Raw genomic sequence first — 64,903 nt, 5'->3', positions numbered from 1 at the left:
CAGGCTGAGGCTGCCATGGGGAAACCTGAGAGTATCCCGGCGCTTCAACAGTTCAGAGACGCTCGCTGGACTCCCCGCCGGTGCCCGGGGCTGGCCCCTGGCCAGGGCTACCATGCCAACCCTCCCCAGGGCCGGGCTCCCCTTGCCCACGCCGGCACGATTCCAGGTCACACCGGGCGTGGGTGCAGCACTGGGCTGGCTGCCGGGGGTGGATGGGTCGGACCCCCACCCCTGGCTTTCCATGTGCTCTGTGGGGTGATGCCCTGCCCAGGCACAGGTGGGCATCCACAGTTTGGGCTCAGTCCTTGCCGTCCTCAGCTCTGCACCTGGTCCCTGTGGTACCCGCCGGGTTCCTGGCAGGGGATGCTGTCGGCTCCCGCTCCTGCCCTGCAGGGATGGCAGAGGGGATGTGGTGGCTGAGAGAGTGGGGAGCTTAAGCAAGAGCCCTTGGCCAAAATTAACCAAACTGGGGGCTGCGAATCCCAGTTTCCACAGATCCTAGTGCACGAGAGGGCTGTTGGAGCTGCAGGCTGGCAGCTCAGCCAGTACTGGGGCTCCCCTTCCCCCAAAACAAGGAGCAGCAGAATGGTCCCAGGGGCATGAAGGGGGCTGGTGTCCCCCTGCCCCAGCTCCCAGCCTTGCCATTTCCAGCCACTTAAAAATTAAAGGAGCCAATATCACTGCACGGCTGGAATCGGTCACTGCCACAGAGCTTAATTGAGGTTATTTGTTGGCTCTACAAACATTTGGTCAGCTCTACTGCTGGCTGCTCGGCTGCTTCCCGCAGCCCCTGCCCCAAGGAGGGGGTCCCCCTGGGCTCTGCCAGCAGCAGATGCTCTGCTCGGGTCCGAGCATCTGAAGGATGCTGGGGACCCAGCCAGACTTCGCCTGGTGTCAGTGTGGGGACAGAGATCGTGTTGGAGCAGTTTGCAGCACCGAATCCCTTCGCAGACTGTTTTTTGGGGCAGTTGCTTTCCGGGGGCGGTGGGGGCGGAGGGGCCCCAGCGGCTCCTGCCAGCCCAGCTGCCGGCGCTCAGAGCAGCAGCTCAGCCCAGATGTTGGGCTGACGTCAGGCACGGGATCAGCTGGATTGGGAAGCGCTAACGTGGCTGCTGGCCCTAGGCATGTACCAGCCCTGGCACCTCCTGGCCACCGGGGGTGAGCAGGGTGCGGGGCATCTCCCTGGGCACCAGAAGTCACCGTGAGGCTGGGGACAAAGAAAGGGGGGCTCATCCTGCCGGCACCCAAAAGACCTTGAAGGCACGCGCTAATGGAGCCAAAACCTTGTGGTTAAAAGCCCACTGGACCCCAGCCCTTGGGGGGACATGCACAGGGCTGGCACTGCCCTGCCATCGTCAAGCATTTCGGCTACCGCCATTGTGTACTTGCAGCCCTGGGTTCTAGGGGAGAAATGCAGGTAAAACAGCCCTCCCCAGCCCCCAAACCAGCTGCTTTCTGCCCCAAACCTGCAATTCTCACACCCTGCTGCAGGCTGCCAGTGGGATCTTGACTCTTCCCACCGCTCCAGCCTTTGATGCAGGAGCACCGTGCAGGTCTCCAGCCTGCCCCAGGGACCACCGCAGGCCTCACGAACTCACCTGGCACCAGCCACCAAGCCGCAGGGTTTTGTGGTCTGCAGGGAAGCCACCAAGTTTGGCAGGTAAATATGGTCCAGCAGCGAAAACACGTTGTCCCTCTTCTTCTCTGCCCCAGGGTGTGCCGGGATCTGCCCTCAGCCCGGGCCGGGGCAGAAGGCACATCTGCGCCTCCATCCCAGGGTCCAGATTTGGGCCACCGGCGCGATTAGCCGCTAAACAGTGCCATCTCCTGGCAAAGCCACCGGCCACGCTGAGCCCTGCCACCGTGCAGGGCGGCTAGCGAAGGCGCCACATGAGGCCTTGGGCACCCCTCGAACACCTTGACCTCCCCCCCACCCCCCCAAATCCAGCACTGCCTGCTCCATCCCCTCCCCTTACCCCCTGGCAGCAGCTCTGCCTTGCTGGGCGATGCCGTCCCGAGGGATGCAGGTGCTAAACTGTCTGTCGGGATACTCACGGGAGCCAGAGCATCCTCGTGACACTGGCTTTGGGCGGCTGCAGCAGGCACAGTTGGGATGGGGCAGAGCTCAGAGATGTTCAGCTGCTGTGCTGGCGGGGTGTGCTTTAAACCAGCGCTGCAAAAGGGTCAAAACACCTCTTGGTTGCCCTGTTAGTCCCCCTGCACCGTGGGCAACTCCCATGGGAGAGGGATGACTTCTGGCAGGGGTATCAGCAAGCCTGAGATGAATGCTGGTCATATCTGGAGGGAAACTGGCAGCGCTGTAACCTCACCCTGCCAACAGGTAAACTGAGGCACAGAACAACCAGGCATGGGGAACTCAACCAGAGCCACAGAGACAAGCAGGGCAGAGCAGCCAGCTACATCCAGGACTTCTGTCCTCAAACTGTCCCCACCCCTGCGGGGTTGGGGTTAGCATTTCCCTTGTGGCCTCTGCACAGCACCTCTTTGCCCTGCTGTGCTGGTTTGGGGTGAAAATAAAAAAAGCAAGACCGCTTCCCTGCCTCCCCCAGCATTTACGCCATCTGATAAACAAAATGGAAATAAATCCTCCTGCATTTGCAGCAAATAGGTCTCCACGGGGGGTTGCTTTCAATAATTCAAATGCCGCTGCAGAGCAGAGCCCACGCCAATGGGTTTTAATAAACACAGCCGTAATGTGACATGCAATTTATTATTAAGCTTAAAACAGGAAGCAAAGAGTTTAATAAAAGCACCAGGTTCCCCGTATCAGTCATGGCAAGCGGAGGCGGGGTGCTAGCTGTAGGGGGAATCTGGCCGAGCTGGCTGCAGGGGGACACTGAGCAGGGTTTCCTTTGCCTGAGCTGGGACCGCAGGGACCCTGGTCAGGGCACGGAGATGTGAGCCAGGGCAGGGGGAAATAGGGATTATTGCATGGACAGGGGTAAGGCGTGAAATGCTGCCCGCACCCTGGGTGCTCCACCCTCTACTGCTGCCCAGCCACCTGGGGCACCTTGGCAGAGCTCTGCCCTGGCTTCACAGAATGCTTGCGAGGGCAGATTAAAGCCTTGGGTTTCGTTCCCCTCCCTCTCCCCCAGGACTTTCTCACCCACATCCCTTCCCACCTCAGCTGCACCTGGGCAGCCCTGCCCTGCTCCGCTCTCCCCGTCCCTGGGGCTGCCCTTAAAAGCAGGCAGAGAGGGCAGCTGAGCTCCTGGGGACAGCCTGGCTGCGCAAGGTGAGGTGCTGCAAGGTCTGGGGGCAGGAGCTGGCGGCTGGCACTGCAGCAAGCCTGTGTGCTGCCTGCGGGGCTGTATGGATGTGTCCCTTCAGGGCCCGGGGTGGCTCAAGGGGTGGTGACAAGCAGTGGCTGGCTCTGCGGGGAGATGGCTCAGCTGAGGGTTGGAGATGGCTGTGAGGTAGCTGGTCCAGCTACATCTGGAGGCGCTTCCGTGCAGAGACGAGGGGTGAACGAGGTGGCAGCATCCCACATTCATCACCTAGCAGGAGCCCAGCACTGCTTTCTTGCTGTCCCTGCTGTGGGCTTCCCTGGACTCTTGAATGCTGACACTTCCCCCAGGGATGTGGCTTTTTTTGCCTCCTCTCCTTTGGTCTCATACCCTGGCAGCACCCTTTCTGTTTGGGAAGGGCCCTGGCAAACCCCAGTACCTAATCCCACAGGGACCAGCACAGCAGCTGGAAGAGGTGTGAGACATGGTGCAGGGACTGCCTATGCTGGTTCCCTATGGAAATGGGGTTTGTATGACTGTCCTGCACTCTGGCTTGGGGGAATGGCCTTGAGGAGAGGCAGTTCCCTGGATGCAAGGTTTGCTCTTGTTATATTAGACAACAGAGAGTCCCGTCCTCACCAGGGCAGTGGGAGATTGGGGGGCTTTGTCCCAGTTCAGCCAAGCAACAGGCTGGGGCTGAGCCAGGCCCTCCAGGGCACCTGTACCTCCTTCCTATATATAGCTATTCCTATAGGAGCAAGCAGCCTCCTATCTCAAGGGGGGCTTTCCAGCCAGATAAAGCCACGCAGGCAGCCTCCTTCCTCCAGCTTGGCTGGAGTGCTGGCAGGGCTGTGCACGGGGCAGCTTTCGCGGGCTCTTAAGCTGGTGTTGACAGCAGAGGGTTCATGCTGGGATTGATGCTAACACCCTCTGGCTTCTGCCAGCACTGGTGCTTGGTGGAGCCTGTAAAAGGCTTTAACTTCATACTGGTTTTTTCCCAGCCGTGTTTGCTGAAAGCTCCACTACCTCTGGCTTTGAAAGCCCAAGGGCTGCTGAAGTGACTCTATGCGTGTCCACTACTGACATGCCTGTCCCCTGGAGGTGACTATCCCTGGGCAGGACCATCAGGAGTGGCAGCAGCCCAAGGAGGGGCTGGAGGACCCCCACAGCTCTCCATGTGAAAGAATGGGGGGGGTGTTTCCTTTTAACACGAGTGGTTTTTGGCCTTCACTGGTGTTAAACTGGAAGGTGGAAAGACCTGCTTTTGGTGGTATGTGGAGATGGTCCTGGTTATATCTCAGCTTGTGTGCTTGTCTGATGTCCTGGGTCTGCTCCCCATGCCCAGAACCACTCCCCTCGATCTGGGCTTTCCCCTCTGTGTGGGGCTGGAGCGTGGGACCAGGATTTGGCTCCATGGAGAGAGGGGGATGAACAGGAGTGGGGAAATAACCCATAGAATCATAGAATCATAGAATTGTTGAGGTTGGAAGGGACCTTTAAGATCATCGAGTCCAACCTTTAGCCTACCCTGACAAGAGCCACTTCTAAACCATGTCCCTCAGTGCCCCATCTACCCTTTTTTTAAACACCTCCAGGGATGGTGAATCCACCACCTCCCTGGGCAGCCTATTCCAATGTTTAATAACCCTTTCAGTGAAAAAATGTTTCCTAATATCTAATCTAAACCTCCCCTGACGTAACTTGAACCCGTTTCCCCTCGTCCTATCACTTGTCACCATGGAGAAGAGGTCAGCCCCCATCTCTCTACAACCTCCTTTCAGGTAGTTGTAGAGGGTGATAAGGTCTCCCCTCAGCCTCCTCTTCTCCAGGCTAAACTCCATGCCTGAGTACAACCTGTGGAGAGCACAGGTACCCTTCGGAGAGCGCCTGGGACGGGTTATCTCGGAAGCAAGGAGATGCTCAGCAGGGACCTGCCTTATCTGAGTGCTGGTTGCTGTCTCTCCTCGAAGCCCTTTCTGCCCTGGGGCTGCTCTCTGTCACTTCTCTGCTCCGTAACAGCCAGAGGCAGGCGGAAATGGGAGCCCCTGTGCCTGGTCCCTGCTGGAGTGCACTGTTTCGGAAGTAGGGGGGTATCTGGATTGCAATTACTGTGCCTTTGGCTTGGCAGGCCTGAAAGTGTGAGTGATGGGGTCTCTGCAGAGCAGCGCCTGAGCCCCAGTGGGTTGGGAAGTGCTCGGACCCATCACCAGCCTCCCTGGCTGTCTGGGCTGAGCCGGTTTGGGAATGCGGGAGGGGAGCATGGGGACAGCAACTTTGGGGTGAGAACCCCAAAAATTCACCTGGCTGGATACCCACATCCAAAGCACAGCCTGGGGCCTCCCCTTTAATAACGTCCCTCTCCCAGACATGGCTGGGAGGAGAGGCAGAAGCAGTGCGAGACTCACATCTCCCGTTCCCATCCACCCTTCTTGCCTTGCAGCTGCATGTTGCTGTATGCAGTGCAGGGGGTGGCTGTTCTGCATCTCTCCAGGGCATCTGCTACAGCCAGCCCTTCCCTGCCAGGGGAGCTCAGGTAGGAAGGGAAAAAAAAAAAGAAACAGGAAAAAAAAAATCCGTTATTGCTGGGGTCAGTGGGACTGAGAGGGTCTTGGGATCCCTGGCCTGGGGTGTCACACGAGTACAGCTGTAGACAGTGGATTGAAGCCCTTGTGTCTGTAGATAACAAACCATCAGCCACCGGGCTGCTGTGGTTGCAGGATGGGAGCAGTAGTTCCCTTGCCAGCATTTTGGGAGGGAGGATGCTGCCTGTTCTGCCCAAGGATGGAGGAGTCAGAAACAAGCGTTGCTGATTTCAGCCCAACAAGAATCACTTTAGACATGGAGGGAGGGCTGAAAGCACCGAGCACATTAGGATGGTGTCCTCAGCAGTGGTCCCAAACTCCAGCTCTCTCCCACCCCCGACTTGCCCTGGCCTTGGGGAAGGAAGGGTTAAGCTGAAGGTCTCAGGAAAGCAAGTGCTCTCCAAAAAGCCATTCAAGCTACCCAAATGCTGGCCTCCCCTCTGCCCCCACCCTTATCCATCTCTCTTATCTGCCCTGGGCAAGAGCAGGGCATTTCCCCTCCTATGGCTGACAAGGACCAGAGCTGGCGACAGGCGGAAGCCTGTGCTGACTGCACACAGGGCTCGGGGAGGCCATGGCCATGGCGTCCCGGCTGCCGGGTGGCCTGTGTAGCTGCAGGTCACAGATGTGGAGGGACGACATGGTCCACCATGGGGCTGGACCCACCGAGGGTGTCCCCTGTCCTTGGCTGTCCTTTACAGGCTGTTTCATACTCCAGAGAAATCTCATTTCTGCATTCTGTGTGTAATGAGTTGCTGGCTCTCAGCTCCTCTCTGGAGAGCAGGGCTCATATCACAGGGGATGGCAGCTCTGCGAGGTCTAAGTACCCTCTGGGCACTGATATCTGGCAGCCTGGTTTGGGGTGGCATCATGCAACCCAGGCAAGCTGGTGCTCAGCTCTGCCTGTGCCAGGGGTGCAGGTAAGTGGGGGGTCCAAAGAGGTAGGGTTGTTTCACCTGGCGAGGGCTGTAGTGTGAGCGAGGTGCCAGGGCACGTCCAGCAGCACGGCGAGCTCTGCCGACATGAGGCAGGCTTGGATGGGCTGTTTAATTAAATGTGAAGGGCTCTCGCACTTCACAAGCTGCAGCCCTCGCCGCAGCCTGAGCGACTTCGGGAAAGAGGCCTTTTATTAAAAGAGAGAGAGTCTCCGGCTCTGCCAGGCAGCCATCAAATGGCACATTTAATTGTCTCGGCTTGTTTAGCTGTCGCACAGGGAGGGACACGCTCTGAGCTCTTCAGCCTTCCCTATACGTCGTGCCCGGCAGGCACACGTGCTGCCTGCATCCCGAGTGCTCCCGCTGCCCTCCAGGAGGGCTGGTGAGGAGGAGGTGGGAGATGAGCCTCCATCCAAGGACGGCACTGGGGGCTTCCCTGGGACTGGGCTGAGCCCTGGTTTGCTCAGTGCACTGATGGCCCAGCCTTCCTGGGGATGAGCACCGGGGTTCGAAAGGGCTTGGGAAAGCAGCTGGGAAGATGGGAGCCTCCTGGGGTCATGGCAGCTGACTGGAAGGCAGAGGGTAACTAAGTGGCAGCTTAAAAGTATCTTCGCATTTATTCCCATGGTATAAATGAGGCAGCACACTTCTGGCTCCAAAGGTTGCAGTGTGGCAACCATAGTGTATGAGCCATGGGGCAGGCTGGCAGCGGGCCAGGATGTTTGCGCTGCTCCTCTCCTCTAGGAATTTAAGTCCTTGGAAATATCTTCTGGGCTCTGCACCCTCCCAGCAGCAGGGAGCTGGCCTGTTCAGGGTGCACGTGGAGGGAGAAAGGACCCCTGGGTGGCTTTGCTTTAAATCTGCTGTCTTGCCACTGGGTGATATGGAGGGATTGAACTTGGGTTCTGCTGCTGGTACTGAGCCCGTATGTAGTCCTGTGGGAGAGGCTGTTTGGTGGAGTGAGGGGAGATGCCCCTGGGGGGAGTCACAGCCTTTCCCTTGGCCGTGCAGGAGCAGCCATGCCAAAGCTCCCCATTTGGAGAGGGGAAAGAAAAAAAGATCAAGAGGGGGAGGAAATACAGGCTTTTATCAAAACCTCCTACTTCAAAGTTGTCCAGCTGAAGTGCTCCCCTTTGGTTTAATTTGAAGTGATGTTTCCTTCAGCAACTGCAGCTAAATGGCATCAAACGAGGCTGAAACAGCCGGAAAGCCTGGAAAGGAAAGGCACCGTTTGGGAACGGCTCGAGGCAGACCTTCTCTTTGGGGTCATTTGTGAAAGCTTTTCCACGGGTATGAAAACTGCCAGTGCTGGCATTTCTCATCCCTCAGCTCATGGCATGGGGTGAAATCCAAACCCTTTTGGGAAGAGGGAACACGGGTCATTTCCCATCCTGGGTGCTTGGGGGTGGCTCTGCCCCTCTGAACCAGCTGCAGTGTCTGTGCTCATGAGCAAGGGGAAGGCAGGAGATGGAGACCTGGGTGCTGCTCTGCCCCGAGGAGCCGGCGCATCTCCTAGGCTTGCAGTTCCCAGCCTGCAGCCTCCCTGAATCCAGATGCCAGGCGCTGCTTTGGCAGCCCTTCCGCACAGGGGAGAGCTAAACCAGACTGCGGTGAGTGCCAGGGGAAGGGGCTCAAATCCATCTTCCTGATGACCCCCTCCAAACCCTCCTGGAGCGGAAAAGGCCAGCCCCTGCTCCTGCTCCCGGGGAATTCCTGTGCGGGGGCAGCGGGGGAAAAGCAGCACGTGCTCCCCTGTCACAGAAGCCCTTAGCTACTAAAAAACTGCCTGGGAGGCAAAGCAGCTGGCTTTTCCTGGGAGATCTCAATGTGCTCCTGTCTGCTGCAGAGGAACTGATTTTCCCCATCTGGCTGGAAAATGGAGAGAAGGTACTTTGAAGGCAGCTGTGTCCTGTCCCTGCTGGGGATAGCGGGGCCGGGTGCCTCCTGGGCAGTGGGTCTGGTCACTGGGAGGACAAAGGTGGTCAAAACAGGCCAGCAAATCTGAAAGCTTCTCTGGAGAGAAGGACATGCCCTGGGAAACAGAGAGAAGGTCATGGTCATCTCTTCCACCTCCAGTGATCAAAGAAGTGTCTTAATGGCAGTAATTATGCTAGCACTAAAGCCACTGGCCAGGGAGGAAAGAGAATGACAAGTCATCTGGCACTGCAGAGAGAGGAGGGATGCTCAGAGCTGTCTGTCTGCTGGGGACTGCTCCTAACAGCGCATCCAAACTTTCTCCCACCCAAAAGACTTGAGTGTTGTGATGGTGGCAGAGCTGGGACACTAATCCCAGATTTTCTTACATTAAATCCCAAGGGGGAGGTGCTCAAATAACGTGTTTGTGCTTGCAATGATGGGAACTCCATGGAGCTGAAAGCATCTGAGCATTTGCTCTTTCTCATGCTCACTCTGAATCCTTGATGTTTGGGGAAAGGTCTCTGCCAGTATTACATGAAGTCCTGAGGCTGCATGAAGAGGCAAGGAGGAAAAAAAATCCCTCTCCCATAAGAGTGGGGTGAAAGGAGCTGTAATTTCTCTTCTCCCAGTCCAGCAACCCCACATCCTCCGCGGCAGATCCGTTCCAGCGCTGGTACGGTTGCTGCTTTCTCAACTCTCCCCCCTCCTCGCCCCCTCCTCTGCCTCCCCCCGGCTCTGCTCCACATGCTCCCAGCTGCTCTAGGATGATACAGGCGGGCGCAGAGTTCATGGGAGCCGTACCTGTGCTTTGTCTTCATCTGTCACCCCTCCTGACAGTCAGATCCATCTTAAACTGGGAGCGAGAGGGGAAGAGAGGGAAGCAATAATTAACCTCTGCGCAGGCCGCTCCCGAAATGCTGCAGTCTGGTGATGCACGAGGAGACGTCCCTGACACTTTTATTGCTACTCCAGCGCCGTGCTGCATCTGTAGGAGGTGATTTGGCCGGGCTGGGATACCTGAGACTTTCATTACGGTTGAAGAGCTGCTGGCACCCGCAGCCCTTCCCTGCTGGGTGCATTAGTGAGGGCTCTTCACCACCCTCGCTCGCAGAGCTGGGGGGCAAAGCTCATTTGGGGTGTTTGCAGGCAGGCTGGGTCACGGTTTTCATGGTACAGTTCTTTTGGGGGGGCGGAGAGGGCGTGTGTTTAGATTTAGGGGTTGGAGTTGTCTCTGGTGTGGGTGGAATACAGGTGTGCAGGAGCAGAGCTGGTGGAGTGGTCTGGGATGGGTAGTTCCAGCCCCAGGGTGGGCTGCTGGGATGTGCCTGAGGTCTAGTGCAGGAGTGTGGGTGTTACGGAGCCTGAGCTCTCATTACCTGTGACAGATCCTGGGTGGCAACCTTGTGCTGGACTGGAAAGTTTCCTTGATGGGGACATGAAGTGGGGAGGGGGGCTGGGGGCTTTTGGGCTCACAGCTTTCAGGCTGTGCTGGACCGTAATGCCACCTTGGCAAGGGACAGTGCTGAACATCCCCCTGGGTCCCTACAGCTCCCTGCCCTGGGTGCCTGTGGGTCCCTGTGCTGGTGCCCTTGGGGTGTGGTGGCCCCACAGCCACCTCCCAGAAAGGCTGGGACAGCAGTGATGCCGTACAGCTGACAAAGTCATCTGCACACCTGCCTGTGCGGGACCTGGTAGCAAAGGAGCCCTGCAATCAAAGCAGCTTTAGTGGCCAAGCTCCACGACATGCAAAGACAACAGTTGTTCTTCTGAACGCAGTGGAGCTCAGGGACAAACACTGCCTGACCCTGCATGGAAACCGGGAAAAGCCATTCAGGGGTTGGTGTCTGGCTAGGTTGTCTGCTCCTTACTTCTGCAGGGTTGCTGGGCCATGAGTCAGAGCAGCGACTGTGCTTCGTTACATGCCGATGCCCGTTCAGCAGATGTTGCAGCCTCGTCTTGTACGAGCATGAGAGAAAATCAATGCCAAAAGCGCTTGGCAGCCAGACCCTGAGTTGTGCTGATCCAAAGTGGCTCATGGTCAGGCTGGTGATGTATCAAACTCCTGGACCTCCGTGCGGGTGTGTGGAGGCTGGGGAAGGATGGGGCAGCACTGGTCAGAGCTGGGGACCAGGTGCAGAGCCACATCCTGCTATGGGATGTGCTGTTGTGCAGTGTCTTACAGTGCCCTGGACATGGAAAGTCCTTTGTTGGGGGAGGAGAGCAGAAAGGGGTCCTTGGGATATATCTCTGGGATAGCACCAGCATGTTGTGGGTTGCAACCAGCACGTTGCACATGAGATGGGTTACAGCAACTGTTCCTCCCCAGAAATGGTCCCAAGTAATCAGGACTGTGAGTAGGCAGGAGCCTGGCATCAGGTCCCACTGCTGTCCTCAGGGTCTGCAGCAAGGGGAGGCCATCCAAGGGCTGTGACCTTCCCGGGATGGAGGGTCGGTGGGTCAGTACCATCTCCTGGGTGGGAGGATGGATGTGCCACTGGAGCTGGCACAGGGAAGAGCCATGGTGGGATTTCAGGCCCAGAGAAAATGCCTTGTAGGGTCCAGTGGACTGAGCTTATCAAAATGAGCATGAGGGTCCCTGGTCCATTTGTGAGGAGGACTCACCAAGTGCTGAAGGATTGGCTTATGAAACTAAGAAAGCGGAAACATGAATCTGGACCTGAGTTCAAACAAAGGAAAAAACACTTAAAAATAGGATACATTTTGTTTTCCAGTTGTTTAATAATGTTGAAATAAGCCCATCCACCAAAACCAGAGGTGGCTTAGCCTGCTCTTCTTGTCTGCAGGGCAAACTGGGATCCTTTTCCATGCATTTTTGTCACAGAGATGCTTGAAGCAAACCCGAGTTACGGCTGTCAGTGTCTGGAGGCAGGCTGATATAACCTGGCCTGGGCAGTTCAGAGTCACCTGCAGAGGATCCTGGCACCTCTCCTAGCCTTGAATTCTCTAGTTACAGCCTCAGTCCTGGCAGGTTTCTTACTCCGTGTCCTGGCACCCATGTCTTGTGAACTGTCAGCCTCATCGGTGTCCCCAGGCTGTTTCGGAGGGGTCTAGGTAAAGCCACCAAGAAAACCTGAAGTGGCTTCTGCACAGGCCAGGATTTGGGCAAATCCCTAGTGGGAGACAGTCTCTGTTTTAAAGAAAACAGAGACTCTGCATGTAAGAATCTCATATCAGTCGGAGATGGAGAAACTGAGGCATGGAGGGTGAGACTGATTTTTCCCAGCTGAGGCAGGGACCTGATAGCAAGCCCAGAGATGACTTGAAGTCTCGTACAGCTTCCTGCTTCTAGCTGAAAAAGCATCCACTGAGAACAGGTCAGCAGACTGAGGAAAACCATCTCAAAACTTCCCCGTTCAGCCTTCAAGGGGTAGCTTGCCAGGGGTAGAGGGGGGAAAACATCTCCCGAACACCTGAAATGCCCAAACAGGCTGCAGATGAGGCCATGCACAAGTGCTGCCAGCTCCCTGGCTTTTGAACGGTGGGGAGACTCGGCCTTTCCCTGCACAGATGGGGTTTTAATCAGGCGCAGTTTAAGCACATGGGTGTTCAGTGCTAATCCAATTTCCCTCCATTCATTAGGGTGGTTATTCATCACTCGGGAATGATGAAAGGCTGCGAGTCCACGTGGATGCTGGAGAGCGGCGGTCCTGCTCCATGCCGACGTGCGGCCGTGAGCCCTTCCCTCGCCAGTGGGGATGGCAAGTGAGCTGCTGGATGATCCCTACCCCTTCGCAATACCAAATTGCAAGCTAGTCTTGCTCTGCCGAGCTCTGGAGACCAAGTCATCTTAGGCTTGTCCAGCAATTGGATGGAAAACTGGCTGAACAGCCAGGTAACTCACACAGATGGTCAGCTGCTGGGTTGGGAGAGGACCTGAAAGAATGGGAATCCATAGCCCTGCTCTTCTCCATTGGATCCCTGTGTCACTCCTGAGGGTTAATTGTAGGATGAAGGTTGCAGGGCAAAGCCATCCTCCCACTGCTTGTGAGACCACAAACCACCATGTTCAACAAGCTGGAGCCAACCCTGTGGAGAAAGGCCGCGGTCCATGAGAGCAGAGCTATGGGGAGTGGGCGAATGGATGGCAGATGCCCTGGGCTGGGGCAGAGCTCGGGTATAGCATCAACTGGAACAGCCATGGGTGAGGCTGCACAGGGAAGGCAGCTGCTTTTTGTCCTTGTTTGCTTCTTCCAAGGGTTTGGCAGATGCACTCCCACCTCTGCCACCCAGTTCCTGGGCAGATGGGTCAGGAGGCTGCCAGAGCAGGTCCTGGCTCCTCCCTGGGACCCTGCCTTCCAAAGAAATCAAAAAGGCAAGAGATGTGTCTCCCTCTGTTCCTTTCACCCATACGTGGAGATCAACAGACCTTAGCTTTCCAGAAACAGCAAAATTTGCCCATATGTTTAAGATGCTCCCTCCTGTCTCCAATGCAAATATTCTGGCCATTAAGGGCAAAAGAAGTAAATTACCTCCATGGTTGGTATAAATTTTGGTGTGAGGTGAAAGAAAGGGCCTGCAAACACAGTACAGGAGGAATCAAAGGCTGTTGAGCAGATGCAAGTGTGAGCATTTCCCTGCTGCATTTATTCCCCCAGCCTTAGTAAATGGCAGTCGGTAGCATGGCTCCCGGGGATGAGAATTACTGCCCTGCCCCAGGGAGCTAAAGGGTAACTACCAATTAGCGGCTGGAGAGTTATTGGATAATTCAGATTATCATGAGGTGTCTGGGGACCTCTGGGTCATGGCCATGGGGCACCTGGGCTGTGAGCAGGTATTTAACCGTGTTCTGGAGTGAACCAAAGTGATTTCCACATCCTGGCCAGGGCTGGTCCTGTGGACCCCACTTGGGGGTCCCAGCGCAGAGCCCGTGAGGGGCAGACGGTGAGAGCTGCTTACCACTCACGGAGCTGAGCTCCACAGCTCCTGCCCGGTCCGTCTGTCTGCCCTGTGCCCTCTGTGGCTGGGAGCTGGGTACTAATGCATCCTTGATGCCGTTCCTCTGGACCGGGAAGCTGAACACATCTCTGGGGCCCTGAAATCGCCTCCAAGCTGCCTGCTGGCAGGGGCTCTCCTTTGCCTCCCCACTTACCCCTTATCTTTCCTCTCCTCTGCAGGATCCCTTCTCCAAAGCACTGACACCTCGGTCCCACCACCTGAACCCCTCATTTATTCAGTCTCCAGCTCATGGCATCCTCCAAAACCCCACTGGCATCCTCGCAGCCCCCTGCTTTCCTCGAGCCCCTCTCCCCTCCCTCCCCAGCACCCCGTTTCCCCAACACTGGCCAAGCAGCGAGGCACTAATGCCGGCACCCCTCTACCTTCCGAAAGGGGCTGGTGGTTGTGTTTGACGGGAGCAATCCATCTCCATCATTGTAATGACCGTTCCCATTAATCGGCCATAAACTAATAAAGTAAGCACTTTCCCCTCCATCCCCACCACCCCCCCTCCAAACTTCATTAAGTCTTTAGTACATTAATATGTCTTACTTAGTGTCTGCTTTGGCCTCTGTTTGGGGTTGGTTTTTTTACTTTTTTTTTTTTTTTGCTGTGGGTAGCATGGATTTACCTGCTGATGTTATTCCCTGCAGCTCCGAGGAAGATTTGACAGCCCAGGTCATCCCTACAGCAGTGGAAGCATCACACGTGCTGGCGAGTTGAGAAGAAAGGGACATGGATAGGGCTGGGGGGGCGGAGGGAGGGAGGAATAAAAGATCCCGTACACCTCCAAATTAAATTTGTGATGCCTGGCATCAGATGGGCCCGCAGCCAGAGATTAATTCGACTGATCAAGTTATAAAGAGCGCTGAGGCGGGTAATCAATCTTGGAGCTGTCAGGCAAATCGGCAGCAGTATTAACCTGGCAGGACTCACACACACACACACACACGCACACAGAAGCCTTTTTAATTCTTTTCACATTGACTATTATTTCCCAGGCCTGATTATTTTGGAAGGGCTGGGGGAAGGCGGGGGACAGCGGTGCTTTGCTCCCTCCTCCTCCGTCCCCGGCAGCAATAGCGCTCATGTGCCAGACACCTCCACATGCGAAGAGGAAGCCCTTGGCCATGAAGTTGGAAGCCTTTAGGGTCAGTTTTCCAAGGGACAATACCGGATTTTCTACCTGATACTGAGAAGATTCAGGCTGGGTTTCCTCCTCTTCCCAGACCTGTCGTAGTGGCGTTGTTTCTCCCTGCTAGTCCCCAGGCTAGGACTGGCCCCAGGCTTCTGGTGCTCGGCCCAGGGCATCCCTCCTGGCAGGCACCGTCCCCATGCATCCCTGGAAGGCCGCGGAGCCACTGAGATGCTCCGTGTCAGCTGCAAAATGGAGCTTCTTGGAGCTGAGTCTGGTTGAAAGTCCTAAGAGTCCCTGATGGAGCCCACAGAGAGAAGACCCGCAGGCAAGAGCAGGGTCAAGTCCAGCTGGGGGACCCGGAACAGGCTGTTTCGGGAGGGACCTGAACCTGGGACACTTGGAAAGACACCAGAAAGAGCAGGAGTTTGGGGTGCTCAGCCAGCAGCCTGCACGGCGGTGGGTCTGGGAAACCCACACTGCTCCGTGGAATCGTTGGCTATAAATGCGCACTCAGCAGCTGGCTGTTCATAGCAAATCACCCGTAACATTAGAAGGCAGTGGGACTTCCTTATGGGAGAAATGTGGGATACCATCCCCTGCTAACACCTCTCTCATTGGGAACACCTTCTCAGTGGATGTAGTCAAGGAGCGACGTCTCCATGCAGAGGTCACTGCGAGTAGCCACCAAAAGCTGTTGTTTTTCTTTTTTGCCAGGCCAAATGCACAGTGCTCCATCTGACATCCTCCAGGAGCTGGGAGGGGACCTGGCCAGCTCGTACTGGTACCGGCATTGAACCCAAGGGCCGAGCATGGCCCAAATGCATGGGGACTAGGGACCGGCTCTGCAGGGTCCTACTGCTGGTGGCCACGCGGACCCCACCTGAATGTGAATGCTGGTTTAATGAAAAGGCTGTGGGTGCTTCACTGCCACGAGTCCTCCTTGTACCACAGCTTTTCTGGTTGTCCCAACTGGCTGAGGGGCCAGGAGCCCACGCTGAGCCCCTGGGCTCAGAGCCAGCCGTGCTGCTCCACACCCTGGGCAGACTAGACTTTTGCAGTGGCCCTTGAGTCCTTTCCAGTGACAAAGCTGCAAGCCATCAAAGTGACAGCAGCGGGACACGTGTCTTGGGCTGCTGGGAATGCTGCGGCCTTTCCAGGATGCTCAAGTGGGTTCCTTCAGGCTGGAACAAACTGCGTGGGCAGGCGAGGGATCTCTGAGCAATGTTCTGGGGTGGGAGCTGGCGTCCCTGGGAGAGGAGTTACTTTCCAAGCAAGGTCCCCCGGTCAAACATTTCAAAATCCTTTCGCTCCCACAGTTTCCCTGCCTGTCCCCTTCAGGGGCTGTCACTCAGGCTCCGATGGCTCCGCTGTGAGCCAGGGCATCCTGCACGGCTGCAGCTCGCAGACAGCTCCTGTGTCTGTGCAACCAGCACTCGCGAGCATTCAAGGGTTGTGCCAAGGGCTGGGGCAGGCACTCACCTTTGGGATGCTTGGGGAGGGTCCCCAAAGGGGGCAGAGGTTGGGGAAGGATTGCTGGATGATGTGCTCAGTGCCAGCACTTGTCCTCTGCATCCCTCCCTCTCCAAAGGGGATGTAGGGCTCCCAGGAGCCTTCTTGTGACAGCTGGTGTGTGCCCCAGGGGTGTCCCCATCCTCCCTCATGTCTCCCATAGAGATGCTGGGACTGCTCCCACCCCCGTGCAGGGCAGATGTCCTCTCCCCTCTGTTCAGAGCACGTGGCTGCCGCCATTCCCCCATCTTCTGTCCCCATGGCCCCATCCCTGCTGTCCTGCAGAGCTCTGATTGATGCCGCAGCTCCTTCCCCCGGACCCGCCGACAAACACCTGTATCCTCTGCCGGCTGCGCTGACCCCGCCAGCTCGCAGGGCTGCAGGCAAGAGGGCCGCATCCCGGTGCCAAGCCACTCCCGCTCAGCCCACACCGGTGGATTTTGGAGCCGTTTGGTGCCAAAGTCTTCTCCAATTAATCTCCCCCCTCCCTGGCTCCCTCCCCTCCTCACTGGGCCACATCTTGGGGAGGATCCATCGATCTCCAAAGTGCCCAACAGAGCATCTGGAGCTCAGACTATGCTGCATTTCCCGGCACCTTCTCCAGGTTGCTGGGTACCGGCGCGGATGCTGTCTTCATATTTGATGGGATTATTAGCATGGGGGGAGGAGGAGGGGGGAAAGAAAGCACTAATTGATCTGGTAATAAAGTTAATAGAAGCTCTTATGAGCTTGCCCATTAAGAATAATTAAGGATGGGTGAGCGAGGGGAGGAGGGTGAAGGGAAGTCTGCCGAGACTGGGGCAGGCTGGCTTGGTGAGGGTGTGCAGAAGCTCTTCCACCCCACACCCTCTGCCCTTGGCCTTCACCCCTCTTCTGTCCCAGCTCCTGAGGACCCTGGCAGGTCCAGTTTCTCCAGCTGGGACTGGGGCAGCTGGGAGCACAGGTCACCACAGGCCTGGGAGGGGTGAGGCCAGGCAAGGTTCCACTGGTCCCCAGGCAAGGCAGGGTCCCGTGGGAAGTCGGGGAGGACAGGGACCAGAGAGGATGGGGGACTTCTTCCAAAGATCTCTCAGCAAAATGTGAGCACCAATTTTTGCCGGGCTTTTCAGGGATGCCGGGGCTCTAGTTCACTGGCTGGCTTGGCAGGAGTAACATCCCTGCGCTGGGCTGCAACCGCTGTGGACCTTCCAAACTGGGAAGGGCCAGGATGCATCCCAGGCTGGAGACAGGATGGCTGAGATCTGGCATGGAGAAAAAAGCCAACCTCCAAGCACTTGGTAAACACAAACTTCTTCTTGTCAAAAGAAGAAAAGAGCAGCTCGGTGGGGTCAGGGGTTAATACGGACAGGGCTACTACTACAAACGGCAGGGAAAACAGGTGGGATTTCAGCGGCTGATAACAGGAGGCGGTGCGGACAGGTGTGTGGCAGGACTGTGAGCTGGCACAGAGGCAGCACCAGCCTGGCCGTGGGGCAGGGGGCAGCCGGGTACCTGGGGGCAATGGAGAGTAAGCCCCCCACTCCTCCCCTGCCCGCGGGACTGCAGGCAGCGTGGCACAGGCTGCCCACTGTGTGTCCTTCTCGATATCCTGGAGACACCATTCCCTGCTTTCTCCACCTCGCGGGGCTCGTTGTAGGTGTGTGCCTGGCTTGGCCGATGCTGCCAGCGACCAGCACAGAGCTGAATTCCAGGGAGCGGGGCAGCATATGCCAAATGAACAGGAATTTAGAGGAGGAGCATGATGCTGCAGCTCCATCTACAACAAACAGCAATGTCCCAGCCACCAGGGCTCTCACGAGTACCCAGGGACCCTTGGCAACGCTGGCCCTGGCTGCTGCAAGTGATCTGTCCTAAAGAGGGGTGAAGGACCCCCTGATTCCCAGCTCTTCTGCCTGCTCCTCACCGGCTCCCATCCCATCCATCTGCAACCAGCCAGGACATGCAGCCGGAGCTGGGCAGGGCGGATGCGGGGTTGCTTTGAGCAGCAGGTTGATTTTGCCACATTTTGGCACCGAAATGCAGACACCAGGCAGTGGGGCTGTACCAGCTCTGCCCCACACTGTCCCCTCATCCCAGACCCCTCCACATCCCCCTGCCCTTGGGTTTGCAGCTCAGCTCCGACCCTCTCTGCCCACCCTGTGGATGCAGTGCCATGCCCGTGGATCTCTGGGCAACCCTGCTAACTGTACCCCTGCGTGGCATGGACTTCTGCCCTGCCCGTACCACACAAAGGATGGCTTCATCGCCGTGTGAGTGGCACAGCAGCCCTGAGACCTCCTGCCATGGGGAGAGATGGAGCAGCTTCTCCCACCAGCAGGATGCAAGGAGGATCCAGTGCCTGGGCCAAGGTGGGGGATGTGGTGGATGCAGCCTGGAGCACCCAATGCAGCCTGGGGCCAATTGCGTGCAGCATCCATGGGAGGAAGAAACCTGCCCTGATGCCCCCCAGGCCAACGCAGTGGGTGACACTGTCTGTGTGTGTTCGAGAAAGGGAGTGAAACCAGATCCATCCATGCTGCTGTTTGCGGCGAGGCCCCGACCCAAACGCAGGGGACACAGTAAGCAGAGGCGGGAGGCCAGCGCTAAGCAGAGAGACCGTGTCCCTCCTGCAAGTGCCTTGGCCACAGGGAAGTGCCACTTCCCAGGGCGTTCATCACTGCCCCCCCGTAGCCCCACCTGCAGCCCTCCTGTGTCCTGTCTGCAGTAGAAAATCCCATTTGCTGGTGATTTTGTAGCATTGCTGTGTGATGTGCCAGGTACCAAACAGGCATGGCGTCCAGGCTGGTGGTGTGATCCTGGAGAGATCCCTGGATTCTCCCACCGCTTCAGCCTACGTGTCTGGCAGAGGGTCCCTGCGAGGAGGTCGGTGACATCTTAAAAGCTGCTGCAACACTAGACAGTGGTTTGGGAACACCCATATGCTTCGCTGGACCCTGGGGAAGTGCAGCCAGGGCCAGCAGGCTCCAAATATTGATCATGGCTGGGATGCTTACGGAGCATTTTCCTAGCGCCGCCGTAACGGAGAGCCATGGACAGATGTCACTGCTTTAAACACCCCGCAGGTGGAAAGAAGTGGCGCCTGCTCCTCGGAGCCCGAATAATCCCACTCACCCTGTCATCACCCATGGGTGATGGAGCCACTCGTTGCCACAGTGGACCAGGCGTGTCTTGTGTGACCATGGATCGCCTTGCACAGGGGGGACACCCTTTCTCCCCTCTGAATATGGGCTAGCTAATGGGGCTTGGGATCCTTTGTGGTAATCCTGAGCAATGATTTACATTTAATTAGCCAAATGAATATGAAAATAGACTCTGCCCAAGAGCCTACTAATAACTTTCTGTGTTAATGGCTTGGGCTAATACAACTCCTCCCCGGCAGATTGCTGCGCTGTGCAGCGAGGAGCGAGAGCCCAACCAGGCTGCGAGGGGCAGGAAACTGGAGCCCCATGTGTCACAGAGCAGGGCAGGGGGCTTTGTCACCAAAAGTGCTGTGACCACAGCCTTTTCCCTTCTTTTCAATGGGTGCTGCAGGTCTGACATGATCGAGGCTCTAAAATACATACTTACAGCCTAACCGCACGGACACAGCTCAGTGGTGGCTTTCCTGGTCCTAAATTTGGTGTTGCGTTGGTTAGCAAGGTCTAAACCTGAATAAGCAGGCGTTCTGTTATGGAGGTCAACGATACAAAAGGAAGGAATCAGGTATAACTACAGCAAGGAGGTCAAACACCAAAAAATAGTCACTATGCAGAGCCAGCCCAGGAGCTGGACTCAAACCACATCACATCGCATCTGACACCTGGGAGCTTGGGAAGGGGCTTGGCCATAAAAACCCTCAGAGCTTCCCTTCTTTGAGCTCTCTGGCAGATGCAGGAGCATTTCTGCAAGGCTGCTGGTTGTCAGAAACAAATCAGTTAGCACCCCTGGGGCACAGGAAGGATCCTGCTGCCAAAGAGCAAGCTCCTAGGCTAGCCTGGAAATGATGCATTGCAAGAGGCAGGCCTGGACTGGGTGAAAAAGGGCATTTGGAGTCAGCTGTTAGCGAGGAATTAGAATAACATTCAGTTTGTTAACTAATTAATGTTAATGAATTGTCAGTTAATTAATGTTAATCAAGCCAGGATGTAGCATTTTTTTATTTTTAAAATAGTCTCTGCACCCCAGGCTAGTCTGCTCCCAGGGCATCGGAGGGCTGGCCTGATAAACCCGCAGACTCGGGTGATGGACGTGACCTAAGAACTGGCTTTGATGGCTTTACACTAAGTCGCAAATGCACAGGGATGTCAGAGCGCACCCGATTTTCCTGTGTGTTTGGTTTCTTAACCTGTCTGAACCCCATTAAACCTGATTGAGGCTAATATGGGGTGGATCCACTCAAAATCTCTTACAGTGGACTGGGGTTTCCCCAGTCAGTCTCGTCTCTATTTGATTTCTTGCTGCCCGGGAGCCTCCCCGCATCTGTAATTGAATGTAAAGGCTTCTGTCCAGGGCAGCGGCACTGCATTAATCACTGCAACCTGGCTGAGCTGGGCCGATAGATCTTCCCAGCACGTAAAATAACTCATGTTAATCATTGCTTGTGATTTATCCTCTTCTCTGTCTCATACATGAATTATTCAGGTTGGTAGTGGGGGAAGCTGGGGCAAGACAAGCCACGAGAAAGTCCCGTGGCTGGCACCGGCAGCTCCGCTTCCCAGGATGGGAGGGCAGAGCAGGATGCAGTGGGGCTCTCCCTCCGGCTCCGGGCACATCCAGGCCAAGCAGGAGGTGCTTGGCCAGGGGTCTTCACTCTCACAGGGGCCGCTGGAAATTAATTGCATGGTCGACAGCCACGTGTTGAACTCTTCCAGCATCTCCACCTGGGCTTCTCGGGACAGGATCTCCTCCCATCTGTCTTCGCGCTGGCTGCAGGGCTGTGTCCATCATTGGCGCCGCGTTTGTTTTGCTGTGGGTATTTTTCTTTAGCCCCAATTACGCTCAGGCTTACACCAAAACAAACAAGCCCTGGGACGTGGAGGTACCTGGCTGGCTCAGACAGGCTGGTGCCGCGGCTGGCCCCGGGGCTGATAAAGGACCCACCGTGTCGCTGCGCTGGAGTCTGGGCTTGTAAAATGTCACACGGTTTCTCTTGACAATTAATCACTGGGGAGCGGGCGGCATCAATTAATGGGTAATTGGCCTCATTTTTAGGTCAGGGTTTCCGGGCTGGGCTCCTTTTGGCCCTCTCTCTGCTGCAGGGATGGGCATCCCCATTGCAGGACCTGGATGCAAAGCCCTGAAGGCGCTGGTGGGCAGAGATGTGGGTCGATCTCCCAGTGATGGCAGCTGAGGGGGTTATTTCCCTGGGAAAGTGAGGATATTAGCAGCAAACCCCGAGATAGGGAATACAGATGGGGAGACAGGGGGAGGAGATGACCAGCTCTGTGCCCACCACTGCCATCTGTGCCCCAGCCAGGCTGGCAGCAGGTGTCCAGCCCAAGCCATGGGGTGTTTTAGGGGTGGGTGCTTCCAGGGTTTCAGTTCCCTGCATGGCCCCGTGTGGGGGCAGAAGCAAGGGCTGCTGGTTTTAGATGGAGGAGTGAATTGAGATGCCTCTAATGCTGGGAAATGCAAATGTTTCTAGTCTGTGTTTGCTTTAGGAAAGCCAATAGTGAGGTGGCTGCTTGTAACACTCAGTGGGGAAACTGAGGCACCGAAACAGCTTCCCAAAGACCAAAAACCCCTTGACGAAACAGGGCTCTCCCAGCTGCACTGTGTGGCCCAAGGGGCAGCTCCTGGGGCATCCCCAGCCCTCTCCAGCGAAGCAGCTGGGTCGAAGGATGGAGATGCAGGTTTGCCTGCCATCGGTGAGGGCCCTTTCCTCCAGCCACGGACCACATCCCGCTGCCTGGCGTCTCCGGTGAGCACTGATCCAGGAGCTCCAAACCAGTTCAGTGGAGGAGTACAGGATGGGAGGGTAATTTGATGCTCTGAGTGTCCAGAAGAGATCCTGCTCGAAATACCCATCTGACACGCTGCTTGAAATAAAGCAGGGGAGGCGGCTTTTACTTTAGCTTATCATCGGACACATTTCCTCCAGAGAGATCTCCATCAGCTCGGGGAGGAAACTACTGAATTTTAGTGTTTTGGTGGCTTTTTTCCTTTTGAAATTTTTCAAGAGGAACAAAGATGGTTGGGGGGGAAAATGTTTCATTTGGCCCTTATTTTGTTGGTGAGAAAGTTCTAAATTGGAAAGCTTTTGTCGCTGTTTTCTTTTAGTACTAGAAATAGAATATTTTAATATTTTTTCCACAATTGAGATGAAGTAAAAAATACTGCCTGGAGAATGAGGTGGAAGAGAAATTTTTGAACCAGGGAACAAGTGACACACTTGGAAACCTGTATTTTTCATAATTATCCAATGGAGACAAAGCGAAGTGCAAGCACGACGTGGGAATTTCCCCCACTACTTCAAAGCTGATTTAATGAAATTCCATTTTTCAGGGAAAGCAGCAGCTCGTTGGAATGCATTTGCAGACATTCTCCATCCCTGGGACCCAACCTCATCCCCAGGAACCGACCCCCTACCTCCTGCCCGGACTCTTTGCATGTGCTGGGGAGGTGCAAAAGGACTTTGCGAAAGCCCTCACCCTGTGAAGACATGGGGGATCTTTGTTTGGCCTCAGCTGCTGCACAAACTGCTTCACTCCCTGCATCTGCTGTTACCTGGCCTTGCTTGCCATGTTCTGGGGTTTCAGTGCCCCCCAGCTCCCCCAGTTCCATCGCTGCAGGAGATGTGGCTACCAGCCTGGTCCTCTTTCCCCGGGCCACTTCCAGGCACCAGAGCTCTCAGCAGGAACCTCCCCTCCAGGGTATCTCCTCCTGGGGAGGTGGGGACCCCCATCTCACCCACCTTCCAGCACCTCTCTGACCCTCGCCAGATGTGCACGCAGTGGGGCACACGAGCGAGATGCTGCAGTGCCAGGCAGGATGGCTGCTCGCCTGGCACGAGCCCAGGGAGCTGTCGTCTCGCCACCATGGTGCTGCTAAGCATCAGGCACTCAGCATCAGTGCCCCAAAACCCACCAGAATCTTCAGGGGATCCGCCTTGCAAGCTGCAAGCATGAGCGAAGGTGTCACCGCGCAACAGTGTCTCAGAGAAACTCCTGCAAGGCTGTGAGGACATCAAGTCCCAGTTTTGGTATGGCAGCACACAGGGGACAGACTCTGGGGAGCACAGCTAGCCCTCAGGAGCTGGAAGTACCTTCATCTATTTGACCTTCCAGTTCTTTTTATCATGGTTTCTGCAAACTGTTACCACTTGCTAGCATTTTGTGAGTGCCCCTTTGCACCCTTGGTCTGGGAAATGCAGCCCTGGGATGATGTTCTCCCCACTTATGTATATCAGAACCACTCTCATTCATTTTCCTTCTGTTTTTTTGGTTTTTTTGGGTTTTTTTCTCCCCAAAATACCAGTTCTATTTCAGTGAGGAGGCACTTCTCCAGCCTCCCAGGTTTTCTGCTTTCATTTTCAGCTCCATGTTAACCTGCCGCGGCCATCACTGAACGTAAGGTTTGAGTTTGCTGGTAGTCATGGGGGGTTTCCCCATGGCCATGGCACCTGGGACTGTGATGGCCTTAGAGGCTCCCATGGGCAACAAGAAGGGAGAACGCAGGCACTGGTCAGACGCAGCTGCCTGGAGGGAAGCATGAGCAGGAGAACCAGCCCTTGCTGGCCACACTGCTGTGGCATGGGCAGAGCTGGGGATGTGCCGGACCACTAGTGAACTGAGCCCCTTGCCAGCCTGGCAACAGCATTATTTCCTTGGAAAATGAAGTTTTAGGTACCTTCAGTGCCCAGCAGTGCTGGGTGTATGGCCAGGGTGGGCAGTGCATTAGGTAACTGATTGGGGTGGTGATGGATGGGTAAGGTGTCTGGGGCTCATTAATTTCCTGGCAGGGATCAGCTTGTCACATTGTATAATATAATCAAAGTGGGAACACATCTCACTCAGGAACACAAGGAGCTCTCAACCGTGAGGGAAAGCGCTACCTTGCAACATCCTCCAGCTGATAAAAAAAAAAAAAAAAACACCACTGTTGTGAGAGTTTAATCCTGCTAAATGCTGAGCACCTGGGGCACTGATCAGCCTTGGCACAATAACCCTCAGCAGGGGCACTGCTCCTTTTTGGCTGACTTCTCCAGGCTGCCTAGGGAAATATGGCTGTGCAGGGGATGCTTGAGCTCAGCTTAGTGCTGCCTTGAAACCCCACCATCCTTAGGGGACAGGTCTTCTGGGAAGCTTCTGCCCTCAAGCATGGAAGTCTGGGTGGGCAGGACCACAGCCTTCCCTCCCCTGAGCGCGGCTACAGCCGAATTCGGGGCTTGCCTGGATCCATGGAGCAGGGGCTCGGTTTTTTGGCAGGAGGGATCTACGCAGGTCAGGTGTACACTGGGCACAGACAGGCTCCCTGGGGCACGTGTTGGGTTATAGCTGCCACCACCGCGGCCAGAGGATGCTGTGGGGCAGGGTTGCGGTGGGGCGTCAGGGTGGATGAGCTCATGCTCTCTCCCGGCCTGAAACTCCCTAAATCCCCAGCCTCCTCTCCAAGAAACTGCCTCTTCCCGTCCTCTGAAGGAATAGGAGAGCACGGCAACAAAAAGATTTAAAAAAAAAAAAAAAAAAAAAAGCCGGTGTGGTGACAAACATGAGCAGCATGGCTGTGAGCCAAGGCACCACTCGCCCACCCTGGGGACAAGCTCGGGGGGGACGCATAGCCCCTCTGGCTGGGCCTATGGAAGGGAGAGCCTGGTTTTTCCGGCTGCAGCATTGTTCTGTGGGACCTGAATAAACAGCCGGTCCAGGGCACCCAGATGAAGGGCACGTTTCCCTCCCAGAGCCTTCAATGTGTCTGCCTTTGGCTGACCCTCGGAAAGCACCTCCGCTCCTTGCAGCCAGCGGTGCCTGCAGCCGCACTGAGGGGGGGTCCCTTGCTGTTAGGAGAGGGTGGGATGAGGCTGTCCTACAGCTCCTGCACAGACATCTGTTGCATGGTCTCCTCTGAGAGAGTTGGGATCCCCCATCTGCTTCTTTAGGGCCTAAACTCTGTGCAAGCGTGGGGGTGCTTGAGAAGTACTTTAGTTTATCCTTTTTATATAAGTATTATTCATCAGTAGTGATTTTATAATTATTTAGTTATTAATACTCCTTGTTTGCTACCATTGATTGCTTTGGTTTGGTGTTACTTGCAGACAGTGAGGGGCTGAGGGCAGGCTCAGCTGCCCCACAGCAAGCTGCAGCACCCCACACGAGGGGAGAGGTGCTCTGTGGTGGCTGCCCCGAGGTGGGACAGGACTGGGGAAATGCCATTCCCCAGGCTCATGCAAGCAGACAAGTTTTGAAACCTGCTGACTTTGTGGACAGCCCTGGCTAGGGCGGCTGTGGCTGCACTTCTCTGCTTTTGGGAGACTTTCTGCCTCCAAGCCCGCCCATCAGCCACCCCAGAGGGTCCAGGGCTCGGCTGGGACCCACCGGGCTCTCCTGTCCTCCAGATGCTCTAACTGCAGAGAGGGCGCTGGGCAGGGGAGGGGGGCAGCTGCCAGTGCTGGGCACAGAGCGTGAAGCTGGCATGTTCCCCTGCTCAGCACAAGGCTCTCGCTTTGCCTGCTGAGGCTCTCGCAGGTGCAGCAGCATCCCATGGGCCCAGGACAGGCCCTGAGTCACTCTGGGAGGGCAATGGCACAAGGATGCTGCAACCTTCAAGGGCAGCAAAGGACTGCAACCAGCTCCAAAGGCACCAGCAAGCAGGAGGTGTCAGGGTTATAATTTTCCCCTATCATTCACAAGTTTTAACCTAAGCGTGTCAGTGCTCGGAGGCCTCTGCATCCCTCCTTTTGCTCCATGCTGAATCAGACTTTGCCCCCGGGTAGGAGAGAGCTGCTGCCTGCCCAGTCTGCTTTGCTGTGCTGCGCTGGTATGGCCTGGAGAATACGATGCTCTTCTCCCCAGCACAGGCTTGGGGAGCGCAGGGAGTAGGTTAGCATCCTGTCTTATGTCTGTTACCCAAAGCACTGAAAGGGCTGCAGATGAACTAAGTGAGGGACTAAGTAAATAAAGGATTGACCTTCCACCCTGGGGGCCAGAGGGCAGCTACAAACTAGTGCTAATGTGAAATAGAGAGGCAAACTTTGCAGGCTCTGGAGGAATTTGCCCTGGAAGCATCAAAGGCGGCAAAGGACTCGTGTATCACCTTGTTTGCATCAACATGGGGGTGATGGCCCTGCCACCCAGAGGAGGAAGCGGCTCTGGGAGGGACACTCTCCGTTCGAGGGCTGAAGCAGGTCTGCAGGAAAGGGCAATGGGGAAATCCCCGAGTTGGAGGCTGGGGCTGCTCACACATTTCAGCTCAGCACAAGCAAGTTGCTGTGTTTCCCACAGCTATCCTGCAAAGCCATCCTGGGGCTGTTGTGTGTGCTGCAGAGGGATGGACATGGGACCTGGTGCTTCTCTGTTAACTCTGTGGGCACTGGGAGCAGGGACTGCTGGAAAAGCCTGGGCTGTGCAGTACAGAGTTTTCAAAGGACTTTCTGAAAAGGGGCCGCATCTAAATGCCTCAGGCTGGGCAACAAACGTGCCCAGTTACTTTTGGCCATAGGCAGATGGGCACATGGTTGGGAGTCATACGATAGAGGCAGAAGACCACGAGGGATGGATGAGTCAATAGGAGGTGGCAGATGGACACTGCCACTGGACAGAAGGAAAGACAAGAGGATAAAGCTTGGGGAGCTGGAGATCAGCAGAGGAGAGCTAAGATATGATGGGAGTGTTGTGTTCTGACTGAGGGAAGTTGGACCGATGGGTGCTTTTTGTTGTTGCTTTTCTTGGTCTCATGTTAGCTAGGGAGAGAGGTGCAGCTCTGCCTGTTATTAATAGCTGGGGACACATGGACTGGCACAAGCAACTTCTGATGAGCCCACAGGGCCCCCAAACGCTGGATAATGCATGGCTGATAGCCAGGCAGTAATTCAGTCACAGGATCGTGGTAATGTGGACAAACCTCCCTAGGTCTGTTGCTTTATGAAGTGCTATGAGTGATTCACACCCCGTTAATGGCTAACTGATCTGCGTGTTACCTACAACATAACCGGACCCTCTGGGCTACTTACAGCTCCACTTGCCATTTCAGTTGATCCTTGGGATCTTCCTCCCTTACAACTGATGCTATGGTACTGCGCTTGCCTTCCCCCTGGTACAAAACAAAATCCCCAATCCCCCAAAGCACCCTGTTAAGAACTTCCACATCTCATTGAGCTGTTATTAATAGGGGGATTGTCTGGTGTCACAGCACAGGCATAAAATACATTAACATTATCACATAATCTTATTTAGCAAACACTTGTGTCGCTTCGCCCTTGGTAATTGCATTTGGGAGATGCAATATTTATGAAAGGGGAGAAGGAAATGTCTTGGCTCATCTCCTCTGAGCAGTAAAAGTCCTGGGGAAAAAAAAAAAAAAAGATGCTGGGGGGGTTATGAGAGTCTGTGAAGGGGATGTCAGAGCTGCCGCTTTGCTCGCAGTGAGTTCAGTGTTTGATAGGACTTATCTAAGCTTGAGCTTTGCCACTGAGCTGCTCCTGGAACCGAGTGAAGTCGGGGGTCTGGACCCGGGTTTTGCGAGGGCTCTTCTTCCCGCACAACACTGTGTCGGACCCCAGCGCTCCCCCGGCATCTCTCCGCACGTACCGCTGCGAGCTCCCGCGCCTTTGCTCTCGCTGCTAATTGCACCTGCAGGGCTGCGCTGGGGGCTGGGCTCCGGGGATGCTGCCCGCTACGCGCCGTGATTGATCGGGATTTCTCCTAGGACCGAAATCCACCCAGTCGGCCCCGCGTTTCTCTGTAGGACCTCACAGACCGATAGCAGGGTCTGAAGAGCAGAGTTTTATCCTGGACGCAGCATTCCCGACCCTGGAGCTCAGATCTGGGTGTACACCTTTCCCCCCACCTCCTGCCACTTACAGTTTTGGGAGCGGCTTGCAGCAGGGCATGAGCTGCTGAAGTCGTCCCTGTTTCTCAGAGCTCAGCTGCAGCAGCGATACGGAGAGAGGTGTCTTGGAAGATTATTTTAGTGCTTCGGACAGCGCTATTCGCTCGGAGCCTTCAAGTATTTGTCCCCAGAAATTAAAGTTAATTTCCCCACCCGCAAGCAACCACCCGTGTCCCTTCGTGCCCACGGTGTCCATGGGTGACTGTCACCAGCCAGCCAGGCACCGCGGGCTCTGCGGGTGTCCCGCAAGCTCCCGCTCCGGAAAGTCGTGGAGCGAGCAGTGACACGAAACAGCGACTTGACACAAAACCCCGACCCTCTGTAGTGGAACTGGCAATTCAAAGCCGCTGGTGATGCGCATGGGACTGAAAAACCGGTGTCGCCTACTCCTCTCCCCGACTTCTGTTTACACACCTTGTTTAATTTGTTTATTTTCTGTCGTGCTCTCTCCTTAAGCTGGTTTTCGGGATCCCACCTGGGCGGTTACAAATAACATCCACAAAACCTTTGGGATGGAGACGGCTGTGCCTTCACCCCGCGCTTGCTCGGGAAATCGGGAGGCTGTAGCACTGGAAAATGCAACTACTTACCGATGGAAAGTACAATTAATACAATAGTGGAAGGTTCAAATAATTAATTAATTTTACAAGTGTGGAGAATGCTATTTGCATGAACGGCCGATCGCGTTTAAACCCGGATAATCCCTTGCACTCCCCATCCCCGGGGCATCGGTCCCCCGGGCGGAGCTCGCTTGGTGTTTTACCCCGCGGGGAGCAGGAGCAGCGCGATGGGCGGGTTGTGTCACCGGGGGAGGATTAGGGATTGGAAACCTCGATGATTTTGTATTTCTAGATGTAGTTATTTATTTTATTTTGTCACGGTTAGTCCCAAACGCGGTCTGTTCCTGCGCACCCTCTGCGCTGCAAACGACGTGCAGCGAGTTTTCCAAGTGCCCTGAAAGAATTTGGGTGTATTTCTGCCGGCGAAGGAAAAGCGTCTGAACCCGCCGGAGTCCCCTAACTTCGAAGACCGAGGGAACTCCCGGGCAGGACAAGGACTCGTCCCCGCAGCCGCCCACCTGTACGGCAGCTGCCGGGGGTGGGGGGCAGCGGCCCTCCACTCCGAAGGCTAATGCGAACAGCAGCAATTTAGATTTAAGTTTACCCATTGGTTCTGCCATAAATTGTATTTGCTTTTTGCGTGCTAATTAACCTCGGGGAGGGGAAGGGGGAGTGGAAGGAGACGGGGAGGGGGGAGGAATAAATAAACGCGAGGATTTACCGAGGAGGGTTTTGAGGTTTTTATAGCTAAACTCGTAACAATGTTTGCAATAATTAAGATCATTATTATTGGCTCTTGTTCATTAGTGAAAGCTACTTTGTTAGCGGAGCCGGCGGGGCGTGCACGGGGTTCGCGAAGCTGCCTGCGCCCCTGCCCCCGAGGGCTGCTTTTAAGATGGGGGGGACAGGGAGGAGAGAGACACAAATCTGTTGTCAAAACAGGACTTTGTCTGATGGGGAAAAGGCCTGGGGCTCGGGGCGGGCAGGAGACAAAAGGAGCTGCCGCTCCCCCGGTAAGCAAACAAACAAGGCAGCTGCCGGCAGCCGGGGCCGGGGGCAGCGAGCAGCGAGCAGCCCCCATGGGCGCGGGGGAGCCGCAGGAACGGGGCGAAATCACGACTGCCACCCTCTGTGTCGCGACAGGCTTGGCTGTCGCAGGGGCCAGCGCTTCTCGGAGCGGGGGAGACCCAAGGGGAGGCGATGGAGGGACGCGGGTGTCCAGCCGCTCCCTTACCGCACGGCTGTATTAGCTGGTACGGGAGGTGTAATTAAGCCGGGAGTTAATAACGGGGCAGAGCCCCCGGTGTCCCCCGCTGCCGTCGGTGCCCTCGGGGGTGGCGGCCAGACGCCGTTCATTAGCGGGGCTGGTGCGGGGCGGGTGGCCACGGGGACGGGGCTAATGGGATTACACGCATTTCTGCACGGTGGAGAGAGGGGCTGGTGCCGCAGGACCAATAACTTATTGGCAGATGCTCCTCCGGCAACCGGCGACATTGAATATTCATGCAACGCCGCCGGGCACTTCAGCCCCCGTCGGCCACCATCCCACTCCCTCCCCTCCCGCGGGAACCCCGGCCGGGGGTCCGGGAGGGATGAGAGACCCACCGGCCTGTTGCACGGAGCCAGGCGGTCCCGAGGCAGCCAGGGAGTGGTGGGCGCAGGCGGGTGGGGGGTGCAGGCCAATCTGCCCTTGGGGGCTCCCCGGCACCCGCATTGCGTGCGCCTGTATGTGCGATGAGTTGTGACCGTTCTCTTCCCTCTCCTGAACCCATTTTCTCCAGGCAGCCAGATGCTACAAGGAGGCGAGAGGGGAGTTTGTGGACTGCTCTAAATACTTATTTTTGGGAGATAACGACTGCACCCGGAGATGTCGTTGAACAGAGCGTGGAGCCGGCCGCGCTACGCGCCCGGGTCCCGCTGCGATCCCCCGGCCCCGCCGCTCCTTCTCCGCCGCATTAACTCGTAGCCCCTCGGTCGTTTGTAACCATAAAGGGGAGAAATATTGTTGCGGGTGAAGTTCGTGCGATGCTGCGGCTCCCGCTGCGCCGGGCACTTTATACTCATTAAGTGCAGCGGCGCTAAGTCATTACTGTAATAAGGAGTTATGCTGAATACAAGGGGCCACGTTTCCAAAGCCATAAATTACAACTGTCAGTGCGTATTCGAGGGATCAACAGAGCTGGGAGTAATTATTTACAGCGTGTTTTATAGAGCAATTAAAAATTCCCCAAATGGTGTTAATTGCTTTTAATGCGCAGGACGCGCGGCCCGCCCTTCCCGCGGATGAGGAGCCGGGGAAGAGCCGCTGCCAGTGGGGTGGAGGTCTCCGGGGACCGTCCGTACGGGGGTGGGTTTCGGTGGGAATTGCGGGAAACGAGATCCCGCACTGGGAAGCCCGCACCGCCTCGGGAGTCCGGCTGATTGATGCGGGGGTCGCCCCGCTTCGCTATCGACGGCTGTCGCGACATTTGCGACGCGACTCGGTGGGAGCGGCAGCGCCGGGAGGCAGAGCCCCGACGGCAGCGTCCCCCCGCTCCCGGGGGCGACGGGGGCTGCCCGGTGGGAGTCTCCCCTGGTCCACATGGCCCCGCATGGGCACCGGCTCCTCCGCCATAATTGATTTCACAGGGGTCGGGGCGGGAGAGAAAGAGCTGCGGGAGGTGATGGATGCACGCAGGGGTGAATAATCAGCCGGGGAGCCCCCAGCCCAACGAATTAAACGAATTTCAAAGTGAGGAAGGGAAGGAGTCGGGGTGCACCCTTCCGTTGATGGGGTGCGGGTGCGTTTGTCACCATGCACCTGCCTGCAGCAGAGTCGCTCACTCTCCTTTTAGGAAAATGGGAGGATTTTACAGGTTCCAGAAGCACTGCATGAAGTGCAGGTTTTGGAGGGAGCCCGGTGCATTTTGCTGGGACCCTGCCAAGTTCCCAGACACGCCATTTTTGTCACCAGTCCCTGCAGGAGGGCTTGTATTCCGCAGCAGTGTCCCAGCCAGCAGCTGCGAGGCTGGGAGGCAGCTTGTGATGCTGAGCTCCCGGGAGCCCCAAGCTGTAGAGGAGCTCAGTGATGAAGGGGAGAAAGCCAGTAAGGCAGAAAAAAATGGGACTGGAGGGTGGAGGTCAGGCCCTGGCGGGGCTGCCCTTCTCCGCTGGCAGGAGGCAGATGCACCCGATCAATGCGAGAACCTGAGAAAGGATCCCCAGGCCTTCATGGAGAGGGAGAGGGGAGCCCTTATGCAGCACGGGAAGGGCCCTCGTCTCCATTGCTGTCTCCTTGCACAGATGTACGAAGTCCCCAACCCTCACCTGGCGCAGGATTGAACCACCGCTTTGGAAATGAGCCTGTCCCAACAGCTGCTCGGGGCGGATGAGGGGGGATGAAAGTTTCAAGGCTGGCAGGAATATGTAAGCGGCTGTGGGTGCTTGAAGGGTGTGAGATGCCGTGGAGAAGTAGAGACCAAGCGCATTGGGCTCCTCAACGCACTGATTTTGCAGCAACTTAGTGCATGTGTCAGCTCCTGCATTGGAGGCTTTTTTCCACCTCCAAAGAGGGCTGATCCAGCTTGCTGATGTTTCCTGCAGAAAAGGATTTCTCTGGCCAGAAAAGAAATGCCACTGCCCTAAATAGCTCTTTGGGCAAACATCCGAGAATGCCTGTCTTCCTGGGCTCTGCTTAGAGTATGATCTCTGAATTATTTTTTGCAGGACCTGGCATCCAGAGCCCTAGGAAAGATAGACAAATCCAGCCCTCAGCAGGTGGGAGGATGCCGGCTGGGGGTCTGCCTCCAAGCACCTGCCAGGTAGAGCTGGCTGGACTGGGGTGCCTCTGCCCCCCATCCCAGAGATCCATTTGTAGGATCATTGGATGCACCTCAAAGTGGGTGCTGACCCTGTAAACTCTCCCATCGGGATGTGAACCCGAAAGCACTAAGGCTGGCCCTGACGTGTCCTGGTGTGTGAACTTGCAGCACTGCATGTCCTGAAGGGACTAAAGTCCTCTTCAGCCCCAGAATTAGGGAGTTGGATGCAAAGGCTATAAATGAGTTGCCAGCTCACATGAGACAGGACATTTCCAGAGCCTCGTGCTCTATGGCATTGCTCAAGCCCCAGCCATGGAGAGCCCAAGGGGAAACTGAGGCCAGACGCAATTTGAGACGGAGCATTTGAACCGGGTGTTGTCCTGGGGTTTAGACGTGCAGTGCCCAAACTTCTAATGCCAGGAGCTGCCTGGCTTTCCCAAGGCTACAGGTGAAGTCTGCTGCTTGTGCAGGGATTAAATCCTGGGGCTGTGCATCATCCCAAACCCATCAATAATTCCCATTGACTTCCAGGGGTCTTGAATCCCAGACAGGACCTAGTCCTGCCTGCTCTTCTCCTTTGTTCTCACTGGGCAGAGAAAGACCTGACTTACCTTTAGTCTCTCTCTGGGCAGGTTTTAGTGCCCAAAAGCCCTTACCTTGGGCTCAGTGGCTGGGGGCTGCGACCCTCATTAGCCAGACTGGCTCACTGGTGGTGACCTTGTGATTTCTTGGGGCCATTCCCTCTGGGGCCCTTGGCATCTGCTCAGCCGGGGGGATCTCTGGTGCAGGGAAGGCCGAAGGCTTTGCCCGGTATCGACTAGGGTATTTGGGACGTGCAGCCAGCATCAGATGACTGTGTTATTTACTGGAGAGAAGGCACTTCCCGGGTCTCTGCAGCAGAGCTGGGTCCCTCTAGATGTCAGAGCTCACTGTCAGGGGACTCTGTGGCACTGTGTGGGGCTGGCATGGCATGTTCTGCTGCTTCTTTGTGGGGACAACCCGACATGCTCAGGGCTGATGAGCAAGCTCTGCCCCATGTCTCTCGTGTGGGAAGGGGCTGGAGGAGAGGCCCAGGCTGGTCCTGGAGAAGGGCAAAGGCAGCTGCAGCCCTGGGGGACAAGAAAACCCCCTGCCCGAGGGCAAGCCCCCAGCCCCAGCTGGCCCCAGCTCTCTCTCCCTCCCTCCTTCCCTCCCCTCCCAGCTCCTCCTAACCACAAGGACTTTGGTTGATGGAGCTGGCGCCAGCGAGTTCCCTGAAGAGTTCAGAAGTCAAGAACTGAGGCAGGTACGGGGAGGGGGGGAAACCCGACCCCGGCAGGCAGGCAGGGCTGGGCGGCGGAGGTTGGGGGGAGCGCGCTGTGCCCAGGGCACTGGCTGGGCATGAGGCCGAGGGGAGACCATGAGCTGCTGCTGCCCGCTGTGCCCCCGCAGCCTCCCTGGTGTGGGGCCATGGTGGTGGGTATGGTGATAGTGGCGGGTCCCCAGTGAGGGTCTTGGGGTGTCACAGCAGGGTTGTGGCTGGGGTGAGGGTGGCAGGAACCCATGCGCACTGGTGTGTCGGTGTGTCTGTGTGTCTGCATTAATGCGTGCTGTGGGAGTGAAAGTGTGTGTGAAGGCATACTGTTGTGAAGGTGTGAGCGAGAATGTGTGTGTGTGAATTTGTGTGGGTTCAGGGAGGGTTGTAAGTGTCTGGGAGAATGCGGGGGGGGGGTGAATAAGTAAAATGTAATGTAAGTGCATGTGCAAGCGGGTGTGTGGGACTGCGTGGCGGCACGGGTGCCGGTGAGCTCGTGAGGGTGTTTGTGTGTGCATCTTTGTGAGGGTGAGGCCATGGGAGTGGGGGTGTGTGTGAGGATGTGGACGGGATGATATGTATGGCGGTGGGAGAGGAGATATACCTGAGTGCATGGGCACAACTTTCTATGCCAGTGCATTTGTATTGCGTGGGGGATGTCCCAGAGTGGGCTGTCTTGCGGGACCCTCCACGGTCGGAGCTGAGGGCAGAGCTGGGCAGAACCGGCGGGCAGCAGCAGGGGGGGCAGGATCTGGCCGTACCCCTGCCTCACCAGTGGCACAGCCGGCTCCTGCCACCCCTTCCTGCGCAGAGCGGGAGCACCAACGGGCCAGGGCCAAAACAAGTTTTGCAGCAAATTACGGCAGTGGCTTTCAATTTTTAATTTTTTTTTCTTTTTTATTGTTTTTTTTTTTAACGAAAACACTCATCTCCCCGCGGGCAGGCGCGGGAGGGGGTGGTGGCGGGGCCGGCACCAGCGGATGCCCCATTCAGCCCTCATCCTGCCGCGGTGTGCGCCGCTGCCCCCGGGGGAGCAGCTGGGGCCGGCCCTCGTCCCGGGACAACGAGCCCCCCCCGCTTCTCCGGGGGAGAGGTCTGCCCCGGGTGCCCATTGCCTCCTCCCATGATATCTCCTCCACGGGCCTGGGCACCCGTGGGGGCCCTCCCGACTGCCCCCATATCCCCGTTCTGGTGCCTGGAGATGAGAGAGCCTCCTTCCTCCTCCTCCGCGGCTTTTTGAGAGGTGCTGACTTTTGAAATTGGGGACATCTCTCCAGACAAAAGGGGCACGGAGGGTCCGGGACCCCTCCAGGAGGGGTGTGCCGGCTTCAGCCCCTGCACGGGATGAGCTACGTGCCATTCCTAGGGCCTGACACACACCACCCCGCGGGGGCTGGCAGCCAGGACCCCCCTTCCCAAAAGCACACGGCCACAAACTGCGGGACAAAACGTCCCCCTCCACTGCCCGGTACCTGCCGCTGCTGAGGCACTGGCTGCCCGCGGCTCCTTTACCCACCCCGACGCCCTACGGGCAGCCAGGGCTGACTTTATAAGGCCGAGCCGGGTGGTGATTTTTTAAAAAAAAAAATATTTTTTTTTGGCGGGGGGAGGGGGGCTTGGGGGGAGCTGGGGAAGAAGAAACTCCCTTTTCTCATGTGCTCTGCTGTCATTCACTCGGCTCCTTTCAGCATCCAGCCAATGGAGAGTGAGGGCCCGGGAGCAGCAGGCCTGGGGTAGCGTGATTGATGGGCAAGCGGGGCGGCGGGGCGCTCGCACTCGCACTCCGCGTCCGCGCTACGCTCCGCGCCGCTCCGCGGGGCTCTGGGTTCCCCATCGCCGTGCCCCCCGCCCCGCCCCGGGGCACTTTCCTGTGTCTGTATGTGTGTGTGTCTTGGGTGAGTGGCTTCTGGCTTGAGGTGGTTGTGTTCTTGGTGGCGTGGGGTCTCATCGGAGTGGGACCAGTGGGCGTGGGTGTGGGGGGGTCGCGTCTCCGCTCCCGGAGACTGTTGGGTGCGGTGGGGGTGTGTGGCGCGGTTGCGCCTCGAGTGTGCAGCTCCTGTGCCTCGGCTGGTGGCACGGCTGTCGTGTCCTGGGCTGCGGGGTTGTTTTAGCTCCCGGTTTTGAGTTGCGCATGGCTCTGCGGTTGTGTCTCCGGGCTGAGCGTGTGGCTGCCGTGTCCCGGCTGTGCGTGGCTCTGCTGGCGTGTCTCGGGGTGGGCGACTGCCGTGCGATGGGACCGAGCCTGTAGCCGGCACGTCCCGGCTGTGCCCTGCTCCGTTGCGGTGTTTCGGGGCGGTGCGGGGCTGCGCTGCCCGGCCCGGGGCGGAGGTCCAGCTCCGGTGCCCCGGGGCGTTGGTTGTGCGCGGCTGCCGGGCGGCGGCATGGAGCACCTCGGGGCTCACCACCTGCACCAAGGCCAAGCCGAGCCCATCAGCTTCGGCATCGACCAGATCCTCAACACCTCGGAGCCGGGCAGTTGCATGGTCTCCCACCCGCGGCTGCAGGACTCGGCGGACTACGGGCTGGGCTGCATCGTGGGCAGCGCCTACAACACGGTCACGGGTGGCTACGGGGCGAGCGGCGGCGCGGCCGGCGCCTACACCGGCACCTCCTGCAGCATGGGCGGCCTGCCCGGCTCCTACAACGTGAACATGGCGGTGAGCATGAACGGCAACACCTTGAGCTCGGCCGGGGGGGTGATCCGCGTCCCGGCCCATCGCCCGGTGGCCGGCGGCGTGCACCAGCCCCTCTCCGCCGCCGTGCCGGCGGTGAACGGCATGAACAGTCTCACGGGGCTCACTTTCCCCTGGATGGAGAGCAACAGGCGGTACACAAAAGACAGGTTCACAGGTGAGTCGGGCCATCGGGACCCCCCTTTTCCCTCCCTGCTCCCGCCGCCCCGCTCCCTTCCCCGCCGCCCGGCCTCGGGGCGGCAGCCGATGCCCGCCGGGGAAAGCAGGATCCGGCCCCGGGTGGGAGAGAGCGGCCCGGATCGCCCTGGGAAGTCGGTCCTGGAGGAGGTCAAGAGCGAAAAGGGGTGGAAAATCGGGCGCATTCTAAATGCGTTGGGTTTGGGGGTTTTGTTTGTTTGTTTTCTTGTTTTTCTTTTTCCTTTTTTTTGTTTGTATGTGTTGTGGGGTTTTATTTGTTTTTATTTGTGGTTTTTTTTTCTGTTTTGGTTTTTTTTTTTTTTCTTTTTCCACGGGATGCGGCCCGAGAAAGGCAGGCAGGGACAAAACGGGACGGCAAACTCCGCACATCTCGGGCACAGCTCCCCACCGCCCGCCCCGACACCGGGGGAAATTTTCCTTTAAAACAGGAGGGTTATTTGGGAGGCCCGGCCCGGCGGGAAGGGAGCCCGGCGGCCCCGGCCCTCGCTCGCCCGGGAAGGCCGGCCCGTTGCCTCGTACGGCTATTTTTCCCGTGTGTACCGTAACCGGGCTGGTTTTCTCCGGCTGCGGGTTTCGGCTCAGCCTTTCCCCCGCCAAAAGGGACTTTTTGCAGCCCCGAGCCGAGCCGGGCTCGGGCTGGAGCCGCTTTGCCGACTCGCCGCCGTTTCCAGCTGGATCTGGGCTAGTCTTTCGTCGCTAACAAAGCAAAAACTCGAACAACGAAAAGAAAAAAACAAACAACAAAAGCAAGGAAATTACAACGTGGGAAAAATCAGCCCCTCGCTCCCGCAGCGTCCGCACCGGTCTCTCTTCCCGGCGGCGGGAACCGAGGCCCGATTTTTCCAAGTTTACGTTGAATTTCGACCCTATGGCGTTGGGCTCGGGCAGGGCCGCGGGCGAAGAAACGGGCCGTTCCCCTGGCAGGCACCGGCCTGATTTTCATGGAGCCCCGGCCCGGCCGAGACACGCCGCCAGTTTTCCCCAACTATTTTTTCGCGGGGGGAAATAAAAAAGAAAAAACCCAAAATAATTAAAAAAAAACCCCAACACAACAAAACAAAACCAAAACGAAATGCAACTCCCGTTTCCAGCCCGGGAAGTTATTTCCCGGGTACGAAACGCCGGGGCTGCGGACGGCGGCGGTTAGCGCCGCGCCCAAACGAAATTAAACCGAGTCCCGTTCGCACGAGGAGCGGAGCCCCGGCCCGGCGCCGGGACCGGCTACCGCTACCGGTATCCCCCCCGCCAGGCACTTCTCCGGGCAAGCGGCCGCCTTCCCCGCCGCCAAAACCGAGCGGAGCCCGGCGGGTGCCCGCAGCGCCCGGGGAAAGCGCCGGGGCCGCCGCGTTTTTGCAGCCCATGCGCGGGTGCCGGCGGGGAAGCGGCGGCTTCGCAGCGGGGGGGTCCCCAGCCCAGCGCCCCCGGGAGCCGGAGCCCCTCTGCTGATGTGTCGCTGCTTGCTTCTTTGCCTCTCATCCCCCCCTTCCTCCCGTGTCCCCCCCAGTGGCCCTCTCACCCTTCACTGTAACACGCCGTATAGGTCACCCCTACCAGAACCGCACGCCCCCCAAGAAGAAGAAGCCGCGCACCTCCTTCACCCGTCTGCAGATCTGTGAGCTGGAGAAGCGTTTCCACCGGCAGAAGTACCTGGCCTCAGCCGAACGCGCTGCCCTCGCCAAGGCCCTCAAGATGACAGATGCCCAGGTGAAGACCTGGTTCCAGAACCGGCGCACCAAGTGGAGGTGAGGGGATGGGGGGCTCGGCGGACACGGGGGGCAGGAGCTGGGGCAGCCTTGGGGGAGCAGGCCTGGCCGCCGCCAGCTCTGCCAGAGGCATAGGTAGCTGCGCATGGGGGTGCAAGCCCTGTGAGTGCACACATGGGGGTGTCACGCGTGTGTGTGTGTGTATACACATGTGTGGGAATGCATGTGTGAATGCACAGTCGTGTGTGTGTGTGCAGCGCCTGTGGATATGCATGTGTTTGTGTAGGCCGTGTGTGCACATGCCTGCGCGTGTGCGTGCATGTAGCATGCGTGAGTGTGTGCACACCTGTGGGCATGTGTGCAAGCGTGTATAGCTGCACCGTGCATGTGAACGCTTTTGTGTGAAAGCTGCGTGCCCACATGCAGCGTGTATACGTACGTTTGTGAGCATACGTGGGCGTGCGTGTGCAAACAAGGCATCTGCGTATGGATGCGTGTGCAGCGTGCGTGCGGACAGTGTGTGTTCCGTGTGTGTGTGTATGCTGTGTGAACACACTGGGTCCACGTGCGAGTAGGTGTGCACATGTGCAAGGTGGATGCACGCATGTGTGCACACACACGTGCGCGGGGGGGGTGTGCAGTGCGCTGTGCGGGGGCGACAGGCGGTGGGTGCAGTTGGTGTCACCAGGGGCTCTTTCCCTGGCAGCAGCGTGCAGGAGACCCCGGGACTGGGCCAGGGCCACGGCCCGGGCTGGATCCTGCACCTGGGGCTGACGGCATATCAGGCCCTGCATAACGCGCAAATTCTCACCCCCGCGGCGTTGAAGGCACCTCATTGCCAAAATGCTTTTGCTTCTTTTTTTCTTTTTTTCTTTTTGTTTTTTTTTGTTTGGTTGGTTTTTTTGGTTTTTTTTTGTTTGTTTTTTTGTTTGTTTGCTTGTTTGTTTTTTTCTTTTTTCTTTTTTTTCCCCTCCTGCTGGGCATGCCGGTAAAGCCAGGCAGGAGAGGAAGAGGAGACCGAGCTCGGATGCTCCTGAGTGACCCTGCTCCTCCCAGGCTGCAGCTTCCCGGGGTGTCCTGGAAGCACCCCCTGCTCTGCCCCGGGCTGGGGACAAGCACCCTGCCGGGGGGGACCTGGGGAAGGGGCAGCTCCCCTGGTAGGTCAGAGGCGGGGGGGTGTTGCTGGGTGCTGAGCACTGGGCGCTTAGGCACAGGCAGGCAATAGCTTCTTCATGGGCTTCCCTGGGGTCTCTCCAAGGCTTAAAGGGACAGTGATTGCCTGGGCACGCGGAAGTTGGATAAGAAACGGGGGACAAGGAACTTGAATCCTTCAGCAAGCCCTTTGCTAAAGACCCTGTGGAAGAGCAGCTCCCCAAGTGCCAGGAAGTCTCCAGCTGGAGTTAACTCTGATAGCCGGGAGCAGAGTCTTGGAGAAGGAACAGTCCTGCCGTGGCCTGCAAAACGGGGTCAGCTATGTCTTCTAACCTGGTTTCCTAAGGAAGTGAGGCAAATGCGGCTTGGCTGGCTCTCCATCTGTCTGTCAATACTCTGCGTCTGTTGGCTAAGTTCAGGCCCCTCTGGCAGAAGAGCAGAGGATACAAACCTATTCATATGTTTCACAAAAAATAGCTGGGTAAAGAGAAACAAAATCCTGGCTCTCCCTAAGGGAAAGGTTGCAGCCTGACCTCAGCCGTAGTATTAGACGTGGGAGAATCCCCACCAGCCTGAGCCAGAGGGACTCAGGCTTGTAAGATCTACTTGGTTGCATCTGTGCCCGTTGGGCGTTGCGGTGGAGATGCGGGTGCCCCTGGCTGATAGCACGCCCAGCTGGCTGCCCCAGCTCCCTCTGCAGCAGTGGTGGGCTGCCAACAGTGCCTGGAGAAACGGGCATTGGAAGGAGCCGATCCCAGGCACGGTGTGAGCTAGGCAGCAGGGAATATCCAAGAAGAGAGAGTTACTTTAAGCCCTTTCAGGGATTTAAGTGCTTAAATAAAGGCAATCTGGGGGGAGAGTCTGGCCTCTGCCCCTTGCCTGAGCCCCTCCTGCTGGAGTGAGGTGGCTGTGTGATCCCATCCCCAGATTTGGGCTCTTGCTTGAGACACGAGCATGGAGGTTTAGTTCCTTCCAGGCAGATTTAAACCGCAAATCCCAGCCTGACATGAATGAGCCAGCTTCTTGGACCAGGGAGATATTTGGGAGCTGGGTGCTCACAGCGACCCGTGCTCCTGACCGCCCTGGATGTGGGGCTCCCCCCCTCCTCCCGGAGCATCTCTTCATTGTGCAGGGAGTCATTAAATATTCATCGAAGCAGAGACGGAGCTGCTCCCGGGCTGCGTGGGGAGGGCTGGTGCTGCTCTGAGCCCCCTCTCCCTGGGATGTCTGATGTGAGATGTTGACACGGTGACTTAGAGCAGGGACTGAGCCCTAGGCTACCTGCTCCCGGGCAGGAGCCCTGGCTGCACACCTGGAGGCTCAGGTGGCCCGGAGGCCCATCGCCCACATCCAGCCCTCTCCCGCTTCCCCGGTGGTGGGCAGCCAGGGCCCCCTGCCCTGCGCTCCGAGATGTCACTGCGGAGCTCGGAGCTGCCACTTCCAATCCCCCCAGCCAAAGAAGATGAAACATTTCACATCCCTCCGAGTTGCTAAATTAAAAAGCTGCCATTTCCCCTGTCACTGATCCACTGAAGCTGCCGGGAGAGCATCGGCTGGGGCCGGGCGTATGAGCAAGGGAGGGGGTGCTTTGGAGATCATCCTGGGATGGCTGCTGTGAGCTGCCCCCAGGCTTTCCCAGCAGCATCGCAGAAGGTGCCAGGTGATGTTCACCACTAAAAGCAGAGGTGACCACAGGCTGCAGCCTGCAGGCTGACCCGCCATCCAAGCAAGGGGGGGGTGGATTTTCATTGTGGATTTAAGTGCGCTCAGGCCATTTCTACCTATCCCGTCCCCTCCTCCCAGACAGCCCAGAGCTGGGACCCTACCAGTGCTGGAGAGGACCCCTGCAGGCCCCCTAATCCCCCTCCTTGGCAGGATCAGCTCTGCCGGTGTCATTCCAGACAGACACATGTCCAACCTGTTCTTAAAAATGTCGTCCTCCACCCTGCCCAGACAGTTTATTCTGGGCTTTGATTCTTCTCACTGCTAAAAAAGTGTTTCTAGTGTTCAGCTGATATTTTGCTGATTTTTGTCCTGCCTGCCATGGGCATGTTGTGACCTTCATGCAGACTCTCCTCAGCTGGCCACCGCAGCCTGGCAGAGGAGGTGGCACACCTGGGTGCAGGGAAAGGGATGTCTGGGGTGACATTGCCCATCTCCCAGCCGTGTGGCACCGCCAGTCCGGGATGTCTCGCCTCGCTCCTGCCCCGTGCTCCTCGATGGGACATTGTGCACTTGGCTCTCGCTGCTGGGCACGGAGCGCATGCGCAGGGAATGGCACCTTTTGCAGCCCCACCTTGTGCCCCTTTAGGTGGTGTCCTGGCCCTGCTTGGATTTTTCCGGTGGACCGAAAAAAAGCCCAGAGCTGTGGGTTGCTCCCAGCTGTCTTTGATCAGAGGGATTTTCACTGGGGCCAGTAAGATAGACAGCCACAGCCACCGGTTTATGGGACTTCATGGCAGTTTGTGCAGGGAATGTGGGACCACGCTGTGGCTAGGCACCCTCTTTTCCTACCCCACCCAGCCCTAAGCACTCAATACAATGTTCTTCTCTCCAGAGATGCCCCTCCTTTGCTCCCCAGGCCCCCCCTAACCTCTCCCTCTCTCCCAGGAGGCAGACGGCGGAGGAGCGGGAGGCCGAGCGGCAGCAAGCGAACCGCATCCTCATGCAGCTGCAGCAGGAGGCCTTCCAAAAAACCATCAACCAGCCCATCCAAGCCGACCCCATCTGCGTTCACAACTCCTCTCTCTTCGCCCTCCAGAACCTCCAGCCTTGGTCTGATGACTCCACAAAGATCACCAGTGTCACCACCGTCGCCTCCGCTTGCGAATAAGGCTGGCACCCACCGGCGGCACGTGCACCTTCTGCTGGCGGGGCTGTCTCCGGTGGAACACGTGGCATCCCTGGTGGGACGTGTGGCATCCCTGTTTGTCCCTGGAGAAGGCTGGCACCCCGCAGTCCTCCGGCCACATGTGAATCCCACGCATCTGGCCAGGAAAACCCTCCACGAGGACCAAAAGGAAGGGAAACCACCCCAAAAACTGTCCCCGCCCGTGGGGTTGCTGGAGCAGCGGTGGTGTCTCGCCTCCCCCCAGCCCTTTTGTTCTCTTGAAAGTCTCTGGTGCTGACCATGAACTTGCTGACGTGCTGCCAGACAAAAAGCCCAGCCCTGACAGACACGGCCGCCGGCGTTTGCCCAGCCGGGGAGAGAAAACTTCCTTCAGATTCTGCTGGTGGCAGTGGAAACCCTGGGGTCACTCCTATATATCCATATATATATATATATTAAAAAAGTGTGTGTGTGTATATATATATATATATGTATAATTTGGACTGATGGCTTGAAACAAAAGGAGGAGGCTCCCTGGAAAGCACGTCTCCTCCGTGAGCCTCCTCGGGTCGCCTGCACCGGAGACGTTCGGGAACGCAACAAATGGAGGAAACAGCAGCAATTTCTGCTCGCGCCAGATGGGAACCCTTCGCATCTCACCTCGCCGTCTCTCCTCCCCTTTTTCATTAATTTTTTCTTGCAAGGGGGGAATAAGAGAAGGATCTGACAGACTCCTGAGGACGGTAAATATGATATCTCAATTGTATGAAGAGCCCAAACTGTCCCCGGCTGCCACGGACTCCGTGCCCATCAGCGTGTATTTTAATAACGAGAAGACCTCGGTGGCAGTTTGCAGGGGTAATGCAGTTTCTTTCTGTGGATTATTTCCATATCATTTGCAAAATGTTGTCCAATGTTTTATTTTACCTGTTTCCCTTTAGAAGGCAGTTCCTGATGGCAAAAAATCGATTTCACTCTCAACCCGTTTAACTTAGTTGTTTCTTTAATTGTACCGAGGGAATGAGACACAATTAAACAAAGCACTTCTTATAGCAAATGCCAGGAATATATAGATATATATATATACAGTATATATTTTTCAGTTACTTATAATCTAAAACAGCACTGCCAATTTAAGCAGCTAGTACAAGCAAGCAATCAGAAAACCTATTTTCAGTGAGATTTTTAAAGGCATTCGTTTGTTTGGTTTTTTTAAGTTATGCACTTATAAGGTGTTTTATGTGTATTCATTTTATAAAGTGCTTGTGTAATTTATGTGGAAACGAAAAAGAAAATAAAAAAGAAAAGTCTCCAGGGTACTGAATAAATCATTTAAAGCCTTGCTCTTCCCTGTCTATTAGTTCCCCGAGAGGAGACAGCGTATCACAGCTAACGCTGAAGCCTCTGCCATTTGTTTAAGATGAAAATAGAGTTAGCGTTTCCATTTGACTTTGCTCAAGTCCGCTTGGCTTTGGAAGCTCCGGAGGCAATTTGCTGTATTTTAATCCCCAATCCTGTAAATATTTTCAGGCTTCGACCCAGCAGCGCATTTGGCGCCAGCTTTAATGGAAGCCCTGTTGGGGGGGCTTGCCGGGGGTGGCAGGAATTGCGCAGGGGCTTCGCCTTAATCACACGGTGAATAATTTCTTGAATCAGCCCTTAGAGTGGGGTCTCGCCTGGGCTGGGGGGGGCTAGAGTTATTCGTGTCTGAAACTTTGTATAGAAAGCAGCATTTGGATGTGGAGAGACCTATAAGAGTGCATTTTGGAGACAGCCTTGCAGGGAATTTTTCTAGGGACACTGTTTTCCGTTCATGCTCAGCCGCGCTCAGGGACATTGTCCCCAGCTAGGCAAGCCTTTCTCGGAGGAAAATCAAAGCAGTGGGAAAACACCCATTGGCTTCCTTGGTGGAGATTCCCAGCCTTACGGCTGGGGAAGATGTGTTGGCTTCAGCCTGGCATTTCCTTCCAATCGCTGGGAATTACGCAGTAAAGGATATTGGAGGAGAGGACTGAAAAAGGCGTCCAGCCAGAAGCCGCTGGTGGGGACCCCCTGCCGTGACCCTGGGGGATGTGGGTGACAAAATAACCCCAGCCTTTGACACTCGGTGGCTGATCGTGCTCCTGGAAGCTGGGTCCTCTGGGCGCAGCATTGCTGGGAGCTTGTTAGGGGAGCATAGGAATAGCCCGCTTTATCTGAAATCTGTTACTGCAGGATCGGGCTGAAAATTTATGGTGCTGCAGGATTTTCCCCTCCTGCAGTCCACAGAGAAACATCTGCAGCGACGGAGGGATGAGAAGCCAAAAAAGGAAAAAAAACCTGACTACCACCCCCCCCCCCAAAAAAAAAAAAAAAGAAAAATCAGAGGAAAATAAGTAAATTCAGAAAGCACACATTTTTGGAGGTATGTTTAGAAGGTACCTGCAAAAAACTACTAAAATAAAACACCTTATTTTTTTTTCCCCCAAGATAAATTTCATGGAAGTCTTTTGTTGAATTCTGTTTCATAGCCCAGACAGATTTTTAGGAGCTGATTAAGCTAATTATTTAATGTATGCCTAACTTTGGCTACACAGATAACACCGGGGTTAGGGCTTACTCCTTCAGAAGGCATTGCTGTGTGCAAATCTTTAACGGTTTACAGTTTGTTGCAGTGTACGTTTTTGTTTTCAAGGTTTCTGCATAGGAAAAACCACCAACTACAAAATAATAATAAAAAAAAAAAGATGATGGAGCTCACTGTTGATATTAAAGTGTTTTCTATTTTATTATTATGACACATCAATATCGTAAAATTTAATTCCAAGACAGCCATTTTATAATATCCACATTATTCAGTTCATATTCCAAAATGTTCCCCAGCGAAGTTGAATGTATGATAATGCGCATGCGAGGGCATGTGCTTAGATACAATATTTAGCTACACCTTGTTCTCGAAACTGTTGACTTCCTCCTTTTCTTATCAATCTTTCCTGTTAAAAAAAAAGAAGACCAGAAAAGAAATCTTGATATGAATTTACTAATGTTACTATGTAACATTGGAACCAGAAAAATAGTTGTCCGGTCTTTCTTGTCCCTGGAACAATTGCTTCTGGAAGGAATTTCTCTTAAAATATTTCTCCTGGATTCATTTTAAAAATTGGTTTAGTGGCAGGAAGTGTTTTTGATATCTGCATACGTGCTTTTAGTTATTAACGTGATGATCTGTACCTAGACAATAAAAGTTGCCTGAAATATGATGGAATTAAATCAATAAGCAATGACATGAAACGACGATGACACGTAATGATATGTTTTGTAGACTGACATCACCTCAGCCATATCCCGGGGCCATCCATACCATGTTGAAGGCTAATTTAAATTTCCCGATTACACCTATTTGGGAACAGGAATAAAATTGCACTAAGACGCCTTGAAAGTCGCTCCACTCTCCCCTCTGTCTCAAAAGGTAAACAATCACAAATGTAAAATGGGAGTTAGGAAGAAATGTTTGCCTGTATCTAGGAAATACAGACCAAGGCAGAAGAAGAACTTGGGCCAGAGGGGAAAACCCGCATGGGGCATGGCAGGAGAGGATGGCCACACGTCTCTATCGCCCGCAACTCTGCCAGGGACCAAGGGCTATCCATCGTGTTGGGTTGGCTATGGACGTGATGAGCTTTTAAAGGCGAATTTTGAGGTGTGTATAGCGGGGGAAAGCACCGTCTTTGCACGAGCAAGCGGCATATTAAACATCTGTGCGGAGTTGGAAGAGACGAAGCCCAGCTGGATGGGCTGCGGTCGTCTGGGTTCGGTCCCAGCTCAGCAAACTATGTGGGCACGAGGGAGCCAGAGGTCTGGCCCCCATTTAGCCAATTAGTTAAGCACATGAGTCATCCAAATGAGGATCAGTTGGTTGGTCCCTGCGGAGGGACGGGCCTAGGGAAAGGCTGAAGGGTCTTTGTTGGAGCCTCCTGCCTCGAGCGGAGCCTGCAGTTGAGCTTTTCCCTGGGCACGGGCCAGCACGTTTGGCCCCTTGCGGTATGTGGATGCCCCGGTTTCTATGTGAGCACTTGTAAAGGCTACATGCAGCTTTTCTTCGTCTGCATCGTCCATCTACAGGGCATTTGTTGTATATGTAATGCTGTTTTTCCTGTGAGAGTCACCTGTGTGTCGCATTTGCCAGAGGAAGACCCAGGCGGGCGTACGTATCCTCTAATTCGGTTTGAATAATTGATAATAAAGAGAGGCCCCGACCCCCACGAACACCTGTATGTAGGATCTCTCTCATTACTTCACTGGGACCGTAGATTAGTATTTTTGGATCCTAATTAACCAAAACCACCTAATTAGGTGCCCTTAATCAACCGAACCACCAAAAAAAAAAAAAAGAGGTTAAAACCAGGGGTGCTGACTTGACATGGTGTTGGGGGGAGCCCAGCCCGTGGGAGATAGTCCCCTCCGTGCTGCCAAGGACAGCTTCCACACAGGTGTGGGCTAGAGGGGGTACAAAACACAAGTCAATTTACTGGCAAAACTGAAAATGGCTTTGCTGAAAACTGTTTGGGTTACAGTAAAAAGCCAGGCCTGTCTGGGGTTCTGGGACAGCTGGAACTTTTTGAATTAATCTTTTCCTTTTTTTTTTTTTTTTTTTTTTTTTTTTTTCTTCCTGCTAGAAGCAAGCCGACTGAGTGATGCTGATTTCTTTGTGCCACAGTGAGTTTTGATGGCCGCTTGTTTGAAAAATGTTTGTGAAATAAGATTTGGAAGTACGAAAATAGGGCGGGTGGAAATTTTCTAAATGAAAAGGTCTTAGTTTGTGAAGGAAAAATTAGATTTAGATTTTATTTTATTTTTAACAAATATTAAGAGAACAAGAAAAGAACACAAAGCTATAGAGTATCACAACAAGCTTCTGATGGAGTTAAATCAGATTGTCTCCACTTTTGCAGACCTTTTGTTTGGGAAGATAGCTGGGACTTTGATTTTATTTTTTTTAATTATTGTTCTTAGTATTATTTTTGCCTTTGTTACAGTAGGAAATTTCTGTTTGATGTGTCGGTGCTTGCCCAAGATTAGGAGGGAGATTCTTTGCCCTTATTCCTTTCCATTGGTTAGAAATTCCTTGTTATTTTGATAGTTTTAAATGGATTCTATAAATTTATTCAAGTCAAAACTGTATTCAAAGAGATTTTTTTTTTTCCAAAGGCACTGAAAAAAGTCTTGATTTTTTTTTCCAAGTGTGGAAATCCATTTTTGGTTTCTTTCCTTTTTTTTTTTTTTTTTTAAATTTTTTTTTTTTCAGCTACTTGTGGTAAGCCTGGGGCTGGCTCCGGCAGCTTTTAGCTGTGTAAGTCCTAATTACGCGCCACAACCTCCAGCCGAAAGGCTGAGCGCTGAAGGTGTGCGAATCCCCCGCTGCAGCGAGCTGCGAACCCCTGCCCCGCGCTTCCTCGGGGCTGCAAATTCAGTACTTACCCTCAGCTCAGCCGCCCTTTGCCTCTCCGCTGCTGGAGCGACAATAAAATGAGCAGAAATAGAGGGGGAGTCCCCGCTCTAATTCTTGAGCGGGAAGGAGCGAGGCCTGAGGAAACTCGTTTTCTTGCTGCCTGCAAAGAATGCAAACCCACTCGTCTGCGAGCTGCGGTTAACTGTCTGTCTTTCCTGGACTGCAGCCGCCTAAAAATAACAAAGCGGTGATTAAAAAATATCAATCAATATATACTTTTTTTAACTACAGTTGGGAAGCGGTACAAAGACAGGGATAGATGAAAACATGGAGAAAAGCTCCTTTTCCCAGGGTCTTTCCTGTCTCAGGAAGAGGAATTTTTTTTGGAAAGTCAACTCTGTTTAGCAATGGGTACCTGCTGTTGCTGATTCTCGGCTTTTGGGCACACGTCGGGGCTGGCCAGGCTCTTCCTTTTGGAGTTTTCATCTAGAAAGTGTTTGGTTTTCGATGCTGGTGGTCAGCGGGAGCAAGACCGAGCCCGGGCTATCAGGTATGTTGGACGTAAACATGCTGAGAGGCAGGGCTTGATCCCAAGATCTCCCCACGTAAAGTGGCAAAGGGGGGGAAAAAAGAGTTACAGGCAGGGAAGGGGCTTGCTCAGGGTCGTCGTGAGGAAGCGAGCACAAGTGCACTGAGTTGTGGCCAGGCCTCTGCACAGCTCTCCCTCTCCCCGGGTAAGAGTCTCCCCAGCTGACCTGGCTGTTTTCACAGGAGACCCCCGAGAGCCTGGGGGAGAAGAGGGGTGTCGTCCAAGGCCAGGCTGTGTTAGAAGGGGACAAACGCCGGCAGGTCCCTGGGAGCCACGATGTACCAGGAGGATTCTCTTTTGAAAGCTGCAGAAAAAAGGCACCAAGTTCCTGCAGGCCCATGCGGTGTGGGGGCAAGTGGTGCGGGGGCACCTGGGACATGGGGTCCTGGTCCAGCAGGAGCCTGGGGTGGGCAGAGGAGGGCTGTCCCCCAGCAGGGACTGTACCTGGCCCTGCCGCGGGTGGCATGTGCTGGAGGAGCTCGCAGGGTCTGGAGGTGTCACATCACGAGGCTGCTGCTGAATCGCGGGTCCTGGCTACGGCATCCCCTGGTGACGCAGGCGCGGAGCATGGTGGTAGCTGCTGGGCTGTATCCAGGGCACTGCCCTCCTTCCAGGATTAAGCTCCGGGAAGTTTTATACAATTTTACAACACTTGTGTCTCTGCCACTGCCAGGCTGTGCACTCCTGCTGTTGGAGGGACTCCTGTGACCACAGAGGGACGCGTCCTGGGCGCCCTGCCCACTGACACGGCTGTTTGCAGAGGGAAGAGAGGGATCTGCTGAGGGGGCATTCCCCACTGCCCGCCTCCGTCCTCGTGGAAACACTTGGAGAGATTTGGCTTTCACTTTGGGATGGAGTGAAAACAAATGTTGAAACCTTATCGGTTGTTATGACAGGTCTGAAACCTGCCTTGGCCGTTGTTCATACCACCGCGTCCAGAGGCAGGAGCTGGGATGCAGAGCAGAGCATGCTCTCCGGGGAGCGAGGCAAGAGAGATCTGTTGGTGGACACACAGCCGTTCCCACACAGTCTCTCTCCAGGACTGGTCCTTTGGGTATCTGGGAGTACATATACCCTCAAGCAGAGCTGTGCCACACACTTCAGGCAGAAGCAAGACTCGTAGCAGTTAGGCAAGGGAGTGCAGAGCCCATGCTGGGACCCCAGGGTGCACGTGTGTGTGTGCCAGCCCCTGGGGAAACACACCACATCCGTGGCAGAGAAAGCCCAGGGACAGGCAGAGACACACCTGTAACTCTATCCGGCGGCAAGGGTTTCCTGAGAGAGCTTGTGGCCACAGACACTGCCAAAAGAGGCAAGGAGTGAGGAATGGTGTCCTGTTGCTGAACGTCTCCTGTGTTGCCAGAGCTGGTTTCTCTCCCTTTGCTGCCGACAAGTGGAATCACATGAGGTAGGTCCTGACTCCAGCCCTGCTGCTCCCCTTCCCAGAGAAAGCCCTGACTGTGGCTGATAGCTCAGCCCAAACTGTCCCTGGTGGGATGGGGGGAGTGGAGACCCCCCATACAAGACATGGGGTGGTGGGGACTGGGTGAGTATTGCCTGGCAGTGCTACAGGTGCTGCCTTGCGTGGCTCTGACCCCATGGTCCTTCCTTCTTTCTTTGTGCGCCACCCACCATTTCAGTCTCCGAAAACTCTCTCTTATTTGCCTTTATTTGAAGGGCCTGTAGATGTTCTCTGGATGGTAGCCAGAGGACCTCAGGCCTCTCTGCAGCGGGTGGAGAGAGGGGTAGCTTGGCTGTCTATTTTCCCCCAAAGGATGGGGTCCAGGGCAAGATAAACCCTCCCGCAAGCACCTTTGGACAAATAGGGGTCAAAGCTATGGGTGTTTCCCCTCAAAATGCGTGGCACCGCGGCTTCACAGGTGAACCTGGTGCATGGTGAGCTGGCCAGAGCCCAGGACGGCGCACACTAGCTGGAGGGAAACCGTGTCCTGGTGGCCACCTCTCCAGCCAGGTGTGAGCACCCGTGGGTGAGTTAGACACGCAGGACCAGGGGGGACACCCTGCCCCTCTACTCGCCCCTGTGCTGAGGCGGGGAAGCTGCCGGCGAGCATCCCTGCCAGCCCCGTTGTCGCCCCCGCTGCCAGCCCTTTGGGGGCACCCAGGAGCAAACGGTGGGTGCCGAGCTCCATCTAGGGGCCAGACAGCGCCTGCTGCTGCCCCATCAACAGGTATCCCCCCCCCCGCCCCCAACCCCGGCATCGGCGACACGGCGGTCCTTCCCGCCCCGTCTACACGCGTGGGGATGCTCACGGGCAGCCGAGCCCCAGGCTAACCCCGGGGTGGCTCAGACTGGGCGCACTGGGGAGGCAGCTCAGGAAAAAGCGCAGCCCAGCCGCGAGCTTGGCCTTCAGGATCGGAGATAGAACCAGCACTGAGAAATGCAGGGGATGGATTCCCTTAAATTCAGTGTTCCCCACCAGCATTCAGAAGCGAGACTTCCCATGGGATGTCCCGTCTTCTGATGCTTCATGTGATGGGTAGGTCTGAAGGATGTTGGGGTGAGCTGGGCAGTGTCAGGATGGCACATGTGAATGTGTGCAGGATCACTGCTCGGGGATTGCAGCCACACCAAGGACACAAACCTGAGGCCCCGACTCCCTGAGCTCCAGCAAGGCATGGAGAAAGGGCTCTGGCTCCATCCTTCTCCTGGCCACACACCCCTACCTCCTGGCTGGCGGGGTGCAGTAAGTACTGGAGTGCAGCAGCTGGGATTTTTTTAAGCACACAGGGATGAGCTTTGGTCAAAGCAGGTGGTGGCAACAGCTCTCGGACAGCCAAGAAGCTGGTTGCATTAATCAGTTCTCCCAGGAGAGAAAAAATTGAAACCCAAGAAAAGCTTAAACAGGTAAACAAAGAAGCAATGATTTTCTCTTTGTGGCTTAGGAAGTCAATAAAGCTCAAGGAAACCACCTGTATTTTATTATGACATATTCATACATTTAATGCTATTAAAACAAGAGTCTGGGATGAGCTGCAGGAAATCAGAGCATTTAATGGTGCAGACACAAACCCTCTCTCCTCCCTTCCCAAAGGTGATTTCAACCATTTTAAGCAAATGTGTCTTTGTCTCTTAAAATAATTATGTGATTTAGAGACACTTTTCCCTGACTCACATCAAATGAGTTTAATGGGGTCTGCTCGTGCGTGTGTGTGTCTGTTTAACAAGTTACTGCTTTTTAAAGCTGCTTTTATTTGCTAGAAAAGTAATTCTCTCCGAGAAGGAATTATTCGTGTTCTACTACCACTTGGCGTTTATTCCACGGTGCATTTAGTAGTGAAATGGTGCCCAGAGGGCAGAGGCCAAAACGTGATCTAAAAGGATATGCTGAAATTTTGTTTCCTCTTAGCCTGTTTTTCCGATAAAAGCCAAACTTTTGAGTGTGCTTGTATGAGTGGGTGCATTCGGATGAGTCTGTGGGTGTGTGTATCTATCAATCAGTTTTGAAAATTTTTCTTGCCTCTGGCCCAATTTTGGCCAAATTTTGGTGATCTTAGAGCTGCTCCCTGGGCTCTCCTAAAGCCCAGGCCAAGGTCTCCCCTCCTTGCCCAAAATGTGATCTCCCCAGGGCAGAGCAGAGCTGGCAGCAGCGGGATGGGGACCTGACAGGAGGTTTCACACCTTCCACCATGTGAGTGGCAGATGCCTGGGTGGGTCCTCACAGGTGACCCTGCTGTCCTTGTCCCATGGAGACCTCTGGTCAGTGTTGGGGAGAAAAGGGCTGTTTGGGGGGCTAGGTGAGCATGCAGGGGGACAGCAGGAGCCAGGCTGCATTTCTACCCCCCTATCCATAGCTAGGCCAGCCAAGGAGTGGTTTCCCCAGGTGCGCGGGGTGATGCTGAGGCTGCTTGCTAATGTACAAAATGGGAAGAAAAGCTGGGAAGCGTCAGAAACTGCTTGAGTTTGGTAGGAAGGAGGGCAGGGGAATGCACAGCAAACCTGCTGGAGCACATCATTTCCTGCAGCGAGGGGAAAGCTGATGGATAAATCACAGGTGAGCCCTGTTTGGTACAGTCCTCAGTTGTGGGGGGGTGGCTGGGGAGGCAGAGCACTGAGCTACGGGCACATCTGCCCCAGGCCACGCTCCTCTGGGAAGCCGCTTGCTGGGTGAGCTGCTTCATTTACCCGTTGTGCTGGAGGCACCGGGAATCTCCCAAGAAACTGAGCTCCGTCACTGAAGCAACTAATTTCTTCTCACAGGTGTATTCGGCTGCTTCAGGTAAGAGTAAAATGAAGTGTCACATGCAAGTCATCAGCAGTCTGGGGACCAAGGGGGATAGTGACAGCTCAGCCACAACCAATCTGTATTTCTCGGAGAGAAAAAAGACCAGCACAGACAACAAGAGGTGCAAGAGAAAGCGTTCAGCAGCTAAAGAATCAGGCTGTTCATGGCATAAATCTAGTTAACAGGCTATAGAGATGGTCTCAGCAGGATGTCTCCAATCTCAGTCACCAAGTGGGGAAGGAGGAGGACGAGTGAGAGCATCCGCAGCGTGCGTTCACCCACGCACAGCCCTCATCAGGCCGGAGGGTGATGGACCTGAGCTGGCTCCAGCAGCAGCAAGACAAACTCCTCCATGGGATGCTGGCGCAAGGGCCACTGCCTCTGTCTGGTTCTCCACTGGCTGCAGCTGCTCATGAGACTCCTCGTGTGCCTGCAAAATGGTCCGAGGGAATGCTACCCTGGCAGGAGGATCGAGTCACTCCACCAAAGCAGGCACCCCATTACAAAGAAATGCCCAGGGCTACAATTGAGAGAGTCTGGGCTACTCAGCCATGCCAGGGCACTGGCGTTGGTTTTTCTCCTCTCCTGGGACCACACAGCTTTGAGCCTGGCATTGATGGGTCTCTCCAGGGATGGTAGTAATCCAGAAATGGAGGTAGGAATATGAAATGTTTCAGTGACTCATTTGGGTGAGAGATTAATGTGTGTTGTGATCAGAATGGAGCCGTCTAAAAATTCATATGACTTACTGGGTTTCCCAGACATGACATTTTTGCCCCTTAGTTTGTGTTTCAGACCACTCCTTTCTCCTGACTAGTAGCAAATCTCCTAGAGGGACATCTATGTTTGATTAAAGGGCCCCTGTGATGGAGAACCTGCCCTCCCATCCCAGTCCTACAAGGCTTCTCCCATGTTAAAAGTTGCAACTTTAACCCCAAATTTCTTTGTGTCAAATCCTGAACTCATTGAGCCTTTTGTGTCTCTTCAAGATTAAAGCAGCAGCTTCCAGTGGAAGTGGGTTTTGTTCCCATGTAGCTTAAATCTTTTCTGGAGGAAGAAATCAGACCAATTGTCACATCCTTTGTGTCTGCAGTAGCTGTGATTGCAAATGTCTGTGGTCTCTGCCTGACATAAAGCCACCAAGAAGGGCTATTGCTCTCTGTTGACCTTTCAACTCTACAAAATCAGAGCAATCCACTCCAGCTCCTTGTAAATGGTTTCTCCTGCTCTTGGCCTGTTGTCTAATGGGACTATGTCCTTGTCCAGTGACCTTGGGTGGTTATAAGGGAGCTGGAAGGTGTGGGTTTCCCAGGGGGAAGGAGCCTCAGCTCCTTTTGTGTTAGTCTCTTGCTGGGGTTATTCACTGACGACAGACTGAGCTGAATTCCTCCTAGAGGATCTTAAGAAAATACACCAATGCTGAAACTGGGAACAGTGCAGAGCTTTTTTGGGAACTGCCAGTGACAGCACTGTGAGTTCAGCTCTGTGGCAGTACAGTGATGGGAATGTAAGTATAATGGGCCCATCGTGTCATTTGTACTGGAATGAGGCATCCCTGACCCGTGTCTGCACAGACTGGTTGCTGTTGGAAAGTGTGTTACCAGCCTGGGTCCATCCAGTCTTTTTCCCTCCCTCATAATCCCATTCCTCGGGTGGTTGTTCACTCACCTATTTCACAATTAAAGATTAATTCCGGGCTCTGTCTCAGACTTCTCGCCAAGGGACATCCCTCCTGTCACCCGCAGTGTGAGATGCAGGGCTGAAGGACAGGCCCTTCCCGTGGAAGCACTGAGCTCTGACACTGAGTTGGGAATGATTCATTCTAATGGTTTAAGGTGGGTTCTCTGAACCTGTCAGCCTGGGCCAGCCCTGCGTGGACACAAGCACCTGAACGCCTGGAAGTATTGCAGCGAATTGGACGTGGCATGAAACCTGGCCTCTGTTTTCCACTGGAGATAGGCTTTTGGTCATTCCAGCATCCGGATCGGGAATTTGTCCTGATGCCCCACCGATGTCTGCCTGAACTAGATAAGTGGACACATGGATCTGAACCCTCTTTGCTCATCTCCTGGATGGAGGGAGGGAATGCTGTGGGATTTATGGGTGGGGACGCAACACCTGGGCTGCAGCAACCATGGGTGCGTTAAGCAACACCCCCATTTATAGCAGAAAAATGCCCTTGTCCCCACAGCTACGTGGTGGTCTGTGAGCTCTTTGTCATCCCAGGTTCCCAGGGCAATGCTGCTGCAGCTTTCCAGGAGATTGGGTGGTGAGAGGCTGGTGGTAACAGCCTAGGTTCTCCCATGCTCCGACCTGAGGGATGTCCTGGCAGGGAGGGTCTGACCCTGTCCTTGGAGTCCCAGTCTTGTCCCCTGCTCCTTCCCTGCCCTGTTGCAGCACCTCCTCTCAGCAAAACCCCAGGCAGAGGAGGCTTGGTGACATCTCTTTATTGTGCAGACAGCAGCACACGGGGATAGGGTAAATAATTTGGGAAATGACTCTGGCCATCACATCCCTGAGCAATTTGGTGGGAGAGGCTTTGAATGATCAGCCGAGCCTCACGCACGCTCCCTGCCGTTCACTTGGGCTTGAATTACCCTTTTATTTTACTTCCTCCTTGTTCTCATTGCCACACCACTCAAACTAAAATTATTCGCCTACAACCGCAAACGCGGGGATATATCACCGGGAGTGCTGTAGGGCTGTCGCCATATATAATGCTCTGAGCTCAATATTTATAGAGCTACATACGGCACAAATCATATCCAGAAAGCCCGTCGAGCTGGAGAGCTAGGTATAAACTCCAGAAATATCGCAAGCCATCGCTCACAAGAGACTGCCCGGCAGACCCGCTGGCCGTACATCACGCTGTAATGCCATCCGAGTCCGCGCTCGGTGCTGGAGTGGATCAGAGGTCACTGCCAAGCTTTTCTTCCATAAATCCTGGGCGCTGGCTCTCAGCAAGGTTAGGGGCTGGGAGAGCCCTGCTCTGAGTGCTCCTTCCTCCTGCTTGCTGCCCCCGACACCGAGCTGTCCCGGCACTGTGGGTGGGTATTTATCTTCGGGGTCTTGTCCTCCCTTCTCCCTCTCTGCTATAGGAAGCAGAGGGGGAAGGGAGGAGAGATGTGATGGATCTCACAGCTCAACTGTACAAGCCATGGGAGCTGACCGCTCATCTGAAATGTCGGTTCGCTGGCTTTGGGAGAGTCTGAGCCCCTCTTCTTCTCACCCCTCTGGGTCATGGTCTCCCTCGTCCCCCTGCCCTGTGCAGGGACGTGAATTTTCTCCCAGTGCTGCATCAAACTCCATGTCGTTAAGGGCACTCAGTAGCTTGCATGCCCACATAGCAAAGGCATGGGTATCAACCCCAAGATGGTCCAGCTCCCTCCGCCACTGCTTTCTCTCCTTCTTCTCACCTCTTTTCCTGCTTTCCAATGTTTCTCCTTGGCTTGGGTGGAGCTGATGCCTCCCTGGGAAAGGGAACAGTTCCTGACCAGGGCAGACCCTGATGCTCTCCAGGGATATTCTGTTGCATTTAAAGTCAATCCAAAGAGCAAAGCACAGGTAAGATGAGTGCTCTGCAGATGAAGACTAATCCCTCCCCAGCTCTTCCCACCCCTGGAAGCCCCCACTCTCATGTGCTGGTGGTCCAAAGCGTACTGCAGTGGATGGAGAAGATCCAGGAGATGAGCCATGATGCAACGAGCAGGTGAAGCTTCTCTGAAGCAGGGGAGCAGTGACATGGTGCGTTCTGGACAAATAAGTGCTGGGTTTTTGCCTAAGAAATCACCAGCCAGACAGTCACTTGTATTTCTAAGCTAAGTATGATGGACTTGAGCTAACCAGTCTCTGGCTCTCCCCTCTCCCCCAGCAGCGTGGCAGGCAGACTCTGACATTAAGCAAAATAAAATCCAACCCTTAGCATTAAGTAAAACTCCCAGCGTGATGGGTTTGTGGCTTGCAGCAACAACTCAGCAGGGGCGTGTTAAAGCCGGTCTCCAGCGAGTGGAAGAATGAAGCTTTGCAAAACCCTGACGAGGCAAAGCTCCTAAAATAACAATTGAATTAAACTTAATTCATTTTCACTTAATACCCTAATAGTGCCTTTAGCAAATGAGGCTATTATTATTTTGAGGAGGAAAATGGGGAGGTGCAGTCTGGATGCAACTCACATCTCCTTAGTGAAAGAAAGAAAACTTCAATGGAAATGAAAAAAGCCATGGGAAGAAATGCAGACTGTTCAGATTTTCCATTTGGAAAGAAACACCCCAAACCCAGCCAGCCTCAAGTTCTTCAAGATGTGCCCCAGACTCCAGAGTGTGCAAAACCATCTCTTTTTTGCCAGGTGCTGGGGATTTACTGGGTTTGGCCGGGGTTAGACGTGTGCTCACATCCAGCATCCATGGACGGCGGGCTGAGCACTTCCTGCCCTCCTCTTCTCCTGCACTTCTTGGGCATCTCTGAGGCATTTGAACCCCAGATTCCCACTGCTTGCCCTCCCTGCCCCGAGCCCCGTGAGTATGGTCTGAAGCTTTGTGCTCACTTTATTTTCCATGGATGACATGTCGGTGTGAGCCCTTCCCTTGGGAAAGCTGAGCTGGCCCCACCACCACCACTGGCCCTGACTCAGCAGGGCACGCAAGCACAAGCTTGGGGTGGCCCTGCACTGAGGCAGCCCTGGACGCTTATCCCTGTCTGGGACAGCCTCCGACCACATGCGTGCTTGTTAGCCGTGGCTGGGATCTTATTTCCAGCAATACCTCCTGTTTGGTTCTATTCCACCTCAAACCAGGTTCTTGAATCGACCATAATTTCCGCTTGGGGTGGGATTTGGCAAACCCCTTGCTGCCGAGATTTTCTTTCTCTGTTGGGGCTGCAGATCAGCGTGCTAGAAAGGGCATCCCACAGCGCTGCCCCTCAGACCCCCCAGCAGAGAGGTAATATCTCATGGTCCCACACTCCAGAGAGGGATGGTCGAGTGATGCAAGCAGCAAACGGAGCCAAGGAGCCATCCCAACCCTGTCCCCTAAACTTTCCTGCCCTGAGCCTCGGGCTCTGCAAAGCAGATGGAGCAAAAGCTGCTCCGAAATGGCCATGCAGGCACTGAACTACACTTCCCAGTAGGCCACAGAGCAAGGGCAGCGCTCCCCTCCTGGTTTTAAAAAGCCTCCGTTTGACTTGCTCATGCTCGATGGGGATGGGGACAGCTGGGGGATTTCAGGGTTGGAGGCAGCCGCTGCTCGTTGCTGCATAAGCAACAGCAGGCATTAGAGCAAAATTAATTTCCTCTCTTAATGCAGCTCTCCTTTGTCACTACTGGCTTTGCAGTCTTCCTCCCAGAGCTCTAGAAAATAGCCCAGACAGGCTTTGCAAGGTCGCCTCGCCCTCTGTCTTGCTCAGAGGCAGGCTCTGCTCCAGCTAATCCTCTCCTGACAGACCTTTTTGTCTCTCTTGTTCATAGAAACCTTTCTCCACCTGCCCTGGTTCAGGCAGGCAGCTTCTTAGCTTTAAGAAAGATGAGAAGAAACACACTCATTAAGACACAGCTTTTCAAAACTCTCTGCTCTTCCCATCAAATAGAATGGGTTAATCTTATGGCTGTTCTCCCAAAACCGAATGAGAAGGTCCCTGGGGCAGCAAGGACCCATCTTTTCCTATTGCAGCCCCTCTGCTGCCGACAGATGCTGCTGCTTCTCCTTCTTGCTGCCAAAGAGGGAGAAGTGATATTTAGAGCCTGGGCCTGCAGCAGGGGTGAGAGGCAGGTGAGAAATAACTTCAAGGGGACATTTTCCTGTAACCTGAAGCGTTAGCACGTACCCATCTATCTATTCCCCCGCACCTTCCTGCTGTCGGCAAGCCACATCTCTTGACCCTGATGGACTTTCATAATTATTCCAACTAAAATCCAGCTCTACTTTTGAAAGCAAGGATTAATGGGAAAACAATTAGCAGGCCTGTGGAGTACTCCATCAAAACCAGACCATCAACATTTTGGGTTTTTTTTAATTTGTTGCAGACGGAGAAGAATGTGAGACGTAGGGAGTGAACTCCACCACCTCTGGGACTGCCATGAGCCTTCTGGATTGCTGTCTAACGAATGGATTTTCTTGGGTGTTATTCCTTTGAAGGGAGATTCCTGCTTTGGATGAGAGACAAGGCTTGGAAAAAACAAATATCTAGGTAGTCATTTGCCAGAGCTTGTGGGTGGAGTCCGCACGCTGTGCACATAGGCTCCAGACATGTTCGCAGGTAGTGGAATGCCTGCCCCATTTCCTTCTCACAAAGTTTTCCAGTCCAACCCCTTTCTTTCCATCCCCTTCTCTGGAAAATCATCGTCATCCTCCCCGCTGTAAAGGGGAGCCTAGACGAGGCACCAAAACCAAAGGCTGCGACACAGCAGAATGGAGGGCAGGAGGAGCTGGGAAGCTTTCCACAGCTTTCCTTCATCACTCCTTCAACTTTCTTATCGCCAAAAATTATTGCAAAAGGGGTTTGAGGGGGAACACTTGTCACCACTCCAAACTGAGATGCTTCAGAGCCAAGTCCTGGCTGTCTTGCTCCAGAGATCAGTTACATGGAGTGGGTGGTCCTGGTGGTAGCCCCAGCTTATCCGTTAATTATTATTTCTTCTCACTTTGGGGTGATTCTGTCTGTGTCTTTATATCTGGCAGCACTAACTATCCTTTTGATTTCCCTTGAAATGTTCATGGATCAAATGGGGCAAATTCTCTGCCCCCTCGGCCACGGTTTCTGCATCCCGGGATGGGCAGGGTGCAAGAAATGAAGGCAGAAGTTGTTTTGCAACTTTGCTTATGGGTGTCACAGCTGATTGCCCCTGCAGGGCAAAGAAAGACAGAAGGAAGTGAGAGAAATTAAAGCTATTAGTATCAAACAATTAAGGGCTATGGTGGAATTAGGTGAAGAACAAATGGGACTATTTGGGAAAAGCATTAGTGGATCATAAAATGATATGATTTTAAGAAATGAGAAATAGCAGCTGATTACAGGCTGTGTGACACCGGCTTTACATTGCTACTTGTGCTGATGGGCTTGGAAGTTGCTTGGCTGCTCCAGTTTATTTCGCTGTGCTGGAAAGCACTGATGGATGAGGGGAATACAGGAGCAGCAGCCCGGGGTTTGTTTGCATCGTCATAGAATCATAGCATAATTCAAGTTGGAAGTGACCTCAGGAAGTCTCTGATCCAGCCCTCTCTCCGAACAGGGCTCACTGCTGCTAGGTCAGATTGCTCAGTTCAGTCAACCTTTGAATGTCTCCAAGGTTGGTGACCCCCAAAGTCTGATCCATGGTCCGGTATTTGACTACCTTTCATGTGGAAAGTTTATTTTCCTAACATTTAATTGGAGTTTTCCTTGGTGCAACTCGTGTCCATTGCTCCTTGTGTCCATTGCTCCTTAGCCTTTCCCTATACTCCAAGAAGTGTCTGGCTCCACCTTCTCTAACACCCCACGCAGCATCCCTGGCATGGACCAGGGTGCCTGTGCAAGAGGATGTGCAAGCACAAGACACCTGGGGGAGCTGCCAGCGTGAGCGTAAAGCGATGTAACTTGTGATCCCCCCTACACTCAAGGCTTAAATACTTCCACCAAAAAAAATGCCGCAGATCATGATATTTTCCTTCAAATGATTATTTTTCTGAAACTCCCTCACTGGAAGTAAAGTGGCTGTAGTATTATTTGCATGATTCAAAGACAGGGCCAACAGCTGGGAGTGTAACTGGTGCCCATGTAAATAAGACCAGAAAATAACGTGGGGACAGTGTGTCTGCCCATCAGCTGTATGCTCAGCACATATGTGGCTCTGCCAGCCTCGCAGCAGGGTGCAGAGGATCTCCTGACAGGTGAAGGTGTGGCGCTGACGGTTTGGTTGTCACCAAACGCTGATGGTTTGGGTGCTTTGCTGCATTTTAGAATGGGTTACAGAGAGGCGGGTTACAGGTTAGGCGGGATGTGGTTGCATCCCCAGCTCTGTGGATGGGATGGTCATGCAATGGCATCACAGGCATCGATAACTGAGAGCAGTGCTGCTACCCAGCCAGCATGACTCCCAGTTACTGCTGGGAAAGCAGGGAGCTCACTGGCCAGTGTCATCATGCAGCAATGTGATGGGTTCAAAGCTGCTCCGGGTGCCCTAAAAAAGCCATGGAAATGCAGACTGGCAGTACCAAAGGAAGGCAAAGACATTCAGGAAGGCAGCTATGTGCCGTGGGGCCAGGCAGGGCAGTAGGTTCATCCCAGTTCTGGCTATAACTGCGTGGAGGTATAAAGCCGCTCCTAACACTTAAGCAACTGGCAGGTTTGGGACAGGACATAGACCGGGGAGTCACAGGGTTCGTTCAAGGTGTGAAGTCCTGTCAGCTGGCATGCAGTGACCCAGGGGACCCCATAACCCTCCCAGCTCTGGGGGTGAAGCAGGAGACAGGAGAGTTTCTGCTAGAGGGGACCCCGGTTGCAAAGGAGCTGTGTGCACACACCAGGGAGGGCTCTGGAGTCCATTTTCCCAGGGCAGCAGGATTTGAAACATCCAGGGACTGAATTTCCTGTACTTTTCATGTCTCTAGTCACGTTTTGGCTGGAATTCAGCAAGACATTTAAATTTGGGGAGGACAGGGACTGAGGGGCATGCATGACGTGCACACAGGCCAAATTAGGAGGAGCTGCCTGTTTCTTCTCTGCTGCCCCGCTGTTTCTCAGAGTGGTCAGGTCGTGTCTAACCCTGTCCCTGGCTTTGACTTTCCCTCCTGTCCCCGAGATCTGTGGCACTGGTGTCACTTTGTTTTTAGCATCAGTCCTCTCTGAAATCACTGTGAACCACTGGATGGGTTTCACCTTTCAGCCTACATTACTGGGGTAGCATCCTGCTTCCTCAGCTCCTGGCATGGGACATGGGGAGCAATATGCTTCTTCGCACGGTGTCTGTCATTAGTGGTGTCACAAGCCCTGGGAAAAACACGACGTGATTTCTCTGCGGGAAGCGAAGCGACTTCTCACCTCGCAGAAGAAGGGACGCGGCGGGGCATTTTGCTCACACAAAACCCTTCCGCTTTCCCGTTTTTTACCTTCAGAAAGGGGTTTTTCCCTTCTTAAAAACGCCTGGCAGGGGGCAGCACGCCCTGCTCAGTCCCGCACGCTGGGATGGCGTGGGCAGCCGTGTTTCGGGGCGGGGGGACGGTGGCAGCAGTGCAGCCTGCAGAGGTCCCCCTCGTCTAAGCTTTGAGAGCCGGGCAGGGAGGCAGCGCCGAGCCGGCTCCGCTGCGACGGGGAAGGGGGGAAACGGCACCGGCGGGGGTGGGGGGACGGGGACACGGTGTCTCCCCTCGCATCCCCCCGTCCCCAGCTCCCTCCTCCACTGTCCGGAGCAAAGCGGCGTTGGGATGCCCACGGGTTTGTTGTAGGGATGTGGTGAGGTGAGCCTGGAGAAGCGGTGGCTTTGAAGAGGGGTACTGGTAAGGGAGGAAAATTAACAGCTTGGGCTAATCAACGCTGTACCTAGCGGGGGGGGGGGGCAACCTGAATCTGGGGTCTTGGCAGCTCCTTCTGCCCTGCCGAGGAGGCACCTGAAGCAGGAGGTGGCCAAGGGCTGGTGTGAGACAGCAGCACTTTGGGTCATGCCAAGAGCAGAGGCCAGCGCTTATCAGAAGCGGAGGGGAGAGGAGTGGGATGGAGGGGCCTTTTCCTCCTCCCCAGCTGCTCAGGGGTCCAGTTTTTGCCCTGGTCTCTGTGGTGGATTTGGAGCTCTCCAGCTTGTGCCCATGTCAGTTCTTTGGCCTTTGGCAGTGTACAGGAATTTGGGGAGCAACGACTCCCAACCCAGCTGGATTAAAAGGTAATATCTACTGGGGACACTACAGAGAAAAAAAAAAGGATGGAGCAGTTTTCCTTCCTGTGCCCTGTGGGAAACCACAAGCAGCTGGAAGGAACCCTCCATGGCTGGCCAAGGCTGTACCACCGCAGAGTCCACGCTGCTTCCTCCAGCCTCTCTGCAAAGCCAGGCTGGGGCAAGGCAGGGGTGTGCATGGTGCCCCGGGCTCCCCTCACGCCCTGGGTCCCCGCTACAGCTTTTCTGTTCGTGCTCCCAGGCCTCCCCTCGCTCTCAGGGCATGGGCGATGGGAACCCTGCGCTGACCGCCTGCAGGAGCACTCAGGTTTAGTGTTTGGGGTTTGGGGATGGAGACAGCGCTCTGCACTCTTCTAATCCCCTGCTTTAAAATAAAAACCAAATAGGAGACAAGGTGATCCACCCACCCATGTGTCAGTACCTGCGATTTTTACCGTGGGAGCTAGGACACAAGCTGCCAGTGCCAGTAAACTCCTCCTGAGGGAAAGGAGAACAGCAACCCGCTAATAGTGTAAAGAGAGGCAAACCCTGCGAATGGGTCCTCCAGGGGAATCGGCATGGGCTAGAAGTTCTGCGGTGGCTTGCCCTGTGCTGTCCTGCTCTCGCCACTCCGTCCTCTGAGCATGGTGTGAGTCCTTTCCAAGGGGAAAGTTATTTCCATAATAAATGGAGTGGGGGGGAGCTGAGAGTTCCTGACAATTGGCTTTGTCAGGAAAGGACAGATCAGAATTGATTTATTTGGATTAATTCGACATCTTGGAAAACTCCACTCTGGTTGTAAGAATAATGTTATTTTACCATAAGGAGCGTTTGTGCAACAAGCTGGTCCTGGTTCATCATGGCCTTGGCATTGCATTGGGCTATGAACCCATCACAGACCCTCTGCATCTGCTTTTGAGTGCCCTGAATGTGTAAAGTGGGGCTGGTGCTGGGGAGGGTGGACTTGCTGTGGGTAGTGTGGAGGGGGCAGCTGGGTCCCTGGCAGGGCGTGCATTTGCAGGCTCGGATATGGTTCAGAGCACTTGTAATCCTGGGGGATGTGGCCCCGGTGCAGCGAGACCTTCCCTTTGCTGTGTGCTGCCCTGAGTGCTCTCCTTCCCAGGCTGGGCACCAGGAGGGGTACAGGGGGGCTCCCAGCCGGGACAAGCATGGGTCCGGGGGAGGTGGGCACAGGGACTCCACTTGTTAGCAGGCTGCTGGAACTGCCCGCACTCTCTCACGGGGAGGTTTGCTCTGAATTTAGTGGGGGGTGAGGCCGGGGGGGCTGTGGAGCGGCAGCCCATCTCCCCAGGTCAGGATACCTCGGAGCCAGGGGGGGTTCACTGCAGCCTCGGTGGTTGCCTGCATCCCACTGAGGGACCCCTGCCACGTCGGAAGAAGCCCCCCCTCCACTCCATCTACGACCACGTTGTACCCGGGGAGGGCCTGGGGGGGGTGGGGGTCCGGGGGGCGCAGAAGGACCCGGCACGGAGCTCCCCCGGCCGTGGGGCTGCGCTGCTGCACGGCGGCGGTTCAGGCGTGAGCTGGGCCGCCCCCTCCCTCCCTTCCCCGCCGCGGCCGCTCGGTTCCCCCAGCCCCACCCGTGCTGCCGAGCCGTCTCCCGGAGAGGGGGGGGCGGGTGTTGGGGGGAAGGCTGTGGGGGGAGAGCTGCCTTGTTCGGGAAATGGGAGACAGGGGTTGGGAAGGAGGGAGAAAGGCTTTTGCCAGAGGAAATCGATATCCCGTGAAAAGTAATTATTGAAGCATAAATTTATCATAAGGGTGATCACCAATAAAACATCTCTTGGCGACGTTTTAATTTAAAATCAAATTCGAAAAGGGCCCCCTCCCCCTTAAAAAAAAAAATCCTTAACAAGCAGAAAAATAACTGCAGCCCTTGGAACACTTCATTATACGTTCAAAGAGAGCTCCATCATCTTCGCACCGACGCCGGGCTCTGCTCTTCTGATGGATCCAATGCAGCTGATTTATGGAAATGACTTGCAAATCCATAAATGTAGTTTGCAGTGACAGCCGTGCATATCACTAGTAATTCCTTTAAAGTATGCAAAGAAAAATGATTCATATCTGGTTGGACCCTGCCTTTTCCAAGGGTCGCCACTCTTGAGTCTTGATGTGTTTGTCTGTATTGGTTTCCCTCTCGATTTTTTCTTTTTTTTTTTTCTTTTTCTTTTTCTTTTTTTTTTTTTTTAACTCGGTGATGGATGAGGCAGAGATCTTAGAGCTGAAACCCGGGACCCCGAGACC

At 55.0% G+C, this 64,903-nt stretch overlaps 1 protein-coding gene across 2 annotated transcripts; it reads left to right on the top strand.

The window, feature by feature from the left end:
• Window positions 1–36,344: 36,344 nt before the first annotated feature.
• Window positions 36,345–42,563, top strand: TLX1 (T cell leukemia homeobox 1). Of its 2 annotated transcripts, none has more exons than XM_074591616.1 (3): window positions 36,345–36,813; window positions 38,395–38,596; window positions 42,320–42,563. In XM_074591616.1, the coding sequence occupies exons 1-3, from the start codon at window positions 36,345–36,347 to the stop codon at window positions 42,540–42,542; spliced, it is 894 nt and encodes a 297-aa protein (XP_074447717.1). In that variant the 3' UTR covers window positions 42,543–42,563. The 2 variants fall into 2 exon arrangements, with proteins under 2 accessions (XP_074447717.1, XP_074447716.1); XM_074591615.1 differs by having other exon boundaries at window positions 38,359–38,596.
• The last annotated feature ends 22,340 nt before the right edge of the window (window positions 42,564–64,903 follow it).

Source organism: Larus michahellis, chromosome 6 (genome assembly GCF_964199755.1).
Source record: "Larus michahellis chromosome 6, bLarMic1.1, whole genome shotgun sequence".
Lineage (NCBI taxonomy): Eukaryota > Metazoa > Chordata > Aves > Charadriiformes > Laridae > Larus > Larus michahellis.
Note: the sequence above shows the minus strand (reverse complement) of the source record. Positions and strands in the feature narration are given on the sequence as shown.

What these genes read in the sequence shown, in the direction of transcription:
- TLX1 (XM_074591615.1), top strand. Translation starts at nt 36,345, where the DNA reads ATGGAGCACCTCGGGGCTCACCACCTGCACCAAGGCCAAGCCGAGCCC. An exon ending in CACAAAAGACAGGTTCACAG is followed by an intron (nt 36,814 to 38,358) that starts GTGAGTCGGGCC and finishes TGTCCCCCCCAG; the next exon opens with TGGCCCTCTCACCCTTCACT. An exon ending in AACCGGCGCACCAAGTGGAG is followed by an intron (nt 38,597 to 42,319) that starts GTGAGGGGATGG and finishes CCTCTCTCCCAG; the next exon opens with GAGGCAGACGGCGGAGGAGC.